Raw genomic sequence first — 61,548 nt, forward strand, 5'->3', positions numbered from 1 at the left:
CCCACAACCCATGACCTGAGTGGCCAAGACCCAGGTCCCAGGACCCAGGCACCCCTTAATTATCACTTAATTACCACCATGGTTAGCATTCTCTTCCATATCTTATGGCTGGCTTTGGAGAACCATAGAAGAGAGACTCTTACTGAAGGTGAAATGGGATGATCAAGTCTTCTGGCCCCGTGCTCCTCCACAGAATTAGCTGTCTCTCCCCAAAGTAGTTCTCTGGTGCTTGCAAGGCCTTAAAATGGGGGGGCTCCTGGAGTGTCTAAGAAGATGTTAGGGTAGGACAGTAGGGATAAAGACAACCCCTGACTCCTTAGAAGTTTTCCTGGAAGAAAACTTTCCTTTCCCTCTTTCTATGGAAGATTTAGAAACACCATTCTACTTCAGATTCCTCAAGTAACTTCGACTATATAATCCATCATCTTCTTCACTGTTTCAATGTCTTCCTCAATGAAATAACCAGATGTGTCTTCCTGATTCACAAGGGGCTGAGGGGCTGAACCATCATCTGGATGGGGGAGCAGGGGTAAGTTACCTAAATTGTATTGACACAATGTGGGAAATCAGCTTGTCTTTGATAAGACCTTTGGTCTAGGAAATGCTGGGAGACTGAACCAATCTTTTTAAGGATGTGTGCAAGACCAAAGCCCTTCAACCTATATCTCCCCCAGTCTATGCCATCATCTGAGGCACAGCCCTGTGGCCACAATGGCCAAGGAAGGTTGAGGGTGAGGAACTGGAAAGGGATGCATTGGGCTTGCCAAATTAGAGTCCTTTAGTGCCTCCGGAGACCTTACTGAATGTTTAAAATATCAGGCTTAGAACATAAATTGTTATAGAACATTGTGTCTGATGACTGAATTCATGGTCCTTGTAGGTATGACCCTAGATGTTCACTGTCCTGATTGACCAGCTCTATTCCCCATGAGAACTCCTGCTGTTCCTACCTTCAAGGCATCTTTCCGCCTTGGGGCTCTCTTTAGTCTAAGAAGGGTGGGAAGAAGAAGTATTTCTCACTTCTTGTCAAGTTTTCCTTCAAAGTTGGAAAATTTGTGCCCTAGAGGCACCTAGCAGGAACTCAATGCAATCAGGCTCATCTATCAACACCTTTCTCTTGAGCCAATGTATAGAAAGAATTATTGCGTAACAATTATACACATGTTTAAATCCTCAACACTGTTCCTAGAACATGGCTTGAATCGTATGGTTATTTATATACATGCACATACATAAATCTATTCCAAAAATACTTATTGGACCAGACACTTGGAACCACAAAAGTGGTTCATGCCCTTGAAAAATCTCTTATTAAGGAGGACTTATGAAGTGTTCAAATTTAGGAAATCATCGAATTATCTTTATAATCCCATAACATACTACATCGTACATGAAGTGTTGAAAGAGATGCCGAGACAGGGATGATGACAATGGTGAGCCACAGAAGAGGTGTATTTTTAGCTGAATCTTGCAAAATGTCAGGCACAGAAAGAAAAAGGGCATTCAAACATAAGTGATACCGTGTACAAAATCACAGTCAAGAAAGAATATCCTCTGTTCAAGGGACAACAACAAAAGCTTTGTGGCTGACCAATAGTATGTGAGGAAAAAGAGCATATTTGGCATTAGAAAGACAGGCAAAGGCCAGACTGAAACCATTTGAATGGGACACTCTACAATTTGGCTTTATCCAGTAAATAACAGGGACCAATAAAGGTTATCAAGCAAGAGAAGTAAATGACCAGGTTTAAGTTTTAGTAAGATAACACTGGCCCAGCAGAGAGGCCGGATTTGAGAGTAACATCAGAGCATTATTTCTCTGCATAATTGCTAGAGAATTTGGCAGCGGAGGGGTGGGGGAGGGGAGACAAGGCATTCTGGGGCCCACCCTTTAACTACTGAATCTCCGAGCTCCAGGCCTCGGAGTCTGCATATGTAGCATCTCTAAACAGAAGTGATTCACAGGGGCTCTAAAGTCTGAGGCCTAGACTAGAGTCAGAAAGGCCAGGTAGGAAGCTTTTGCAATTGCCCAATTAAGAGATGAAATGCTCTGGATCTGTACGTGATTCCGATCCTCAAGAACGGCTCATAAGAAAAAACAATTGTTTTAAGACAATTACGTAATTAAGTGCTAAAGTAGTTGTTCCAGACTGCTCTGTGATTTTAGCCAAGTTATTTAATACCTTAACCACCATGCTTTTAAATGACAAAGCACTCATATGCATAATCTTGTGTTGAGTGTCACAAATTCCCAAGAGTTAGGGAAAGTGTTTATCACCTTCAATTAACAGATTAAGCTTAATTGAAAGATGAGATTGAGTCATTCTTATTTGTTTGCTTGCTTGTTTACTGTCTGTCTCCTCAGGCACTGAAAATCACGGGAGAGTAGAACCCCGCTGACTCCGATGACCTTGATGGGTCCCCTGAGCCACAGTGCCTGGCACAAAGTAGGTTCACAGTGAATACATTCTGAATAAATGAAAGACAGACAAGATAGAAATAAACAAGCGATGCAACATCAGATAAAAAGAAAGCATGGGGGGGGGGGGTTAAGAGATTCAGTCTTTCCTCCAACGGCTATTTATTTCAACACCTACGTGGTGCTAGATGCTGAAGATACTGCCCGTAAGGTATTGCCAATGTCGATTCCGGGGTTTGATTCTGCTACTCAGGAGCGTGGAGCCCTAATAAGTCTACCTTAAACTTAACCTTCGGGCCTCAGCTCCTTGTTTGTGAAACGAGGGGCTGACCAAAAATGAGAGGACAACTCGAGCTCTTTCCAGATCTCACTTTTGTAATTCGTCTGCTTCACTCTCTTGCTCCAGTTCCTCCATTTCCATTGAGCAAAGGAACGTGGTAGCCGCCACCCAGGACCAAGTCCTTGCCCACGGAGCAGAAATGTGACGCCTCCCTAGAACTGGCTTCTCAGAGAGCAATGGAAATGCTAACCAGCAGCAACTCTGAAGGCGGAAAACAATGTGGCACTTCATTGTTCCGTTTCCTCCAGGTCCTCGGCGGAGGAGGCCGGCCCCCGCGCGCTCCGGGCACCGCACCGCGCGGCTCGCTTCTCTTTAGAGTGAAGTTTCCCGAGGACTGGGGAAGGCGAAGCGGGAGGCGCCCACGGTGCAAAGATGCTCTCCCCTCGGAGGGGGGCGGGCCTGCAAAGAATACCGGGGCCAGCAGCAAGGCTCTCATTGGCCGGAGGGCGGGTGACGGGCGCGGGGCGGAGTTTCCCGGGGGGAGTAAAAGGGAGGGGGGTGTGCGCAGCCCGTGTCAGTTTCGGAGTCCTGGCTGTTCACCTTCGCGTCTCCGGGATCCTGAGCCCAGCTTCCCGCTGAAGCTTTTTCCCTCCTCGGCGGGCGAACTGGGCGCCCCCACCCTGTTCTGCAGCGCGCTGCATCTCCCCCAGCCCGGGGCCCCTTCCTGTGTTTCTTCTGGGGTGTAGTGATCCAGGGGACTTTCTGTCTGTTTTCTCCTTTTCCCTCTTTGTTGCTCTAAAACCATTTAAGCCCAAACCCGCCGCGCAGGAGGGAGTTCGGTTTCTCCAGAAAGGCGGCTGCCGCGGGCTACACCGGCCCCTCCTGCGGACCCGAAAGCCGGTGCGCCCACCCCACCTGCCCTACCCGCCGCCTGCCTTCGTTCGCCGGAGGAAGCCAGCCGAGAGTTCATTGATGCACCCATTCCAGTGGTGTAACGGTGAGTCCCCGGGCCGGGAGGGCGAGCGGACGCTGGGCTGGCCGCAGACGAGGTGGGGCGCAAGGCTTGAAATCAGACAGACGGCTCGCGCTCTTCCTCTTGAGCTAAGTTTCTCACGAAATGGGACGGGCGAGAAAGCGTCCTGGCGCCCAACTCGGCTCAGCACAGCGCGGAATTTGAAAAAAAAAAAAAAAAGAAAAAAGAAAAGAAAAGAAAAAGAATCACAGGGCCCGGGACCGTCTCTGAACGTTGCGGCGGGCGGGGGGCGTGGGAGCCGAGGGGTTCGCGGCCTTTGTGTCGCGGCTTCGCTCTTCTACCCCCTTCCCTTGCCTTTGTGCGCTCAAACTCTGGTCTTTGTTGTGGTTGTCGGAGGAGAATTAAATCCGCGCTCGGGTGGGGATCTCCTAGAGGGAGCTCAAGTTCCCGGCCTGGAACTTTGCAGGCTATTTTAAATATGTATACAATGCAGCGTGCGGGACGGGGCGCGGGGGCGGCTTCTTCTGTGTCTTTGTTGGCTTCTCACTCGCTGCTAGGGGGCTTTTTGTTTGTGGAAGACGCCAGATTAAAGAGCGTGTCTCTACTGGGTTGATAAAGCCTTGCAGATGTCTCGGCGCCCGGGTACCTTTGGGTGCAGGGCCAGGCCGGCGGGAGCCGTGCTCTCTGGCCCCGAGGCCAGATTACCGCACCCGCGCCCGAATCCGGGTGGTGGCCGCACCTCCTTGCCCAGTCACTCCTCCACCCCACTCCCTACCCACCCTCCCGGGCCTGGAGTGATGCTAAATCCATCTCACCTGAGGCTTTTTGGCGTTTCAGGTGATACAGGTTGGGCTTGGGGCTGACTCCACCCAAGCTACCTTAAAGAAGGGCCTTTCTGAGCCGGTCAGTCAAAAGGTATTGGTTTGGGATACTAATACCTTCCAATGGCTTTGGTGTTTTAACCGTGTTGTTCCAAGGCATGGAGTTTCTGGAGAAGGGGGAAGGGGGGAAGGCGTGCAGCTGGCCTTATCTCAGTATGGTAAGCTGGCTAGTTAGGGAAAAAAAAGGAAAAGAAAAAAAGAAGAGAAAAAAAACCCTTCTTGAGAGCAGACCCCTGTCAGATCTTGGATGAATTCTTCCAAGCGGCTTTTGTTTTAAGGCAGGGTTTGGACAGCATGTGTATGAGCGTCCCCCATCCCCCTCTTCCTCTTGCTGGTAGGATCTAATTTCCTGAAAATGAACCAAGCTGTGTGTGATAGGCGGGCATTGAGGGACAGGGGGCGGAGGATGGGGGTGAGGGAGGACGGTGCATCCCAGCATCTGGGAAAGCTTCCCGTTGGCTGGGCAGGGGAAGCATTTCCCAGACCCACTGGTCTTTCTTGGCCAGCCCTTCTCTTGACGTCATTCCAGCCCCCAGCCTGCGCACCACGGAGATGAGACACTCTGATGTCAGGGCTTTGCTAGGTCAGCTGAGACAATGGAACAGAGACTTCAGAAGAACCAAGGTGGCTGGCACTTGATTCTGGCACTCCTATTTCACATGGGGTTTTTAGACCAGGAGAGGGCTTGCTGCTTTTTCTTGTCACTTAAAGTGACTGATAGATCCTGTTCTTTGACTCCAAGGAGGAAGCAGTCCCTTCCCCTGCCCCCAATCCCTTTGTTGGGGGTGGGGGTGGGGAATATCTGGAGTCTCTCTTTCCTCAGGTTGGTATTCTGCCCTTACAAGTTTTGGAGGAAAAATGACTCCTACACCTTTTGGCCAATATATATCTTTACCATTTATTTTTAATTGTAAGTAAATGTACCATCTCCTCTTGGCTGTGAAGCTCTTCTCACCTATATCTTTTTATCACATGAAGTCCCAAGCTCACTGACTCAGTCCTGGAACCCAGGAGAAGTCTCTGTCAGAAGAGCTAAGACGGTCAAGGTAAACGGATCAGAGGCCCACTGAGGCTAGAGTACCTGCAGAGTGCATACACATATCCTCTACAATAGCAGTTTTCCAGGACGGGAAACCAATGAGGTTCTTTGGGACCCTAAAGATAACCAGGATCCAGCTCATAAAACGTGCATGGAGAGCCAAGAGGGATTGGGGTTAGACCCTCTTATGGCATCAAATGTTGCTGAGGTAGGGAGCCTAGAAGCAAGGGCTTCCTGTTGAACATAGCAAGATTAGGAGCTAATTATTTAATCTTTTCAACAAAGTCTTTCAGGACAAGAACTACTTCTATTTTTTGTTTTCCCACAATGTCTAGGTCAGTGCATAAATCAGGCTCTCAATAATACTTGTTGGTTGACCGGTCATTCATTAGCTGAGGGCAGTTTCTGGGCAATTTTCCCAAATATCACTCTCCTTACTTTGAAGTGGGAGCCTTTGCCAAGGGTACCAGGTTGTCTTGAAAATCAGGAGTTATTTATCTGTCAACTAGTTAATTGAAAACAAGCCAAACGCTGGGCGAGGCACTGGAGAATATACACAAGTCCAAGCCGCTGTCCTCAGACTTCACTCAGACTTACGAACATTCAAGCTGGTTAGGACTGTTTCCTTTCTGATTTTAGGATTCTCGTCCCACCTCTATTGCCATGCCTCCCTTGGTACAGTGAAAGCCTTTGTGTTTTCCTTATCCCTACACAGTAAAATCATCCAGTCATTCTTTGCTTTTTTATATTCAATGTCTGTCATGCTACTTGTCCTGTAGTCAATATTTGAGTTCAATTAAGTTGATGCTTGGAACAGCATCTGAGTGCGCAAGAACCAGAATGCGTTGTACAGGTTGTGAGCCCTGTAGAATTCAGAGGAAGAGGGGGCTTCCTGGGATATCATGAGGAGCAGGCTTGGTGGACTTCCAGAAGGCAGAGGGAGTTTCAGGCAGGGAAAAGTTGGCATGAACAAAGGTCTGGAAGCAGGTTAAGGACAGTTTGGACAAGAAATAGTGAGACAGGTTCCTGGTGGGTGATTCCATAAGACGGTGAGCGGAGGACGTTGAAGAGACCCAGGGCGTGTGTGTTTAGGAGGACTGGAAGCCAATCACAAGCTTGGGAAATAGTGGTGGGCTAAATTAGAGGAGGGACCAGACATCGATGAGGTGTCTGGGACAGGGACTTGGAATAGAATTGGGCCCAACATCTGAAAGAGGTTTGAAGGGAGGCTCATGAGGTTTGAAGGGAGTCTCACCAGATTGATCTAGGGGATGACAGGGCATGAGATGTAGGACGTCAAAATTGACTTCCAGTCCTTTAAACCAGTCTTCTGAGTTCTGGTAGCACTGGAAATTATAATCTAGAATTCTGAAGTATATTTATGGGTTCTGGCTCCCAACCAAGATGTCAGGCCAGTGCTTAAAACCCATGTTGAAGACCTGAGTACAGAGGTCTTTGGATACAAGCCTTCTTAGCTGCTTGACATTAGACAGCTTATTTAGTGATTCTTTTTTTCCTGTTGAAGGGGGAAAGTAAGTTTCACAGTGGCATTACAAAGATTAAATTGGTAGCCTGAGAATGTGCTTGGGATATAGCAGGTTTATGGTAGATGCTAGTTTTCTTGTCTCCACACGTGCTGAAATCCAAGAATTGTATTATGCTTGCCTTTTGGACCACTGTAGTATTTTGTCCTGGTTGCAGGACAGAACATTCCACCCGGCTTATTGTTTATATCCTGTATATATTTTTTCGTACTGTTAAACATTACAGGAAATTTACTGTTTCTCAAAACGAGTACTCCCAAAACAGAGCGGCTCCAGGATTGGTTCATCCAGCAGTAACCGCCATAATCTTGTCTCCTCTTTCCCTGTCCCTTCTGCCACCTTCTACCCTTGGCTTTATATTGAACAGCTTTCTCGTCCAACTGTAACCTGGCTGTCACCATTTCAGTTGTCTCAGGAAGATGTGACTCTTTCCTTGTCCAGCAGGACTTCACTCTGTTTCTGGCCAGAACCCTGTCAACATACCTACCTCCACACCAAACCCTGGCAAGGAAAAGGTGACTACAACGATTAGTAGGCCAGTCGGGATTTACCCGAGTGATGGGAGAAAGAGAAGTGTCTAGTGGGGGGTCAGTGTTTCCCACAAGGCATGTGTAGGAATCTGCCAAGGACCTTGTTCAAAATGTAGATTCTGGAGGAAAAAAAATGGGGAGGTTGTGCTCAGGTCATGATCCCAGGGTCCTGGGATCGAGCCCCGCATCATCCGGCTCCCTGCTCTGCGGGAAGCCTGCTTCTCGCTCTCCCACTCCCCCTGCTTGTGTTCCTCTCTCGCTGTGTCTCTGTCAAATAAATAAGATCTTAAAAGAACTATAGATTCAGATTCGTTTTGTTCAGGGTGGGTCTGAGATTTTGCATTTCTTACAAGATTCTGAGTCGGTGCCAATGCCATAATATAGCTGCACATTGAGGCTTTGAGTGCAAGCGGGGAAAGTGGCCAAAGTAAGCGGCACCTGAAACACTTTCTGGAACACTGGCCCAGCCTTGGGGTGAACAGTTTCTCTTCTGGTCCTGGTGCAGCTTGTCTCCTGGAGCAGGTGACTTCATAATGACAACTGACCTTTGCAACCGCACCTTGCGATTTTACAAAGCTTTGTTCTTACACACGGACTTGGTCCTCTCTGTTTTTTGCTTGTTTTTAAATGACAAAGGGACGCTTAGATAGGTCTACGGTCTTAAAGCCGCATCTCTAGGGAGAGGCGGTGTTTGCAACCCCAATACCCATGTTGTCAACCCAGGGCCCGTCATTTTGCTGCTGAGCTCTGTGAGCTTCTAGCTGATGGGATCAAGTCTTCCATTGGCTCGTAACCTTGATCCCCTAGGTGGGGATGCAGTTTTAAGTGCTAGATGTGCTATCCCATTTCACGGGTGACTTATTTACCCAAGATCACATGGCGGCTCAGTGTTAGAGCTAGGATATAGAGTTAAGCCTCTGTATCAAAGAGGTTTAGGAGCCCAGAGCCTGCCATTTCTCTCTCCATCCTGGCTGACCCAAGTAACATCAGCCTGGTGGTACATTTCCAACAATAAGTCTTCCTCTCCCTTTCTTTGCAGGGTGTTTCTGTGGCCTGGGACTGGTTAGTACCAACAAGTCCTGCTCCATGCCACCCATCAGTTTCCAGGACCTTCCTCTCAACATCTACATGGTCATCTTTGGTACGGGCATCTTCGTCTTCATGCTCAGCCTCATCTTCTGCTGCTATTTTATCAGGTGGGTGGCACCCTGGGTAACCTGGGGCAGGCAGGCAGGGAGAAGGAGGCCAGGGGTGGGGTGAGCCAAGTGAGACTTCCTCAGCAGAGCCCCTGGCTTCCCCCTGGGGCCCCTGCTTTGAGGACAGGGCTTAGCCTGCCCTTCACTGGGCCCCTGAGGCCTGCTGTTTCTATTTTCGTCAGCCTATCAAGTTGTCCAGAGCATATAAGGTCAACCATTGGTTGGGCTGCATCGCACCTCTTGGCCTGTTATCCTAGGGTGGCCTAGGATTACCGTCTGACCACGTAATATCGTGAGTCCATCCCTTCACTGTGTCTCACTACCCAGAGTTGTGAGCCGGGAGCCAGGGATAGGTGGCCATCAGTTACACCAGTGGCATGTCCCTCTGCCCTCCTGGGAAATCCTGTTGTCAGCCCTCCAGATGCTAATATTAGCAAGCTGATGTCTGGAGAGCTGGTTGTTTATTCTGCCTTGTAAGCTCTTATTTTTTGATAGTGGGGTGGGGGACACAAAAACCCAAAAAAAAACTAAAAACGTCACTTGTTCTTATTACGTAGAGATCCAGGGAAGGACTTGAGCATGGCAGGGCTCCTGAGGCTAGCCAAGCTCCAGGAATGGTTTCTTCACCTCCTGTTGAAAGACATGGGAACTGGTGGCAGGTTTTCTACCAAAAATTTGGGGCATGACTGGTACTTAGACTGGAAATTAAAGTAGTGTTTCTGACGAGGGCATGCTCTTGGTATTAACAGTTCCTCATTGTATGGGACTACCTTGCATACTGAGGAGTAAGGAGCATCCCTGGGCACCCTAGTGGTCCTTAGGGCCATTGTGATAACCACTCCCTACCCCCCCCCCCCCCCCACCCACACACACACACACTTGACCAAATGCCTGAGTAGCTCTCAGCTGGAGTCTTGCCACATCATTTAAGTTGAAGGAAAGAAGGAGTTCTGGCTCCCTACTGAGAGGTCTTGGTGGGTCTGAGTGCTTCACCTGGAGGGAGGCTAGGGGGAAGGCAGACACTCTTCTGTCTGTATTCCTGAAGCTAGAAGAGCTTCCTCTGAAAAAGGGGAAGTGCCCTGAGTGCCCCCAGCCAGCTACTTTAGGCCTCTTCTTTCTCAGAACTTAAAGTTCCTGGAACTGGAGTTTTCCACTTACAAGTTTATGCAGAGAAGATAGTGGTTTACTTTCCCTCTTTTACAATTGAGTCCAAAATTTGCATGTGGGAATGAGGGCAATTCTTCTAGTAGCTCTCCGTCCCCCATTTCTCTTTCCCCAAGCCTATATTTTCTTCCTCAAACTTTCTGGCTTCCTGACCACCAGCCACCCCCATCTCCCCACACCAAGCAGTTCATGCAGTTCCCCAGAGACTGAAGATGGACACATACCAAATACCAAAGGTTTATGTATGATGCTGGGGGAGGAGTCTGCAGAAGCAGCTCTGTCTGGTACACACCCACGCTGCAAAGTGGGGCGTCGAGTGAAGAAAAATCTAGAAAATGGCCCTGGGCCAGGAAGTGGGTGAGCAGGGTTCATTTCCTAATTCTGCCACTAATAGGATAGGTGTGACCTTGGCTTTTTGCTACTGTTTACCAAGCACCTTCTGTGTGCCACATTATGGTTGGCGTTTTGGGACACACACACACACCCCCGCCCCCCAACAGCCCACTTTGTAAATGAGGAAATTCATGCTCAGGCAGTTACGGGTTTGCCCAAGGTCCTAATGTCAAGGAAGATCCAGACGTGGGCTAGCCTGGTGGTCATGAGCTAGAGTCTGTCAGATTCCATACAGTTGCCTTCTCTGATTCTTACTCCTTGAATGGGAAGGGAAGGGGCAGCTGTGGAAGGTCCCTCAGCACCCCCTTACCACTAGAGATCGGGGTCCCGCAGGAGGACAGGCTGGGGAGCTAGGCCTGGCTGACTTATTTTTGGCTGGCTGGAGTAAGAGAGCAATAACCAAAAGCTTTCCTGACTGCGGGCCGCTTGGCACCACCTGTCCCTTCTGTCACCCCACCTTCTGTTCTGCAGCCTGCCCAAAGCCAGCTGACCCCGGAGTTTCATGGTTCCAGAGGCTCACTGCTGTGTGGCAGCCTGGGGTGTCTATATATAGAAAGACACACACAAGCACAGAAGCCACTTCCTCTCCCTGCTTCTCAGTTTCCTCCACTGCCAAAATAGGCCCATGACCCCTGCTCTCCACCTGGCGAGCTCATTGGCCAACACCAGCCTCCACTCTCCCAACTCCCCCTCACTCCTTCCTCGGTCCCCAAGAGCTGACCTGTGGCCTACACAGGATGGAGGGGCCAGTGAAGTACAAATAGGCAGGAAAGGAACAGTTCTTTTCAAGACCTGGCTGCATTGTTTGTTCCAAAAGGGAAAAGAAGCCAGGGAGAGCCCACGGGCAGTGGCGAGAAATGGTCTCATTGAAATCCGATTATTTTTAGTAGCTTTTCTCACCCGACAGCTGAGAAGGCCACCTGTCCTCAGTTGCTGGCACCACAGCCTCTGCTGGATGGCCCAGGGGGTTTGCCTTTTGCTTTGTTTCCCTTGCAGCCTTTCTCAGCCCCCTCTCCTCACAATGTACACCTTCCTCTTCCAGAAATCTACACGCAGGGTGAAGGCTTTCAGTGTTCTGGTGGTGCTGGGCTCAGGGGCCCCCAGCTACTGGCTGGTCGTTGACTGTGACCCTTAAGTGGAGCCAGACAGACAGAAGGGCTGAGGGTGGGGAGGGGGTACCCCGCACATCCCATGAAACAAGCAGAGAGGCACGACACAATGTGCTCAGAGCCATGTAGGAGGTGAGGCAGTGGAGACACCAAAGATGTGAGGCGTCCCCTCGTTCTTGGAGTTAAGAAGCGGGCTCCTCACCACTTCCTTATTTGCTCTCCTACATAGCGGGTGAGAGCAACACTGTCTCCCTCAGAAGGCAGCTGTGAGCCCTTTGATCATGAGAACACTTTCTTCTTTCCCCAGCTTCATTCAGTGTCAGCCAGGTAACAGTTGCTCCTTTAGGCTTTGGATGCATCCATGTCTGCCCCTCTTGTTTGGAGGTGGGGACGGAGAGGCCTGCCTGTGAAGGGCTTTTCTGGACTAAGGAGTTCCCTGCAAAGTTAAGGTTGGGACAGTGGGAGTCCTGGTTAAGCCTTTGGTCCAACCCTCCAGTGACCAGAAACTCTCCAGTGGATGTGTTACCCTGGGCCTTAGCTCCATGGTGCGGGACTCCACCTGGACTAGAGTTCCTTTGTTTTTTTGTTTGTTTTTTTAAGATTTTATTTTTAAGTAACCTCTACACCTGACTTGGGGCTCAAACTCACAACCCTGAGATCAAAAGTCACATTTTCCACTAACTGGGCACCCTTGGGCAGGAGTTCTTTTTTTTTAAGATTTATTTTGAGAGAGGGGAGCGTGCAGGGGGAGGGAGGGAGGGCAAAAGAATCCCAAGCAGACTTCATGCTGAGCAGGGAGCCTGACATGGGGTTCAGTCTCACCACCCTGAGATCATGACCTGAGCCGAAACCAAGAGTCGGGTGCTCAACTGACTGAGCCACCCAGGCACCCCTAGACTGGAGATCTTAAGAGGTTCCAGGTACACAGGCTCGCCAGGGCCCCTGACTTCTGTTAGGAACAACGGAGGTAGGTGGCAGCCTGATCTGGATCTGCTCCGTGACTGGGATTTGGGCACGGCTCTGCTCTGCCCCGCATGCTGCACCTTCCCCGGCTTGGGCTGCAATTCGCCTTCTCCACAGTGTCCGTGGAGCGAGCATCTTCTCTCACTCCTTTTGGTTGAGGCTCATGATTTGAGATCTCTAACTCAGATCAGCACTCTTATTTTGCAAAAGGACAAATATAGGGGCTTCGGAAGTCTTCCAATCTCTTAATGACCCCACTCTACTGGGCAGAAGCAGCCGTAGACAATAGGGAGATAATGAGCATAGCTGTGCTCAAATAAAAATCTGTGGACACTGAAATTTAAGCTTCATACAGGTTTCACAAGACATAAAATATTCTGGGGCCCCTGGGTGGCTCAGTCATTGGGCATCTACCTTCAGCTCAGGTCATGATCCCAGCATCCTGGGATCAGGCCCCACATCAGGCTCCCTGCTCAGCGGGAAGCCTGCTTCTCTCTCTCCCACTCCCCCTGCTTGTGTTCCCTCTCTTGCTGTGTCTTTCTCTGTCAAATAAATAAAATCTTTAAAAAAAGACATTCTTTTGATTTCTACTTTCCACCACTTGAGAATAAAAATCAGTTTTAGCTCCCAGGCCCTATAAAACAAGTGGTTCAGCTGGCTTTGGCCCTTAGGCCATAGTCTGCCACACCGATTATAACTTGATGTTTCCTTCCAATAACACAAATCTGGGGTAGGAGTGATCAGTTCAGAGGAAGCCCCATGGCTCCCAAGTACAGAAGGACATAGAGCTACCTGCTTAATTTGGAAGGTTTCTTTCACTGCAAATAAAACAGCAATAATAATAATACGTAATCATGGTCCCAGCCATTAGTTGTAGCCCTGCTAATGAACGGATGTTTCCCAAGTGGTCTGGTATCGTTCTCAGGACAATGATGTGTTCCACCTAATGGGAAACAGGCCGCAGTATGTGTTGAAGAGCTCAGGCTCTATGGTCTGGTAGACTTTGATTCAAACCCGCCTATGCTGCCAACTAGCTGTGAGGTTTGGGCAAGTTATTTAACTTCTCTGGACTTCGGTTCTCCTCTGTAAAAAGGAAAGCTCTCAATGTACATGCGTATGTTAACACAGGGATCGATGCACAGCAAGGCCACCATAACTACGGTGTTCTTGCCATTAATAACAACATGCTCTGTTTTGGCTGTTGAGAGTTAGGTTGTATGTAGGCCACCAGCTCGAAACTGGAGGGGAAAAAAGAAGGCAGAGGAGGGATCATCTGTGTTTGTCTGGTGCTGTGAAGGGGAGAGTATGCTTTGGTTCCAGAATACTTGAGTTCTCCAGGAGGAAAATTCCCCAGGGTCAACAGAGACTTATTTATCCTGCCGCCCTGGCTTAACGGCAATATTCCTTTTAAGACTATCTAACTCCTGTAGACTCAGTAAGAAGCTTGTTGATCCGTAGAGTTGGGGAGCCTGAAGAAAATGAGGTACTGGGAAACCACAGGCAGTAGGAATGAACCATTCTGCTAGAATGTGTTCGGCCGGAATTCCCCCATCTGTGGGACCTGCCAGGAAGTTTTGAGGCTGCTGGGCCCAAGAAAAAGCCTGAGTCTTTAATCCACTCTGGGTGACCTGCATGGGTCCAAACCACACTCCGTGGCATCTCTGGGATGAGACAGCCCTGTGGCGAGCAGCCTCCCCGGCCCCAGAAGAATTGCCCCGGCAACCCGCCTGCCTCTCTTACTCTGAATGGCTCTGTTTGTAGCAAGGCATAATAATAACTAACCTCTTCTCTCCCCTTTCTCTTTCTCCCCCAGCAAACTCCGGAACCAGGCACAGAGTGAACGATATGGCTATAAGGAGGTAAAGTGCTGCGTCTTTCCCTGAGACTTCCTGTCCTACTCCTTGCCCTGCTAGGGAGCGGGCAGGATGCAGGCAAGCTGGTGCAGTGCTGGCCTGGAACCCCCTTGGCCTCTCTTCTGGCTCCCTTGGAAGCTGATGCTTTGTTACAGTCCTCATGTCTGGCTTATCCCAGGCAGTGCCCAGAGCCCTCCCCCTCCAGAGGGAGAAGACCCTCCTTGCAGGGCTGGCCACTCCCTTCTTTGTTGAGAGCACCTGGCCCTGTGGTGGGCTTCTGACACCATGCCTCCTCTCTGTCTTCCCAGGTGGTACTTAAAGGAGATGCCAAGAAGTTGCAATTATATGGGGTAAGTGCACTGGGACAGCATGTAGGAAGGGCCCCGGCCGGCAAGGCAAATGGCACCTTCTCCATCCAGCTCTCAGTCTGGGCCTTTCAGGAACTTATTATTTTGTTTTGTTTTGGTTTTTGGTGGGCAGCAAAGCCAAGGTTTATTGAGTGATAGCAGAGTGATAATACAGAGCTCCCAGGGAGGGAGGGTACCTGAAGGGGTTGCCCTTTCAGGAACTTTAGACCCTGTCTTCGTCTCCTTGGGCCAAATGGACTCATCCCAGCAGGTAATCCATATATGGGATGCATGATGTCAGCGCAGGCAGAGAACCTAAAGGGATCACAGAAGGGTTTGAATAAGCGGGGCCACGTGGCCCCAGGAAGGCTGCTCTGCGTAATGTTGAAGGGGAGGGTGGGCACACCACTCCATGCCACAGAGTCCAGCCGTCCTTGCTTTTACCCCCATACATGCACCCTGTCCTACCCAGCTGCGGATCTGACCCGTGTAGCCATCCCCGCAGTGCTTCCCCGTTTCCCCCCAACCAGTATAGCAAGTCCTTGGGTCTCCACACATGGCCTTTTCAGGAGGCCGTTTTCCTCTTCCTGTCCTACGTGCGCTCATGAGATCATCTGACCTTCTCGAGGCGTCCATCCATAACCCCAAACACTTGTGCACAGGGGGTTTGTGGTTGTCTGGTATTGCTAGACACGAGACAGCCTAGGAATGCCTCATTGCGTCCTCTCCTTTTTAGATTTTACTCATTTGCGAAAGAGCATGAGCGGAGGGGAAGGGCAGGGGGACAAGCAGACTCCCGGCTGAGCAGGAAGCCCGACGTGGGGCTCCATCCCAGGACCCCGGGATCATGCCCTGAGTCAAAGGCAGACACTTAACTGACTGAGCCACCCAGGCGCCCCTTGTCCCTCTTTTTGATGTTGCTGCATTTCAGCACATTGCTGGGTGTTCCCTGAGCCCTCCTTGAGAGGGAGAGTTCAGCTATCAGGGGTTAATATATAATGACAAAGAGCTGGATTTAAAGAATATTAACTGAACACCATATCCCCATCCTTAACCTCTAGTTATTGGTACATGCCCCCTTGCCAAATGTACCAGGCGAGAGAAAGGATTAAAAAATACGCTTCTAGGGGCGCCTGGGTGGCTCAGTTGGTTAAGCGACTGCCTTCGGCTCAGGTCATGATCCTGGAGTCCCCGGATCGAGTCCCGCATCGGGCTCCCTGCTCGGCAGGGAGTCTGCTTCTCCCTCTGACCCTCCCCCCTCTCATGTGCTTGCTCTCTCTCATTCTCTCTCTCTCAAATAAATAAATAAAATCTTTAAAAAAAAAAATACTCTTCTAGAACAGTACTGGTCAATGAAGCTTTCTGTGAAGATGGAAACGTCCGATATCTGCACAGCCCAGTATGGGAAGCCCTCGAAATGTAGCTGGTGCAACTGAGGAACTAAACTTTAATTTCACCTTCTTTTGGTCAATGGAAACATCGTGTGGTTAATGGCTACCCTCTGACTCAAGTGTCGGTGGCTGATGAGGAAACGGGGCCATAGCTTAGCTTACTTGGGTGGGGACGAGCTGATGGGTGCGTGTGGTTCTTGCCCGGCCTCCTCTCACACCACCCCTCCTTCCCACAGCAGACCTGCGCAGTCTGTCTGGAAGACTTCAAGGGGAAGGACGAGCTGGGTGTGCTCCCTTGCCAACATGCCTTTCACCGGAAGTAAGTGTCCACTGCGGGGAATGTGCTGTGCTCCCCAGGGATGCCTTTTGAAAGCAAATAAGCAGGGGGCATCTTGTAGAACCTGTAATCCCTGCCCCCTCCCGCCTCCCCCTCGCCAGGGAGGCCTTACATCCTGTCTGGCCACCAGGCAAGCCGGAGGGGTTGGACTGGGGCGAGGGCGGAGATGTCCTGAGAAGCCGCTGGGCTCCAGGAGACAGACGGAACAGGCTGGCTGGCTTCTTCTGCCCGCAGGTGTCTGGTGAAGTGGCTAGAAGTACGCTGCGTCTGCCCTATGTGTAACAAGCCCATTGCTGGGCCCTCGGAGGCCACTCAGAGCATCGGGATCCTGTTGGACGAGCTGGTGTGAGCACCGCTTCTGTGCCAAGACCTGGAAAAGACCTCCTGCCCCACGGGTGCCTGATCCCTCTGCACAGCTGCAGTGAACAAGGACTGTTGGGTGGTGATTGCCATGCTTACCTGAAGGGGCAGGGGTGCAGGGCTGGTCTCCCAGCATCAGGGTGAGACCAGCATCGCCCCACCTCTCTGCCCCTGAAGCCGCTTCCCTACTACTCAGAACTAATGGCGTCCCCCATAAAGAACACTGTATCCTGGTACTGGATTGTCTGCCTGCCTGTCCCTGCTGGGGAAAGCCATCCACCCTTATCTGGCTGAGCGCTTGGAGTTCACCCCCTGAGGGTTCCCCTTAGGAGGACAGGCTGCCCTGACCTCGAAGAAGGGTTAAGATGGGCCCTGCCCCCCCGTCACCTCCCTCCCCTCTTCACTCCTTGCCTAGGAAGGTGAGAAGGGGAGGAAGGAATGATCAAGGAACCATCAAGGAACCAAGTGCCTCCACTGGAAGTGAGAGAGGCTCTGTAGGAAGTCAGGAAGAGCAGGGGACACAGAAAAAAGGAAAGTCAATGTTTACATGGGGCCTGTGGAAATAAAGGCTGGTGGGCAGGCCTGCTGACTACAGGGTACTGGAGGGCAAAGGCCTTCCCCCTGCTAGGATCTGTGGTGCTATCCGTTCACTCTCTTCCTCGGTTAATCTCAGAGCTTCCTATGCCATGTTGGGGTTTGGGTGCCCCTCGAGAGGAAGGGCTTGTTCTACACTCATGAATTCCCAGGGGCTTTTTCTAAAGGAGCAAAAGGGGCCTGGGGATGGGGGTGTCTGTCTGAAGGTTAATTAAGGTAGCAGCAGATACCTTCTTCCCCTTTGTAAATAGTATTTTTATACTTCATCCTCACTATCTCAGGCTTTATACATGGAACCCCTGAATGGAGGGGGTAGGGTTTTCTCTCCCCGACCTGGAGTAGGTGAGGGGTGGGACAAAGGTATGTATTTAAAGAAAATTAAATTTAATAACAAGTTTCTCTAACTTTTTGCCTGTGGTTATGGCCTGTGTCTCTTGGCCCTTTTCTGCCAGCAAAGGAAAAAAGTTCTCTTACCACTGCTTCTCACTTCTCCATACTCAAAACACATGCCCAAAGGTTCCCAAATCTTAAAAAGAAAAACTGATGTCAGGTTATTACCTGTATGCCATAGGACTAACATCCATGTACTTTAAGGCCTGATTACAATATTCTAGAAATGAGCTGAATGAGCCTGGCTTCAGGAAAGGTGATGCGTGCCACCATGGTGTGTGAAAAAATGCCAAGCTTAGTAAAACTTGAAATTAATAAAATCCCACACGACATTCAAGTAATTGTGCTCTTACCACCACTCAAGGTCCGGGTTGCCACCACAGAAGCTTGATCGCTTTCCCTTATTAGTTTTTTCTCACCTCCTTGCTGACAATCATGGACACATGCTACCCTCCTATACCAACATCTCTGAAGTGTTGCGTCAACAAATTCATGCCCCCGTGTGTGCTCGGATCTTTACCCATGCCCTCCACCTTTGCGAGATCTCAGTGTCTCAAGGGAGTGTGGAATCACTAATGGATATGCAAAATGGACTAGGAGGGCCGAGAACAATTTTCTTGGCCATCATGAGCATGGAGCAGGTGGGCTGTGGTTCCCCAGGGTGGCCAATGGTCATCCCAGGAAGCAAGCCCTGGGTACTGTGCACACTAGGAATATGGAGCAGAGTAGAGGGTGGTGGGGGGTCACAGATGCGCGAGAGCTGCCCATGGACTGAAAGGAGTCAGGCCTAAAGGCTAGGTGTGATACCCTCCCACGCCTGCAGTGGTACCATGGAGGCTGTTGGCACAGCTGGTGCTCATGCATGACAGACCTGAGGTGTAGCTGGGGCATCTGCCCATCCTAGGGAAGTTACCAGCACCTGTCTTGGTGGGGTCCTTCACCTAAGTACCTCCTCCACACTCTGAGGAGTGACTCCCGCTCCTTAAAGCCTCTGCCCCCTCCTTGCTGTTACCAACCCTATAGAGTCTGGTCTTGTCTTCATCAGGGGCCCCGCTTCCTCTAGTCCGGTCGGCTTCAGTGCAGGGAATAAAGTGCTTTTCCTAAGGAAGACCTCCCGCCCTCTAGCTCCTGCTGCAGCCTCATGGTGGATGCATTTCTGGGATGAGGAGGAAAGCAGGTGGTCTACAGGTTGGCTTCAATATCTACATGCTCCTACCTCACCATCTCCCTTCCTCATAGCATTGGCATATTCCGATTAAAATGTTGGCTCTAAAATGTTTGCAACTTGAAGAGCATTGTCCTGAAGTCGAAATGACAGGGTAAAAATGCCTTGTATTACTTGCAGCGCTTCAATCCAGCTCGGTAGAACAGTGCACAGAGGCGAAAAACTGTTTTCACGGATCAGAGAGGAATGACAGTAACCAGTCACAGGGTAAATAGTCACTGGTCCCAAATACACTGTCATTAGTGTGGTCTTGTTTCTCGGGGCAGTGTTTCTAGGGCACCTGCCAAGCTGCCAGGTGCTGGAAGGCAGGACAGCCCTTGCCTTTGGAAAGGGTGTAAGCACCGTGTATTTGGAGTGAGCAAGCTCATGGGGCAGAAACTGAGCTCAACTGGTGTGGATGTGACAGCAGGAGTCCTGTGGGGAGGTGATACTGGAGCTGAGTCCTGAGGCAGTGACCTGGATGAAAGCACTCCAAGGGTTAACCAGTCTGGTGGGTGTTAAAGAGTGCACACAAGTCAGATGAAGCTCAGGTGGGGAAAGGCTGGGGGTGAGACAGCCCCATGTGGGCCGGGAGCCTGGAACTTTAGGTTAGAGTGAGAATCCCAAAGTTCCTTTAGATCAGGCTTTTAAAAGATCCGAGTACCATTTGGAAGCTAAGACAATGCTTTTCTTCTCTGTGCACAAAATATTCAGAGGCAGCTACAGTGTGTTTAACATTACTATTACTGAAGAAGAATTTGCATCCTGATCATGTTTCAAGGAGTAAAAAAAAAAAAAATGGGCACCAGTCCATAGAACATGCGACTCTTGATTTCGGGGTTGTGAGTTCGAGTCCCAGTATGGGCATAGATTATTTAAAAAAATCAGGGGCGCCTGGGTGGCTCAGTCGGTTAAGTGTCTGCCTTTGGCTCAGGTCATGATGCTGGGGTCCTGGATCAAGCCTTGCATCGGGCTCCCTGCTTAGTGGGGAGCCTGCTTCTCGCTCTCCTCCCTGCTTGTGCTCTCTATATTTCTGTATCTCTCAAATACATCTAAAAAAAAAAAAAAAGTGAAAACCAAAGTAAAAAACTGAAGGAAGCTGAGTGATAATCGTATATACCAGGATCCGAACTCCAATGATTGGTGGTAAGCAAGCACCATTCAATCAGAAGACAATGACCACTTAGCCACCAAATTCTTTTACAAAATGTTTTGCTTTCCTTTCTGTATATGCCCCCTCTGAGTTTGGGATTAGGAAAAGAGTGTTGAGAAAAGCAAATAAATGGCTTACTCATAATTACATAGATGTGCAGATCTAAGTTCAATGTTGGCTTTGTTGACCAACAATAGCTTTGGAGGCAGACTGCCCTCCATGAAGCTACTCAGAGCCGGAGGTCCTGTTAGCATCTGGGCTGATGCCGTCATGGAAGACAAAAACCCCAGAGTACTGTCAAGTGATTTGTGTGCTTGCCATTAGCTAGGACCATGGATTTTTTTTAACTCCACAATAGATGACTTATTTTTTAAAGATTTTATTTCAGAGAGAGCACAGGCTGGGGGAGAGGCAGAGGGAGAAGCAGACTCCCCTGCTGAGCAGGGAGCCCGACACAGGACTCGATCCCAGGACCCTGGGATCATGACCTGAGCCAAAGGCAGACACTTAACCAACTGAGCCACCCAGGTGCCCCAGATTACTGCTTTTAAAGAATCTGCTGTGGATCCACCATTTACAAAATGGTTAACTGAAGTGGGAATAAGAAACTCAGAGCAGAATTTGAAAGCTAGGGACTTGGATAGATTGGGAAAATGGGTGCCCTGAAGAATGGCACCTTCCTGTTCCCCTTCTCTCCCAACAGGTCTTCCATTCCAACTCAAAGTCATCCATTGCCCACTGGGGCTTTTCCCATCCTCACTAGAGCCTTTCCTGCCTCCCCAACTTTGCCATGCCCACCCACCCTCCACAGACTGTATCTTCCATTCTACCACCCTCTTCTGTCTCTAGCACCCTCTTCTGTCAGCGTAACATGGATGCCCTTGACCATATCACTCACTACAGGTGAATCTGTCAAAGTCACATGCACAGATGCAGAGCAACAGATGGGATCCAATTGGAGACAAAAAGGTCAAATGATGACCAGTCATGTGGAGTGGTATATAACCAGTGCCATTCATGGGGAGAAAAGCAAGCTGCTTACCCTGCCTCAGACCCCAGACCATCAACAACCCTGAATTCCTACTGGTCCTACTTTTTAAGACATCATGCCCATTTAATTCTTCCTTTAGTAAACTAACATACTGGGGTGCCTGGGTGGTGCAGATGATTAAGTGTCTGCCTTTGGCTCGGGTCATGATCCTGGGATCCTGGGGTGGAGCCCCACATCGGGTTCCCAGCTCAGCAGAGAGCCTGCTTCTCCCTCTCCCTCTGCTGCTCCCCCTGCTTGTGCTCTCTCGCGCTGTCAAATAAAATCTTAAAAAAAAAAAACAAAAAAAAACTGACATACTATGTAGACGGGGGATATGACCAATGCCACTTTGTGCTTTGAAGTGGCTTCCGCTTCTGTCCCTATATGACAGTCTCAACAACAAACCAGGGCATGTGCTCTGTAGAAGGGGAAATGTCCAGTTGGTGGCTCCCAGTGCTCTTCACAGTCTTGTTGCTCTCCATCACTGCTATACCTCAGCACATTTTTTCTTGTTCACTTTCTCTCCTTTCTCATTGCTTTTTTCTCCCTCTTCCTGTTTTCTTCATCACAGCCTACTCTGTGACATTACTGAGAGCACCAAAGCCACCTCAGAACCCTCCTGATGGGCCATGATTGTCATGAATGGTTCAAAAGATACACCAGTTCCTAAGGGTTTTTACCCAGATGATGGTGTGAGTTCCTCTGGGGGCCAGCTCTGGGTTTCTAAGTGTTTAATATTTATATATGCTCATGAAGTCTTAAGATGGTGGCTGATCCCCTCCAAGACCGGAGGAGAATCCATGATGACTTTAAAGGCATGATGCAGTATGAGAGGGGCCGACAAATCCAAGCCCAACAGAAGGAAAACCCAGGTTTGCTTCAGTGGCGAGAAGCTGATTTGGAAGCACAGAGGATGTCAAGTTGGGCGAGAAAAATCCAAACAAATCCAAAATGCAATAGCGTGATTGTATCCAGCCAAGGGGTCATCCTCTCTGCCCTCTCCAGTATTCTTCAGTAGTAACCAAATCTCTGTTAAGTAATTTTAGTCGGATTTTTATGTCTGCAGGAAAACAGAGAAGCTATACAAAGTCCTCTGAGGAAGGAACTGGAATATTTTAAATCTGGATGGATAAAGAGGAAGGGGCAAATAACTTCGTGGTGGGCTTCGATATTATGTTGCAAGCATAAACCTCCATCACAAACTCAGTCACTCCAGAAATAGATTGTTTTCTTGCCTTCCAGTTGCCTTTGACCTTGAGCCACCCACTTCTCCTCATCTTTGTGTACACAACTGTGTTTGCCTTCCTTCCTAAATTATTCATGAGCCTTAGAGTCTTACGCAGATCACTCCTCTCCCCCCATCCTCTGTACACACTATGAAACAACCGATCTGTCTGTTCTCTGGGCCCCAGAGACCCCACATCTATCATCCCTGGTGCCCAGTCTGCAGTATGGGAAGCTTGCTGAGGTGTTGAGGGTCCAGCTCAACCAAGAACCCGCAGAACTTCCTCCACGGACACGCTCTCGGGCTGCCACCTGGGAGCTAAGGTGACCGTCCGTATTCACCTTGGGCCCCTCCACCATTTTCCTTTTCAGGTTGAAGTATAGAGTGAACCACTTACATTCCACAATGAACATATTGTTGAATTTGTTTTATCCCATAATCAATGTATTTTTCAAAGCATTTTAAAGTAAACTTCATAGACCGGGACACTTCTTATATTAAATTTTACAGTCAGCTTCTCTGTTTGCAAGTGAACTGATAATGACCAGAAATCTGCCTTGAATATGAAGATACACACTTTCTGATAACTTGCTGATAAATTCTGAAGGGAAGTTCTGACGTCAGGGTGGTTTTAGAAATTACTCAGATATGAAATCATTTTATATTTAAAATGAGGCGAGTAAAGCATTTTTCACTGCCTCTGGTAACTTTTAACCTTGCTCAATTTTACGCTGGCATCAAGGAAAAAAGAAGGGATGCGGGAGGGGAGAAATGCATTGGGAGTGTAGGACATCCTCCTCTTACTGCACATACTAACATTTCTTGCACAATTACCCATGGAATAGTCTCATTTTGGACTTTTTCCACACCCTAAATTTAGCAAGCTAGAATTATCTTTTAAATACCACTTTAAACAACATTTTTTGAAAGGAAGAATGCCAAAGACGGGAAAATCTGCATTTCTTTGTGGTTAGAATATAATGGCCTCAACTTAATTATTCTGCAAAGCAGCAGATTACTCCTTTATTAAATGCTGAAGATACAGTAAAGACAGTAATATAGCAAATTCATTACAAGTCTGAAAATTAGAAATTTATCCATTCAGATTGAGAAACAGGCAATGCATTTACAGGCATCTCTACTTTATATGCTCTGGTAATGGCGCACATTGAAATGAATAATTGCCTTAAATGTGTAAGGCAGGTTTCATCACTTAAGGGAATTCTATGTTTGAGTCTTTTTAGGTCTAAAAAAGTCTTTAAAATGAGGGCTGAGGACTTTTTCGTTTAATTTCTGAACTTTGAAACACTAAAATCTTCATATAAAATCAGTTTTTTTTAAAGTGAGACATTGCTCTAGAATACAACGGAATTTCCGTAAGTTGGGTCTACAAGGAGAAATGCATGAAGCGAGCACAAATGTAGAGAGAGAAATTTTGAATGAATGGTTTTTGTTCGTAATTATTAGTTTTACAGTGGGGGGGGCGGGCTCAGTATTTGAGAAACAAAAGGTTTACAGTGATGAACTGTGGCTTTTTTAGGAGATCGGGGTACCTTCCTTGCTGCTCCTCATTATGAGGTTAATTTGTGCAGTGGAATAAACAAAAAATGCGTTTTAAACCCAGCTCTGTCTCCAGTTAGCTGGGAGACCCAGCCTGGTTCTATAAGTGAGGCCTCACCCTTCTCCTCCGTAAAATGGAGCTAATAGTAACTGTATCCAGAGTGTGGTCAAGAAGTGTACCTCAGAAACCAATAACACATTACATGTTAATTAATTGAACTTAAATTTTTAAAAATGAAAAAAAAGGAAGAGTACATAAAAGCACGTGTAATACAGACTCAAAGTCACATTCAAATATAAGCTATTTTTGTTTCTAAATAGGGACTTAGACCCCCAAGTAAGTGGACCAAGTGAAAAATCTGCAAGAAATAAGAAAGCGTGGGTATCTCCCCCAACAGTCCAATAGTCCTGTATCAAGTATACACGATGTCATAGGGGCTGCACTTTGCTTTCCTTCACTGGGCATAGCTGATATCCAGCGAATAGGCTGTCTGTAGAGAAGCCAGGTATGGGTCATTGTACTTAGAGCCAAAGATGGAGGACTACGTATCTCAAACATTTTAAATTTATTCATCAGCCAATGCTGATGCATCGAGATTTGCCAATGAATTGAATGCCTGCTGCATGCAAGCCACTGTGCCAACCACGAGACCAAAATGGCCTCTGCTCCCAGGATGTGTGTGGTCGTATGAGAGACGCTAAATGAGCATCACGTATACATGTGCCAAACATGATCAAGCATGCAGCACCCACCTAAATTAAACGTGGGGTGGGTGTGAGTGCAGGCAGGAAAGGCCTTTCTGAGCAAGAGGCACTGAAGCAGGAACCTGAAGCATTCAAGAGCTGAGGGAAGACCAGACAGAAGAAGCATCTGTGAGGACGGGGAGGCCAGACGGAGCCTGGGTTGTCGAGGAACAAATCCGGTGTGGTTGGAGCTCAACAAGAGAAGGGAAATGGGGTGCAAGGTGAGACTGAAGGGACGCTGGGGCACGTCCTGTAGGGCCAAGTGGCCACAGTAAGGAGTTTTGAGTTGACAGTCTCAGGAGTTAAGAGAAGTGACACTGAGCTAACGTTTTCATGGAGATAATGGTGGGCAAGGATGGAAGTGAGAGGCCAACTGGAAGGCTACCCAAGCGGCTCAGTGAGGTGGGCTCGTACTGAGATGGTGGTAGTGGCAGCAGAGAGAAACTAATGAGGTCAGGATATATTTTTTGGGGGAAAAAAATCAATAGAACTCACTACCAGATTTCATGTGCGGAGGGAGGGACTAGCAAGGATGACCGGTTTCTGGCTAAATGGCTTGGTGGAGGGAAGGGTTATTCAATGAGAACGAGGTTATAGAAAGAAAAGCTTTGGAGGGGAAGATTCCGATTTCAGTTTGGAAATATTAAATTTACCCAAAGGCACACCGAAGGAGATGCTAGGCAGGAGTCTGAAATGCACCATTCCGAAGCTCAGCGGCAGGCGTGACCTAGATGTCCACAGTGGGGGTTGAACCTACAGATGGGATTGAAGGCCACGGGCAGCATGGGCTCCCCTTGGGGGAGAGGACTGGCAATGAGAAAGGGGTCCATGAGAGGTCCTGAAGCACCACCACCTTTCAAGACTGGGAGGGCAGAGCATGTGGGGAAGGAGAAGGAATGACAGAGGTGGAACGAGAACCAGGAGAGGTGAGCTCTCCACAAGCTAGAGAGAAGGCTTTACAGGGAGGAAGATCAAGAGTCAAATGTTCCTTAGCAATCAAATTAAGAGATGTAGGAAAGTGGCTGCTGACTTTGGCAATGAGGGCATTATTGGTGGCCCAAAAGCAGTTTTGCTGAAGTGTGGGGGGTGCGGGGCGGGGGGTGGAGGCAGAGTGGAGTGTGTTGAAAAGTGAGAAGAAAGAAGCCCTTCCTAAAATACTGAAAAGAAACAAAAATAAATGAATCTACTAAACGTAGATCAAGTTGGTCACAGAGCCATAAACGAAAGAAAAAAGTTGGGGGGGGGGGTGTGGGTGGCTCAGTCGGGTTAACATCTGCCCTTTGGTCCAGTCATGTCCCCAGGGGCCTGGGGGCTGGCCCCCTGCCGGGGGCCCCTTCCTCAGTGGGGAGCCAGCTTCTCCCTCTGCTGCCCCCCCCCCCGCGTTTGTGCCCTCTCTCTCTCTCTGTCAAATAAACCAATAAAATCTTTTTTAAAAATTAAAAAAAAAAAAGAAAAAGTAAAGAATTTTTTAGGTGGCTTGACGCGTAGCATTTGATTGTAATTATTTACTCGTTTATCCTAAAGACAAAAAAGAACAGCAAAGAAATCTTCAATCATATTCATTAACCTTTAGTGATAACACTTTTATTTAAATACCTATATGTGTATATTTAGGATAAAGCCAAGAAGTAATTGTTAATGTTGTGAGAAGATAAAATTTTCAGTGAAAGAGATGTCTCATACTTTAAAAATATAAGCCTAATATCTTAATTTCAATTGGAAATATCAACATGAGCCCATGATTTATTTTCATTTTCTAAAGAACACATATTTCCTAGATGTGTCTGCTGAGCCTGGAAACCTAAAATAAGAAAAAAACCTCAGGAGCAATGGCATTCCACTGTTCAGATTATAGCCTTTAAATAGCATTTCCCCTTAGAAGGAGCTAGGGCTCCTGAATGGTTGATTCAATCTTGCCATTCTAGAAATCAAGGAAGAAACCCAAGACTACTGCTCATGTCAGAAAGACACAGGAGCCAAAATTAAAAGACTCCCATTGGCAGGGCGCCTGGGTGGCTCAGTTGGTTAAGCGACTGCCTTCGGCTCAGGTCATGATCCTGGAGTCCCTGGATCGGGTCCCATATCGGGCTCCCTGCTCGGCGGGGAGTCTGCTTCTCCCTCTGACCCTCCCCCCTCTCATGTGCTCTCTCTCATTCTCAAATGAATAAATAAAATCTTTAAAAAAAATAATAAATAAAAATAAATAAATAAATAAATAAATAAATAAATAAATAAATAAAAGACTCCCATTGGCCTCAAATATGTGTGGGGGAAGAAAAGGAGGACAAGGGGTATATAGGAAATCTGTACCTTTCGCTCAATTTTGGTGTGAACCTAAAACTACCCTAAAAATTAGACTGTATTTAAAAAAAAATTTTTTTTTTTAAGATTTTATTTATTTATTTGACAGAGAGAGACACAGTGAGAGAGGGAACACAAGCAAGGGGAGTGGGAGAGGGAGAAGCAGGCTTCCCGCAGAGGAGAGAGCCCGATATGGGACTCGATCCCAGGACCCTGGGACCATGACCTGAGCCGAAGGCAGTTGCTTAACAACTGAGCCACCCAGGCGCCCTAAAAAAAAATTTTTTTAAGACTCCCTTTGGCCAGGGGCACCTGGGCAGCTCAGTTGGTTAAGTGCCCGACTCTTGATTTCAGCTCAGGGCATGATCCCAGGGTGATGAGATTGCCAGAGAGGAGCCCCTGTTGGACTTCCCGCTCAGCAGGTAGTTGGCTTCTCTCCCTCTCCCTCTGCCCCTCCCCTCACTCATGCAAGTGCGCATGCCTATGCTCTCTTTTAACTCTCTAAAATAAATAAATAAATCTTAAAAAAAAAAAAAAGCCTCCCTTTGGCAAGGGATGGGACAATTTGAGTATGAAAAGAATAATGACAATGGAATGAAACTCATCAAATCTACAGAATTCCTTGAGATCATATGAAACTAACAACAGCAAAATATCAGGTTTCCACTGAAGGCTACTAAAGCACTAAACTCATTCTAAAACTTGGCCAATAAAGGGGAAGAATCAAGCCTTCACCCTGCTTTTCCTGAACAAACTAATGAAATATCAGGGGAAAGACTGTTGGGGAACTTTATAGCAGATCCATCTCTCATCAATAAAAGTGGGAAATCACAGGCCTCTAGTGATAAAATCGTTAAGTACACGGCCCTGCCCCCAAGGCTGATCCTGCACTTAATCCTGCCTCTAGGTCTGACAATCTCTCCATAGGAAATGGGGGAGACAAAGAGGAAAATTCAATGACAGCAAGAAGCACCAATCTGCCAAATCCAAAGGTTCAGTCTTTTTACAAGACAAACGGCCTTGTTTCTTCAATGGCATTTCACAGAGGGGAGCTATTATAAAGTTTTCAAAACTCAAGAGAGATAACCAGGAGCAAGCTTCCCATAACAAATGAAATTCTAAACGAATGATATAGGTGGGGAGTGAGAGACAACATGTGTGGGTTTGTTACTTTGTTTTCGGTTTTGAGACATTTTGCTGAGCAGAGAAACGGCCCTTGCTACAGAGGGGCATGGCGTCAGGGAGAACATTTGACCAGTGGAACAGAGTGAGCCTTTGGGAGCACCAGCGGGAATGATTAGGGCACAAGAAGGGAATGTCGTTGGGGTGAGGTCCTCCAAGAGACACAGTGAGAAGGAGCCCAGTCCCTGTGGAAGGAACAGCCCCTGGGTAAGATGTGCTTACATCATATACTCTCCTGATAAAAAACACATGTAGAAATATTAAGCTGATGGCACAGATCTGAAAAAGAAGCTAAGTGAACCTAGGCGTTTAGGAGGGAGAAAGGTATACTGGAGATGTGATGGATTTATAGCACAGTGAAAGCTGACATGCTGGGTCAAATTTTCAACATGGCTCTGACTTTTGTTATTCCGGTGGATATTCTATGTTTACAAGATTCTTTTGTTTATAGCTCTCTTTACTACGGTATTTCAAAGAATTCCAGCTCATTAAAAGCCATTTGGTGCAAATAATTAGTATACTCTTTTCACCCAAACCAGCCTTCATTATGTTAAAACTTCTGTACCCTCACAGGCAAAAGGAGATAGTGGTCACCTCATTCTCCATAGGCCTTCAGGGGTTGTGAATATTGGACTCTCATTTTTCCAGTTGGCCCGTAATCAGAAAAGTGGCTTTGCTGCAAGCAGTAATTACCTTCCAGTGTGTTCCCAATCCTATTATTAACCACGCCGCGACCACGTGAACCCTGAAAGATGGAGCTGCAAATGCTGTCGTGCTCTAAACCCATCAGTTTTGACTCTTCGGAGAAGGAAAGGGAGCAAACACTTGTTTTTTTTGTTTTTACTTTCTCTCATTTTTGTTTCTCCTGATGAGGAAGTCTTCACCTCACATCGTCAGTCATATGGTCTCGGAAAACCTGAGAGGTACGGCTAAAGGTTTAGCCACCAAATCTCTGGAATTTATTGCATTCTTCCATTTCTCCTTAAAGGAAATAGTTAAAAAAAAATTTTTTTTTGACAGGAAGTAGGTTTTATTGGTGGGCATGAATAGGGAGGGGGCAGTGCCGAGGTTCTCATGAATGCAGAGCCCTCCATTTGTCCAAGGGGCCACGATTAGGGATGTATTTGACCCCACAGCCATCTAGGATAAGCCGCTTTTCAGCCACCATGTCTTCAAATTCATCCGCATTAAACTTAGTAAAGTCCCACTTCTTGGAGATGTGGATCTTCTGGCGGCCAGGGAACTTGAACTTGGCCCTGCATAGGGCCTCAGTCACATGCTCCTTGTTCTGCAGCTTGGTATGGATGGACATGATGACTTGGCCAATGTGGACCCTGGCTACTGTGCCCTGGGGCTTTCCAAAGGCACTCTGCATACCTCTCAGCAGCCTAGATTGGAGATAGCATGAGGTCAGACCTCAATATCCACTGGAAAGGGCTGTCTTCAAGGTCCCGTAGGGCAACCCATACAATCAACAGGCTGCATACACTACCAAGGAGGCTACTGTTTGCAACCATGGCACACTGGGACCCCAAGGACAAAGAGAGGAAATAGTTAAAAATTTAACCTCTTTGTCCATAACCACGTTCATAGATAATTTTATGTGGGTACGCACGGTCACATGTGTGCTTTGGGAAGAGGGGTGACCAGTTTTTCCTTTCTGTGTTTTTGTTTTGCTAAGCTCCAGCCGCTTCCTCTCTTCCTCCTTTTCCCCAGCTGAGCGCCCAAGGCCATCTATGCTGAGAAGCTGGGATGTATCCTCCCGTGTTTTCTCCTTACTCAGGTATTCCTCGACCCACACCTAGGCATGTATCTACTTAGAAAGGCATGCATTTCTTATTTTATTTATTTTTTATTTTATTTATTTTATTTATTTTTTATTTTTATTTTTTTAAAGATTTTATTTATTTGACAGAGAGAGCACAAGCAGAGGGAGAGAGAGGGAGAAGCAGACTCCCTGCTGAGCAAGGAGCCCAATGTGGGACTCAATCCTAGGGTCCTGGGATCATGACCCGGGCCGAAGGCAGCCGCTTAACTGACTGAGCCACCCAGCCGTCCCAAGGCACGCATTTTTTAAAGCACTGTCTTTTTTTTTTTTTTTTTAAGATTTTATTTATTTATTTGACAGAGAGAGACACAGCGAGAAAGGGAACACCAGCAGAGGGAGCGGGAGAGGGAGAAGCAGGCCTCCCGCCGAGCAGGAAGCCCGATGTGGGGCTCGATCCCAGGACCCTGGGACCATGACCCGAGCCGAAGGCAGACGCCTAACGACTGAGCCACCCAGGCGCCCCTAAAGCACTGTCTTATAAACAGGTGGCCATAGCGTCCTTTGCATCCTAGGCTCACCATTGCACAACACCTTGCAGGGACCCCTCCTAGTTAGTCCTCTGGTTTAGCTCCACTTCATTCTCTTAGTAAATGGAGGGAGAATTCCCCAGTGTGGAGGTGCTACTGATGAGCCTTCACTTTGTGCTCAGGTTTTTGCCCTATGAAGCCATACAATGAACCTACTTGTTTATCCTCGTGGTCTCGAAGAACCCATAGCCTTACATAGGGTCATCCGTATTTGATAGGGTCTCAGGAGCACAGCTGCCAATTAATTCATTTATTGAATTTTTATTAATTTATTAATTTATTAATTTATTATTTATTAGGTGCCCCTAATTTCTACTATAGGAAAAAAATATGTATTTCACATAAAGAAAAGCTCTTGGGGGTCCTCAATACTTTTTTAGTGTTTTAACTGAGATTTAATTCACATACCAAAGAATTCACCTTTTTAAAGTATATAATTCAGTAGGTTTTAGTATTTTTACAAGGTTGGGCAACGATCACCACTAGCTAATTCCAGAACATTCATATCACCCTAAAAAAGAAACTCCATATCCGTTACCAGTCAGTCTCAATTCTTCCCCCTCCTCATCCTCTTTTGGACTCTGACTTGTTTGTTCTGAACATGTGATATACATGGAATCTTCTGTGTCTGGCTTATTTCACTTAGCATACTGTCTTTAGGACTCATCCACATCGTAGCAGGTGCCAGAACCTCATTACTTTTTGTACCTAATATTCCACTGTATGTATATACCACATTTTGTGTATTCGTTCATCAGTTGATGGACTTTGGGGTTGTTTCCACTTTTGGCTAGTATGAATAATGCTACTAAGAACATTTGTGTCCAAGTTTTTGTATGAATACATGTTTTTAGTTCCCTGGGCTCTATACCTAGGGCCAGAATTGCTGAGTCTGACTCTGTGTTACGCTATGCTTAACTTTTTGAGAAACTGTCAAACTGTTTCCCACAGTAGTGGCACCATTTTACATTTCAACCACCTATGTATAGGCGTTCCAGTTCTCACAGCTTTTCCAAAATTCGTTATTTTCAGCGTTCTTGATGCTAGACATCCTTGGGAGTATGACTCAGTAATTTTTAGAAGTGTAAAGAGTTTTGAGACTAGAAGTTTTGAGAGTTGCTTTTCTGACATAGAGCTTATAAAAATAAACATAATAATGTCAATCTAAAAATTAACAATAATTCCACACGATTGTGCAACCTCAGGGTAATCAAGTTGGCCCGGACAGACCCAATTTACACCTTTGTAGCCTTTAACTTTCAACATGCCCCGTTTAGATGACAGATTATATGAACACCCTAATAATGAGTCAATGTTCAAATTTCTCCCAGTTGCCTTCAGTATGTCTTTTTCCAACGTATTGAGAACAAGATCCGACACTGCATTTGGTTGAGATGTCTTTAAAAACTTTTAATCTCTATCAGTTCTCCCTCGACTCCATTTCTTTCATGCTCGTCATCGATTGAAGAAACCGGGTAATTTGTGGAACTTCCCACATCCTGATTCGACTGATTAAACCATTGTCGTCTCTTTTCATCTGTTTCTTTGTCCTCCACGTTTCTTGCCATTTGGTAGTTAGATCTGGAAGTTTGATTAGATGAAGATTCAATGTTTGTGCAAGAATATTTCGTAGACGCTGTGTACTTCCTATTGCAACAGGAGGCATGTGCTATCTGTCTGTCTCACTCAGTGATGTTAAGATAAATCAGTGGGTTCAGGGTTTTTAGTTTGATTCAGCCAATATAGGTTTCCCACCAACATATTTTAATTTTTATTTTTAAGTAATCTCTATGCCCAAAATGGGGCTTGAACTTAGCACCCTGAGATCAAGAGTCCCATGCTCTACCCACTCATTGAGCCAGCCAGGTGCCCCCCACCTCATACTTTTATTTCTTTTAAAGATTTTATTTATTTATTTGTCAGTGAGAGAGAGAGAGAGCGCACAAGCAGGGGGAGCGGCAGGCAGAGGGAAAAGCAGGCTCACCATCGAGCCGAAGGCAGACACACTCAACTCCCTGAGCCAGCCAGGTGCCCCCGACCTCATACTTTTAATAGCTAGTGTTGCTTGTCCCAGTGTTTCTTTATGAGTTGTGAGGAGTGACTCTCTAAGTCCAACTGTTCTGTTGCATTTATTTTCCTTACAAACTATTTGGGTATCCTGAAATGATAGCAGAATAAATGCTTGATTTTTTCCCCTTATTTACCAGTTTTCCAAACAAATAGTTCCTTAGACAATACAAGAGTAAACAATGAGGGATTTTAAAAAATATTACTATGCATTCATGGATTTGTATACATTTGATATGTTTCAATCAATCAGTCATTATTCTTTCTTCAGCCCAAACTGTTCCATCTTTAGCCCAAGGGTGCCCCTTTATCTTTGCTCTTGGGCTCTTTTGACATAACCCCAGTAGTATTTATAGCCACTTTATTCTGGGGCATAACAAAATGCCACAGGCTCATCTTTACACAATCCCTGCCCCAGTTCTGAAATCAGTCATCTCCTAGAGGGGTCTTTGTTCCTCTTGGTGGGCAATGGCATTTAGATGATCAGTTTGGACACTAGGGGTGCTCATGGGCAATGGATTGCCATTGCTTCTTGGCCTTTTCAGTGGACACAGCTAACATATATGTATTTTGTAGAAAGAGAAAAATTAATTATGACTCATACTACCTTTGCTGATTCAAATTTTCCATTATACAACTTATCCCTAACATCATTGACTTGATACTTGTATCCCTTCATCTCTCACTGAAGACCTTGGTATCTAACAATATCAATTCAATTACTTATTTACTATTTTACTTAAACATATAGATGTAAAGTACAAATACATGCAATAGCAGCTAAACAACAATACCAGTATTATTACTAACAGATACTATTAGTAAGTGTAGTTTGATTTCTTTGCCATTCTTTTTTATCCTGAGGATGTGTCACCCTAAGGATATATAGTCAAAATAATGAGTTTTAAAGTCAGTTACTTATTTTTCCAGGTAGTTATGTCAGTAACTCCTGATACACTCTGATTAGTGGCTTTTTTTTTTCTTTTGGAAAATGCTTTATTTTCTTTTAAAAAAATAATCATGTAAGCCATTTACATGATTCCAAAGTCAAACTATAAAACACAGTATATGAAAATAAGCCTAGTTTCCACTCCCATTCCCTTCACTCTGTTTTTTCCTTATATGTAACCATTTTTATTAGTTTGTGATTTACAGTTGCATTGCCTTTTCTTGAAAATGTAAGCAAAAGCACACATCTTTGTTAGAAGAAAGGCAATGTATATGTGGTTCCAGCCTTGCTTTTTTCACTCGATGTATCCTGGAGTTCTGTGGCCTTCCACAGAGACGGGCTTCATTCTTTGGTAAAGCTATACAGAACAGCTTTGTGTGGATGTACCCTGGTTTATTCAGCCAGTCTTCTGTGGATAGACTTGTGGGTTCAACAAACATTTACTGCGTTGCTAAATCGTGCCAGGCACTGGGGATAAAGACATGGTCTCTGGTCTCAGGAAACTCAGAGTGAAGGGGGGAGACCCCTGCAATACAAGCGCTTTGCTCACAAGAGAGTGAGATCTTGGATCCACTCAGCACAAAGGGTGCGTGGAACAGGGCAGACAGGCTCACACACAGGAGGGACACAATGACGCTCTGTTGATTGGCATCTTGCTCCCACACGGACCTTAATATGGGAGAATCCCCATGGGAGGAACTCAGTTTTGTTTTGTTTTTTTAATCAATGTTTGAAACTACTTAGAAAATCATGAGTGCCACCAATTGGTCAGAGAAGGCAAGGCCAAATGAAAGAGGCAGAGAGGAAGGGTCCCAATCACAAAACTCCCTCAAAAGAGGAAACGTAAATTAATACGTGAGCTGTGGTTTAACAATTAACGCCGGTAGTGAATTTAACACTCACCAGAGATGGCTCTAAGCTGTCGACACATACTTAACTCCTTTATTTTAAAATAACAATCCTAAGAAGTAGGGACTATCATGCCTCACATTTTACCGTTAAAGAAATTACGGCACAGAGAGGTTACTGAACTCTTCAAGGGCACACAGCGAGCGAACGAGGAAGGGAGCAAAGAAGCGCAGACGACAGGATACTCGCAAGCAGTGCCCTCGCCCCCGGGTGGGAAAAAAGCACTGTGTCTTCCCGGACCATAATCACCCGCTGCGGAGGAGAAACTACCGTTGACACCTCCCTCCCTACCCCCCCCCCCCCCAGATCGGAAAAACCCTGCAGGGCTCTCTCTGGACTCTTGGGGCGCGCAGGAATCCCGAGGCCCGTAGGCGACCTGCGGGGTGCACGGCGGAGGCCCAGCCGGCCCGCCCCGCAGCGCGGATTTGAGTAGCGGCCGCGAGCTGAGGGGTTGCCCGCCGAGGGTCCCCCTCGGAGCAGCAGCCGAGCCGGCTCTCCGACCCCTCCAGGTGTGCGCCGCCCATTTCTCCGCGCTCCCGCTCACGCCTGGGCAGCAATGAAGGCCGCTTCCCCGGCTCCTACGACACGGGGGAAGCTACATGCAGCCACGGACGAACTCCCAGGCATCGTTACCCTCCCATGGGGTACCCCATGTCAACTGGACACAGTTCTACACTCAGGGAACCCGCAGCGGGGGGACAAGCGGTGCCGACGTAGCATGACACGGGCAAGAACAAGGGGTCGCACTGGGCAGTGGCTCTCCGCCCCGCTCCGCCTCGTCTCGTCTGTCGAAACCGAGCCAAAGACAGGTGGTTGTGGGCTGCCCAGCTCGAACCTGCAGATCGCCTCCGCCCGCCGGCTCGGGAGCTTGCTCCCGGCGCCGCCTGCCGCCCAGACCCAGTACTGCGAGGGGCTGCCCCGGAGCACCGCGCGCTCACACCCGCGGGCCCGCCTGCAGTGCGACTGCGCCGCCGCGCCTGGGTGGGGGGGGGTCAGATCCCACAAGCCAAGTCCTCGTCCGACACTGGCACCTAACCTGCAGCAGCCTACGGATATGCGCTCTAAGAAGCCGACTCCTAGTCAAAAAGCTACAACCTGCATCAAACCAGACTCTGAAACTGAACAGCGAGATACAAACAAACCGGCAAAAACTCTTCCTGCTCCTACAGACGCAACACAGCCTAGGGATAACTAAAGCCTTACTCTTTTGAGATACTTAAAAGGGACCCTCCAAGTTCACGTCAGACGGGTAATGTGCCCAGGTCGTAACAAGGTTTGAGGGAGGCACATGTCACACAACGGCGTGAACACCCAATCATCACGCTTATGAACTACAAAAGGATCGCGAGGTTGTGGCTGTTAAGGAGTCCCGAGTACGTCCCACTGACTTTAAAGAAAGGGTGACAGACTTGGGCTTTACATATTCAGTCTCACAGTAAAACTGGGTATAATTTTAAAATATCTTCGACATTTTTCTTTTGTTTCTACCTTAGTAAATGGAAACAAAAACAAAATTAGCGAGCGGATATGTCTATGCAAAATTTTCGCCCAAACTCCTCCCTTGTGGGGAACCTGGTCTCTGTTGCTTTACGACAAGCGGGCCGTGAAACGACGAAGTGTTGCCTGAGTATTGGCGGAAGCGAGCCTTGCGCTTTGCGGCAGCGAGGCGAGCTGGGTCCGGATCCTAATAGGTACCTCCGTGCTGGAAGGTCCGGAGGCACCACCGGTGGTGGAGTTTGTGTGATGCCTTAGGGGGTTATTTCTTAAACTCTTAGGGTTTTTGTTTTTGCTTGTTTGTTTTTAATCTTCAGAAAGGCAAGAATAATTGATCTGTTGGGAGTCTGAGGCTCTGTTACTCCCGGAGAGGCTCCTTTTCCCTTTCCTGCATCTTTTTCTTTACGTAGACTTTACTCTTTTGCGGCTGAGACTCGCGCCCCCCCACCCCCACCCCACCCCCCGACGTCTTGCCGTTTTATTTGGTTTTAGTTGCGTTCTCCGGGAGAATGCCAGCCTCCGGGTGAGCTTTTTTTCTCTAGCAGATCCGCACCAGCCTCCCATCTCGGCTCCCTGGAGGAGACCCGCTCATCACTGCCGCAGGCTGAGGAATGGAGCAGGACAGCCCTCGGGAACCCCCATCGCAGGAAGGATCTTCCTTGCCGGGAGAGCGGCCTTCCTCCGCCCTCGGACAGTCTTTCTCCCAGGTTTTGCATCGTCTTACCAGCCAGGAGTCCCGACGGGGCAAGGCCAGAAGTGCCGCAGTTCAGGACCTCGGTGCGCTAATAGAAGCCACAGAATGTGATCAGTTATTTGAGGGTAGTGGCACATCGCCCCGCGGAATGCCAGAGATGCTGGGGCAGGTGGCAAAAGCCCTAGAGGAGTATGCAGCCCCACCCAAGGAGCAGCAAGGTAGAGGCCATGGCCACTCTGAAGTGGCCGAGAAAGCGGCAGCCGTTGGGGTACTGTTTCTTAAACTGTTGGGGAAAATTGAGGCGGCCCAGAATTCCTTGCTTTGTCCTGCATGGAAGATAGGCGTGCGTCACTTGGCAGGACCCATCTATATTTTCGCGGTCGCACACAGCTTGGAGCAACCATGGACCAGCCCGAGATCCCATGACGTTGCTGGAGAGGTGCTCTCCTTACTCCTCCGAGTTACTCGGTGTGGTTCTGTGGCAGGATTTCTGCACGGAGAAAATGAAGACGAGAAAGGGAGATTTACTGTAATAATGGAGCTGCTCAAACCTGATCTGAATAAGTGAGTATTCTTGTCAAAAGGGCCACTAACTTGAGCTTCAGCCTAACATTTTAGAATATTAGAGCCCAAAGGAACCTGAGTTTCTTCGATGGTAAGATAAAGGTGTTGTGATAATAGCGGATCTCTTAAGGCCCAGGAAGGTTGCAGTTTGCTATAAATGACATTATCAGATATTGGCAAGTTCGACGTTAGAGCCCAGGTCGTCAGACTTCCATTCCCTAGTGCTCTTTCCAGTCCTCCTGACAACTGCCCTGGACATCGGAAGGCCTGTCCCATTTATTTACTCTAAAGTTTCTTAAGTTAGGTGACTATGGGGATTTGGAGAGGATTTAAACTTATGATTTGAATTTAAACTTAGGGATCTTGAAACTCATCACTAGTTATTAGATGAGGATGGTTGTTAGATATGAAAGTGGTGTTTGGGATGAAAAAAGCCCTTTAGATTGCTATTAGCTAAAGTATTTTCTGTAAGTTCCACTTGCTACTTTATATGTTACTATTAGTACCACGAGAGTGATGAGAGAAAAATGTGTACATAACTGTCATTTTACCAGGAACTTGGAGTTTTGAAGTAGTCTGGTACTTTTTATTGCTTCTGAGTAGGACCAGGTCAGAGAGCCTTTCTGAACCTGTTGCATTTTTTTTTTTTTTTTGTAATATGAAGATAATATTATCTATTACACAGTTATTTTGAAGGTTGAGTAAAGTGTGTAAGCCCACTTTATAAGCTGTAAATTGCTTTTGTTCAAATATCGATTCACTTGCTCCCTTGTAATACTTATAATAATACTGAAGATATTTCTTTTACTCCTCTCTCCCTTAGCAGATCTTCCCTGTAACCACCCACACCATCACCACAGATTCTTTACAAGCTACTGTTATAAATGGCTCCTTCTCATTGGATAAGCTTTAGACCCAGAGCCCTGGCTGATTCATTGTTAAATGTATTTAGTATCAGGTTATTTGTTTTTTGTTCTTTTAGTGCAAGTTCTGTAAGTTATTTTGATCTAAATCTTAAAATGTATAACATCAGGAGTTACGTGTGATGTATTCTTTTCAAGGACAAGAAAATGCTCTGTTTAGCTTGAAGAGGTTGGTTTTCTTTGCTGATTAACACCGTGTCACTTTACTTAATGTGGTTTCACATTTCCGTGTAGGGAATCCTGGAAGAAAAACCCTGCCACCAAACATGTTTTCTCATGGACTCTGCAACAGGTCACCCGACCCTGGCTGAATGAACATCTGGAGAGGGTACTCCCCCCATCACTGCTCATCTCGGATGACTATCAAACTGAGAACAAAACACTTGGTGTGCACTGCCTCCATCACATTGTGCTGAATGTGGTAAGCAGCCTCTGCAGTCGGCCATCTGTGTGGATGGGACAGATTGAGGCATCATGATACCATTTTATTGTTGTCTTTTTTATCTTTTATTAGCTTCCTATTAATGTTATGTGACTAAATTCGCTTATTTATATTTTTTTCTGTATATTTTCCTTCTGCCAACCTAGTAGATTGTACCTCATCGGTAACACCTGGACCATTATCCTGCATGTCAAACTGAATAACCAGACCTTGAGTAATTAACAGTTGACTTTCAAGGAGCAAAAAAAATCAGAAACTGAAAGAGGTTTTATCCAAATATGCAAGCCATTATTATATTACTCAAGGAAACTTTTTTTTTAACTGTGTATTTTGGAGCTTTTAAAATATACACAGAAGTAGAGAGTGGTATAATAAATCCTATGGCATGATAGATTCTGTGTATCCATACTTCAGTTTCAAAAATTACCAACATTGGGTGCCTGGGTGGCTCAGTCGGTTAAGCGTCTGCCTTCGGCTCAGGTCGTGATCTCAGGGTCCTGGGATCGAGTCCTGCACAGGGCTCCCTGCCTCTGCTCCTCCCTGCTGCTTGGGTGCACACGCTCGTGCTCTCGCTCTTTCACAAAAATAAATCTTTAAAAAAAAATCAACATTTTGGCAACCTTGGGAAAATTTTAATTGGGTAATTTGTCTGCTTGCAGCCGGCTGCTGATTTGCTCCAGTATAACAGAGCCCAGGTCCTCTACCATGCCCTTTTCAACCACCTGTACACACCAGAGTACAACCTCATTCAGGTAATTGTAATTTTTGTTTATAACTGTGAATCTCAGTTCTCAAATTTGAGTAGAAGGTGGTATTACGTGAATAAGAATAGTTGAGACATTTTCCTCTTTTGGAAGGTGAGGATGATAGTCGACTAAGTTATAGCCAACTTGAAAATAAAGAGGTAGCAAATGACTAGTGAAAATGCCTCAGTACTGAGCAGGCATCCACATTTCTGAGTCTCCACAGAAGAGCCAGTGTTTTTTCTTCATCTGGGTCAATTCTATATCACTTGAGGGCGGCTTTGTCTGAAAAGTTCTATTTTTATTAACTTGTGTCCTTCTCTGCCTCTTTGTATCAACACACACTTGAAACTCTTTGTAAGTTGGGTATTATAGTGCCATTCTTCCTTCCCAAAGACACTGAGTATCTACTGTGTGTGAGTAACCATTGTAAGTTCCAAGAGTGAATGGATCAGACAGGGTTTCTGGCTTTCAGAAACCCTTTGGAAAGACATGTAAATAAATGAGTATTTATACATGTCTGTAGTACAGGGTGATAAATCTATTAAGAAGAGGTTTGTATAGAATGCAGTGGGTGTCCAGCAAAGGGTGGCTAACCAGGTTTGGTGGTGGTTGGGATGGTTTTAGGAGGATTTAGGAAGGAGGTGATATTTGAAGGATGAACAGAAGTTTTTTAGGATGGGCAAGAACATTCTGAAGGCAGAAGAAACAAGTTATATAAAATCAGAGGTAGAAATAGCCTCTTTTTTTAATGCTTGTCCTCCCTTCCCCTCTCCCCCCAGCCACCTTTCTTTTTAAATATTAAGTATTAAATTGAGAATCCAGGTATTGACAGCCAAAATTTTAGGGCTCCTTAGATGATGGTTTACAAACAAAACAAAACTAAGAGGAAAAAAAAAATCCCAAGAGAGCTAGAAGGGAGTGCTTAGATACTGAAACTTCACATAGGGTGGTCAGACTGGACACAAATGAGGACCATTGTAGATTCTTTTTTTTTTTTTTAAGATTTTATTTATTTATTTGACAGAGAGCGAGAGAGGGAACACAAGTAGGGGGAGTGGGAGAGGGAGAAGCAGGCTTCCCACTGAGCAGGGAGCCCGATGTGGGGCTCGATCCCAGAACCCTGGGATCATGACCTGAGCCGAAGGCAGATGCTTAACGACTGAGCCACCCAGGCGCCCCCCATCGTAGATTCTTTGTAGGAGCAGTTTTATTGTATGTGTAACTATCAATTTAATTTAGAAATTTAGTGGCAATAGACTTAGACTCCTATAATTTCGGTTCAAGTCCCAGCTGTGCCCATAAGGTCCCATTTCATAGCTTAGCAAAGAACAGTCTGGAAGAGGAGGTGTTAGGGGCGCCTGGGTGGCTCAGTCGTTAAGCATCTGCCTCCGGCTCAGGTCATGATCCCAGGGTCCTGGGATCGAGCCCCACACATCGGGCTCCCTGCTCAGCGGGAGGCCTGCTTCTCCCTCTCCCACTCCCCCCTGCTTGGGTGTTAACTTGTTTGGAGATGATGTAAAACAAGCTTGAAAATATAAAGTAATATACACTTCATGTATTACTGGTATCTTTCAGAATTCTATCACACGGACCCCAAGGATAGATTAATGAAGTTGCTAGACCAGTCAGCGAATGTGAATGCAAACGGACGAACAGTTCTATTACTTCCTCCTAGGCTGTGCTCCTGTGTCTGCTGGATTTATTCCCTGTCCTTGAGAAAGGCCTGCACTGGAAGGGAGGTGCTGCTCGACCCACCACGCACTGTGATGAGGTACTGCAGTTGATCCTGACCCACATGGAGCCGGAGCACCGCCTTCTCTTACGCAGGACCTACGCGAGAAACCTCCCAGCATTTGTGAAGAGGCGAGTGCCTGGGCTGCTGGTCCGGCCGACTCTTCATCTCCTTGGTGCCACGTTTTCTCTTTCCTTTTTAGGTTGGGGATTCTAACTGTCCGGCACTTAAAGAGGCTGGAGCGAGTCATCATTGGTTATCTGGAGGTTTATGATGGACCAGAGGAGGAGGCTAGATTGAAGATTCTGGAAACTCTAAAACTTCTCATGCAGTATGCATGGCCCAGGTAAAACAGCCAAGCAGGCAGGCGTGCCAAGAGGGGCAGAACTCAGCCAGTATTCTCTTCAGAAATTGCCCAGGTGTACTTTCAGTACAAAGTCTTAAGGACATGCTTTATATTTGAATATCTCCATTTTTACATTTCTATTGGATATTGAACTGCGGAAGTCACATTGAAAAGATAAAATATACCCGTTGTTACTGCAGGGATCTCTCTCTCTAGGTTTATAGTGTATATTAGAATTTCAAAGGCTATTTAGAAGTGATACAATGCTTAACTTTGTTCACCCCAAAGTTTTTTAAATCTAATTGAGAACAGAGAACTTCATAACACATTACTTGAACATCTGCAGAGCAGTGACCAGGAGAATACTAATTGAAGATGATTGCCTAGAAAGCATTCCAACTCTGGCTGGAGGTTGGTGTCAGGAACAATAAACTGGAACCCAGACACGTTTTGTCAGCAAATACTTTCTTGCATGGACAACAAAGTTTAATTCACCTAGGAGTCCAGTGCTCCAAAAACATCTCCATCTGTTCTGAACCATAATACTCTTGATTTCCTTAGAAGGTTCCCAAAGTCTTTACCCTTAGTTATGTCTGTTACTGGACTGTCTTTGTTTACTTCCGGTCTTTTTTCCCTGCTGAGCTGTAAGCCCACTCTAGGATACTGAGTATACAAGTTTTCTCAGTACTTGGTTATTACGTACACAAATATTAGAAGAATGAACGGACTAGAACAGACTGAATGGATGGCAGGCCCAAGTAGGAAGGTTAGAAAAGGAATGCCTGTATGGAAGGAGCGGGGCTGGGAAGTGGGAAACAGCAGGTTTTATGTTGATGACAGGAAAGCTGAGCAGCAAACAACGTAGGAAACAGGCTTAATATTTACTAAATCGAGGGATGCAAACTTTTATTCTTCCAGTCACATTTCTGCCCAGAAATATGGTTTAGTATGCATATTTTCCCACTACAAATTATTTTTCAGCTCTGATTAAGGTTTTTAAGGTTTTTTTTATATAAAAAAAAAAGTACAGGGGCGCCTGGGTGGCTCAGCTGTTAAGCGTCTGCCTTCGGCTCAGGTCATGATCCCAGGGTCCTGGGATCGAGCTCCGCATCGGGCTCCCTGCTCTGCGGGAAGCCTGCTTCTCCCTCTCCCACTCCCCCTGCTTGTGTTCCCTCTCTTGCTGTGTCTGTCAAATAAAATCTTCAAAAAAAAAAAAAAAGTATACAATTTACCATTTAAAAGTGGACTCAGTGACATTAAGTACCTTCACAATTTTGTACAACCATCACCACTATCCTTTTCCAGATCTTTTTTTTTGTCAAGATAAAAACTTTCAGAAAGGCTAATAAGTTGAAGTAAATAGGCTGGGCTTAACTGATGGTAAGCTAGGATCTGGAACTAAAGGACAGGAAATTCTAATTGACAGTGAGGTCCCCGAAACCAAGTTTCTTTCTCTCACTTTAATTTCCAGGCCCAATGCCAGGGTGGCTCAGTCGTTAAGTGTCAGCCTTCAGCTCAGGTCATTGATCCCAGGGTCCTGGGATTGAGCCCCACTCATCGGGCTCCCTGCTCAGTGGGAAGCCTGCTTCTCCCTCTCCCACTCCCCCTGCTCTCGTTATCTCTGTCAAATAAATAAATAAAATCTTTAAAAAAAATTTCCAGGCCCAGGACTACATAAAAGTTAAAAGTATTGTGGACCATTTCCTCTTCTCTGGCCTAAAGTCTAAGCCCCTGGTAAGGGGAGATCCCAGTTCTTCCTTTTCAGGAGGGATTATTTCCTTACAGTAGAACCAAGCTTCTGGAAGGGAGCAAGGTATTTAGGCCAGAGTGTGTATATGGGTACACACTATGCTGCAGAGAAAAAGAGGGGCTCGCAGTTAAGAAATCTGGTGTCTGGTCTCTAGTTCTGCTTCTAGCACTTTAGTTCCTTCCTTTAGGAAATGAGGGCTTTACAATTCAGATGGCCTTTGAAATCTGTTTTAATATCCTGATTTAGAGAATGAACATAACTTTTTCTTCTTGATTCCAGAATTTCCTGTAGACTTGTGGTCTTACTGAAGGCTCTCCTGAAACTGATATGCGATGTAGCAAGGGATCCAAACCTTACACCCGAGCCTGTTAAGAACACCTTATTAGAGGAAGCCACAGATTGCCTGATTCTCCTGGACCACTGTTCTCAAGGACAGGTGAAGGTAAGAGAGTCTGTAACCTGGTCCTTAAGTAATTCCTATGACTGATAATTACTGTTCACATGCCTGACCAAGTTTGTAAATGAACATGGAGGGTTCAGGTTCCCACCTTGGAGACCACTAGCCTTCAACAGAGGTTGATTATTTTTCTTTTAAAGCTCTTCAGAATTTAGACCAAAGGTAAGGTCTCTGGGGTGAGGACAGAAAATGCACAAAAGATTAAGAGTTTATAAAACTTAAGTTCTGTTTTAGTCTGAATTTTTTTTTTAAATGGTGAAATAATGAGCTATAAACCACCAAGGAGTAATAATATGAGTGATTCAGATCGATCCCAGAAATGTTTCCAGTTTTTCCAGGGCAACTGTATTTTTCCATATCCACATGGGAGTTCTTCCTTTAGTTTCATATTCCACAAAAGTTAACTTCTCAAAGCCAAAGCATATAATAGCTATGTGTGTATATTTATATATATTTAATAAACTATTGCCTCATTTCTTCCATTTAGAAATCTTCAATTTAAATTTATAAAGCAGCGTGAAAAGAAATTCATATCCTAAAAGTATTTAGAAATACTGTAGTTTGTTATCAGCTTATTCAAATTACTTTGTGTTGGCTCTTTCATCTCAGGCAGTTTTCGAGCCCCTGGATCCAATCTGATTTGCATTGGCTGGTATTAACTCGCTTCTTCCTGAGCCAGCAGGACCCTTCCATGTACACCAACACTGTTTTTAACATTAACATCTGTTCCACAAACTGCTGTCTAGTCTTGTCTGTTCATCCTTTCTTTGAGTATGGTACCAAGAAAGAAGAACCAAGGTAAAATGAAAAGAAATATCAATTAAAAAAAAAATCAAAGCCGATTTGGTTTCATGTTTCAGGGTCTCCTGGTCAAAATTCTCCAAAGCTGTGAAGACAGCAAGGTGGTGAACTGTATCAGAAAAGTGCAGCAGGTGTCTGAAGGCGCGTCCTGCGATGGAACTTAAATTTGTCTTTCCTACAGCAGGAAGGCTTCTTGGTCCAACTGTGTAAATGGAATTGTTTAAGAAAAAAGGTATTTTCACACTAAACATTATAACTTAGACCTTCTTTGTCCTTCTTTTATTCCCACAGAAGTAGGGAAAAGAGAACAAGAAAAAAAATGAAGTCTGGACATTTCTAAATAAAGTTGGGGGGTGGGGGGGCGGACGCCAAGGAAACGGGTGGATAGCATTTAAAATTTAGAAATATTTACACCCACAAATTCATCTGTTAAGCTTCTTGGGCTCAAGCTGTTACTTCAAAGCATATGCCAACACTATAAAAATACTCTGTTCACAACTTAAGGCTTCCTCCGCTCCCTCCCAGATTTTGTGCCCCACAGAAGTAGCATAAATATTAAAAACACAAATATTGTGTTAAGTACCATATGAAAGAGCAAAAACTGGAGGTGTGCCCGCTTATGGTAAAAGAAAGGAGGATGTTGAAAGTGTTCAGTCCTATTTATAAATGTCTGAAGAAAAGTCACGTTGTTTTGGCCTTGGCCACAGGCTCTGTCTCCTGCTCATACTCTATCTCCACATAGGCTCGTTTTCTCTGCAAGGGTCCTTTCAAGGGTGTTTTGCCTTTATGTCTGGTATCAAGGGCCTTTTCTTCTTCCTCGATGGAGGATTTATCATCCTGATCTTCATCACTGCTGGCATCCAGTTTATCCATATCCTGATACAGAGAGGAAAAGAAAAGAGAAAATTCATCTCCCAAACTCCTTTCATTGTACTCTCAATTTAGACCCAGAGAATTTATCTGCTGGTGTGTTCAGAAACTTTCTTTTCCCTGAAGGCCCAAAATCTCACCTCAAAATCACTTATGTCACTCTCATCCACCTCATCATCTTCCACAAACTCTCTCTTCCCCACATCCTAAAAAAACACAGAGCTGTTAAGTTCAAAATACAGAATGAAAATTCAGCTTACACATCTAGTTTTATTCTCTGATAAGTGCATAAATAACAAACAGATTCACAGTCTACTTACTAGGCTCAACCAAAATCTACTTATTTCCAAGTTTAATACTTCTGATTTAAAAACATTTCAGGGACATCAATTCTCATGCCTAACAAAAATCATCAGAGGTAAAACATCCTCATTTTAATTTGCTAAAAAAAATCAGTATATAGGTAGGGCTTTACAAACAATTCTGTACATTTAATTAAACCTATTAATTTCAAATATCAAAAAAGGGTTACTACTAGGAAAAGTACACCTATGGGGACGCCTGGGTGGCTCGGTTGTTAAGCATCTACCTTCGGCTCAGGTCATGATACTAGGGTCCTGGGATCTAGCCCCACATCGGGCTCCCTGCTCAGCAGGAAGCCTGCTTCTCCCTCTCCCACTCCCCCTGCTTGTGTTCCCTCTCTTGCTGTCTGTCAAATACATAAAATCTTAAAAAAAAAAAAATACACCTATGTGCCTATTTGAGTGTACCATGTGATTAAGCAACTACTTGGTAAATCTGGCCTTTTCCTAAAAATACAATCATTCCAGTACCTCCCCTATATTAATAGTGAAATTAAATCCTGTATAAATTTCAGTAGGTTCCTTAATGGTATATTCTATCAGCTAATGAGGATTCTTCATTTGTCCCCTTGCAGGAAAAATTTTAGAATACCAATAAGTAAGATTAAAATTGTCAATGTGTAGTTTGTTGGCTGAACTAAAATTAACCTCATGATAGAAAAAAATGACCAAAGAATTATTTTTGGTTAGGGGAATGAAAATGATATTCTCTCGAGTACACGTAAAGAGATCTAGTTCTACAGATTACTGCTTGATGAAGCAAAAACAAACAAACAAGGCTTACTTCTTCATCTTCGTCATCTTTTTCCTCAGAATCTGAAGAGTCACTCTCTGCCTCCTGCTGTTCCAGGGCCTTGTCGAAGGCATGAATGGGGAAGTTGTAGATGTCGCCATACTGAAGGACAGAAACACACACCAGCTTTAATGACATCTCAATTTTACACTTGAAGTCCACTGTCCAATAAGCATATTCCTCAGTGATTAAATGAGAATACTTAATTCGATTAGTAATATTTCTGTATTAATTTCAAGCCTAGAACCGACAACGTCTTTAAAAGCACATTTTAAATAATCAGTGGTTAAAATCAAACAGGTAACTTCCATGAAGAATAGAAGCACATCACTTAAAACTTAGTAGTGTATAAAACCCATGGGTTGGAACAAATGTAAATTTGCTGGCAGGAAGGAAATGATAAGGAAAAAGTAAGTTTTATTCATCTGTCTTTTAAATGACACTAATTTTTAAAAAGAGAATTAAAAACTCATTTTGAAGAACCTTAGAAGACTAGGGTAATATGCAGGAGGATCAGAACTGCATGCCTTTATACAGAGATCTGGAACTAAAATGGAGAAGCCAAGGCCTATATATTTGTTTTATTCCAGGAACAAAATCAAAGTGAAGCTCTTTCCAGCATCTTTGAAAATAAAACACATTTCCCCACTATTTCCTAGCATGATATTATTGGTCTAAAAAATAAAATTTACATCCCAAAGTTCCTGGCTTTCTCACCGTATCTTGTTTCAGTCTCTCTAGCAATTCCTTTTCAATAGCATTATCCAGCTGAGCAGCTATTAATGCCTTTTCCTGTAATAGAAAAATTTGAGTTAACCCATTTACTTCATTAATACTCATTTTCAGCCTGTAGAAGTGGAAGAAACCAAGTTTTTATTTAAAAAAAAAAAAATCACTTTTTTTCCCCCCTCTTGCTATCACTGGGACTCATGCCTCTCCAGCCAGATATATTCCTGCTTTCAAACTTTGGGAACCTTTTAAATTTAAAAATTCCAATGGTTTTATAAACAGCATTTTAAATTAAATTCTAATGAAGCCTTTCATAGATACACAAAGCATGTAGGTCTATATACATTTAAGTGTCTTAGAAAATGAACAATCCTGGGGTGCCTGGGTGGCTCAGTCAGTAAAGCATCTGCCTTCAGCTCAGGTCATGATCCCAGGGTCCTGGGATTGAACCCCGCATCGGGCTCCCTGCTCAGTGGGGGGATCTGCTGCTCCCTCTCCTGCTCCCCCTGCTTTTGCGCCCTGTCAAATAAATAAATCTTTAAAAAAACCCACAAGAAAACGACCAATCCTGAAACAGATTTTGTAAAAGCTGAGAAAGGGAAATTGAGACTTTGACTCCTACTTTTTCTAAAACCATGTTAGATTCCATGTGACAGAAAAATAGATTAAAAATCTCTTCCTCCAGTGATCGCATCAAAAACGATAATGATACATGGTATCAAACTACCACCCACAACCAAAACATAAAAATCTAACCTCAATCTATCTTTCTCACCTAAGACTGCATTAATTTAATAGTAAAGATCATAAAATTTTAAAGTCTTACTGGGGCACATGAGCAGTTAAAAGGCTATCGTGATGTTCTGTACTGTTCTCTAAAGTGGGTGCTCACACCTCAAGGGCGATCCACTGAGATGCAGGCAGAAAATAGTCAAAACTGCTGCGTATGTATTTTTTCTTTAAAAATTAAGTTATATTTTTTTATGCATAATAACACTGGTACCTTAACTCTGGCCATAAAGCAAATAGCTGTGTGTCCGATACAGTGAGGAAGATAACCTGAGGGAAAAATACTGTCCAGAGTCTGAAAGTGGGGATCTCACTACTTTATTCACATGATTACAGCATACAGCAGTTGATGTTTGCTTAAGTGGGTTTATAGATACTGAATACTTTGCAATACCACAGGCCGAGTTATAAAGGTATACTATTTAATTGTTTAGTACTTAAAAAGAATTGTACAACTTAAAAGAATTATGCATTTTTCACAAAAAGAAAAATGTTCCGAATTTTTCAGGATGACAAATGACTGTAATATGTAACAACAGAAGCTTTAAAAAATACACTTACTCCATTCTTTCAAGAGAAAAGCAATATTTTAACAGTTTAAAATGTTTTTAAACTTGTTCTGTGGATAGAACATTTGAAAAAGGAAAGTGATAACATTTATAAGTGACATTGTGAAAACATATGTCTCCCATAAATCACATACTCAAACAATCTGGAAACATAATTTTCCAGCTGATTTAAAAATCTTCCAAATCGACATTTTTCAGAAGGCTTCAAACTTATTTGGTAAAATCAGAACAACTTAATTTCCTCTGAAAGGCTTGCAAGAACACCTGTTTAGCAATCCGGGAAGAAACAAACTCACTAGCTAGATCTGAATAAAAACCTCTGCAAAATTGCTGATGAAGAATGAAAAATGCAGAGCCAGTACTTAATGTAAACTATCAATGATTCACTTCTTGATGTGTCTCTGAGGTACCTATCAGTTATGAGAGCCCTTAAAAACAAATTTCTTCTCTGCAAAGAACCAGACCTTCATTTCACTAGATCAGTAATAGGTATGTTAATTATAATATACCTATTAGTGAAAGTATACATGTATAATAACATTTATAAATAATATACCAGGGAGCATATGTTCAAAAATTTCTCTGGTGAGAAATCAAAACAGTTTGGAGACCAATGCTATAACAGATTTGAAGTCCAAAACTCTGTATGAATGATAGGAACAAAAGCACCAAATTATTAAAGTGATTTCTTGATAGAATATGACAAATGATCAGGGAAATGTCTGTTGGTAGAGGGGAAGTATGCAGAGCAAATACCCAGAATAACTGAAAATTTGAACTTGTGAGGAAAAGTAATTCCTAGGTCTTGAAAAGCAGAAGAAAAGTCACCTTGAATGAGGTACCAGTGAGGTGGACAGGCAGACTGCTCTCTGCAAGAAAGGCTGGCATTTCCTGACTAGATTTTCCATGGATAGCATGGTATTACCATCACTATTCATTAATCTGGTAACAAAGCTGTGCAGTTTACTTCAAAGAAACCAATAATCCCAATCAATTCCTTATAACTAATTTCAAAATCCAAAAAACTCAATTTAGTGGCGTAATATGACCTGAACTGACATAAGGCTCCTTAAAAAGTTTTTTGAAATTCCATCTAGTGTGAACCTTCTTATATTTCACTGCAGAGCTACTAGTGTATCTGATTAGAATGCTCAAACCCTGGGGACCCAAATAAACAAAATTACTAATGAAAGAGGAGAAATAACAACCAACACCATAGAAATACAAACAAATGTAACAGAGTATTGTAAAAACCTATATGCCAACATTTGGACAACTTAGTATGAAATGGATAAATTTCTAGAAACCTATAACCCACCATAACTAAAACAGGAAGAAACAGAAAATTTGAACAGACCAATTAGCCAGCAATGAAATGGAATCAATAATCAAAATGCTCCCCAAAAACAAAAGGCCAAGACCAGATGGCTCCATAGGCAAATTCTCCCGAACATTTAAAGAAGAGTTAATACCCATTCTTCTCAAACTATTCCAAAAAACACAAGAGGAAGGAAAACTTCTAAATTCATTCTATGAGGCCAGTATTACCTTGATACCAAAACCAAAGACACTACCAAAAAAGAGAACTACAGGCCAATATCTCTCATGAATTCAAATGCAAAAATCCTCAACAAGATATTAGCAAACCGAATCCAACAATATATTAAAAAAATCATATACCATGATCAAGTGGGATTTATTTCCAGGATGCAAGCGTGGTTCAATATTCACAAAACAATCAATGTGATATATTACACCATTCAGAGAAAGGATAAAGACCACAGGATCATTTCAACAGATGCAGAAAAAGCATTTGCCAAACATCCGTTCTTGATAAAAACTCTCTGCAAGGTAGGTCTAGAGGGGACATATCTCAACATAATACAGTCCTTATATGAAAAACCTACAGCCAAAATCATCCTCAGTGGGGAAAGACAGAGCTTTTCCCCTAAGGTCAGGAACAAGGCAGGGATGTCCACTCTCACCACTTTTATTCAACATGGTACTGGAAGTCCTAGCCATAGCAGTTAGACAACACAAAGAAATAAAAGGCATCCAAATTGGTAAGGAAGACGTAAAATGTTCACTGTATGCAGATGACATGATACTATAAATAGAAAACCCTAGAGACTCCACCAGAAAACTGCTAGAACTGATAAATGAATGCAGTAAAGTCGCAGGATACAAAATCAGTGTACAGAAATCTGTTTCATTCCTACACACTAATAATGAAGCAGCAGAAAGTGAAATAAAACAATCCCATTTACAACTGCATGAAAAACAATAAAATATCTAAGGATAAACTTAACCCAAGAGGTGAAAGACCTGTATTTTGTAAACAGTGATGAAAGAAATTCAAAAGGATGCAAAGAAACGGGAAGACATTCCATTCCATGCTCGTGGGATGGAAGAGCAAATACTGAATGTCCATAGTACCCAACGCAATCTACACATTAAATGCAATCTCTATCAAAATACCATCAACATTTTTCACAGAAGTAAAACAAACAATCCTAAAATCTGTATGGAACCACAAAAAACCTCGAATAGGCAAAGCAATCTTGAAAAAGAAAAAACTGGAGGTGTCCCAGGCGTCTGGGTGGCTCAGTTGGTTGGGCGACTGCCTTCGGCTCAGGTCATGATCCTGGAGTCCCTGGATCGAGTCCCGCATCGGGCTCCCTGCTCGGCAGGGAGCCTGCTTCTGCCTCTGACCTTCCCCCCTCTCATGTGCTCTCTCTCTCTCATTCTCTCTGTCTCAAATAAATAAATAAAATCTTTATTAAAAAAAACCAAAAAAAACCCAAAACTGGAGGTGTCCCAAGTCCAGATTTCAAGTTATATTACAAAGCTGTAGTAATTAGAACAGAATGGTACGGGCATAAAAAGAGACACATAAATCAATGGAACAGAACAGAAAACCCAGAAATAAACTCACAATTACATTGTCAATTAATCTTTGACAAAGGAGAGATGAATATACAATGGGAAAAAGACAGTCTCTTCAACAAATAGTACTGGGAAAACTGGACAACCACAGGCAAAAGAATGAAATTGGACCACTTTCTTTCACCATACACAAAAATAAACTCAAAATGGATTAAAGAGCTAAATATGAGACCCAAAACCATAAAAATCCTTGAAGAGAGCACAGGGAGTAATCTCTCTGACATCTGCCATAAGCAACATTTTTCTAGTTATGTCTCCTAAGACAAGGGAAATAAAGGCAAAAATAAACTATTGAGACTGTATCAAAATAAAGTTTCTGTACAGCAAAGGAAACAATCAACAGAACTAAAAGGCAACCTACTGAATGGGAGAAAATATTTGCAAATGATATAGCTGACAAAGGGTTAATATCCAAAATATATAAAGGACTGATAAAACTCAATACCCCAAAACAATCCAATTAAAAAATGGGCGGAAGACATGAACAGACATTTCTCCAAAGAAGACATCCAGATAGCTAACGGACACATGAAAAAATGCTCAACATCACTCATCATCAAGGGAATGCAAATCAAAACTACAATGAGATATCTCCTCACACTGTCAGAATGGCTAAAATCAACAGCACAAGAAACAACAAGTGTTGTTGAGGATGTGGAGCATCTTGCACTGTTGGTGGGAATACAAACTGGAGCGGCCACTATAGAACAGTATGGAGATTCCTCAGAAAGTTAAAAATAAGAGAACTACTCAAGAGCCAGGCATCACACTATTGGCTATTTAGCCAAAAATACCAAAATACTTTCATTTAAAGGGATGCATGTACCACTTTTTATAAGCATTATTTACAATAGCCAAAGTATGGAAACAGCCCAAGTGTCCACTGACTGATGAATGGATACAGAAGCGTGTATATATATGGAATATTACTCAGCCATAAAAAAATGACACCCTGCCATTTGCAATGACATGCATAGAGTCAGAGAGTATAATGCTAAGTGAAATAGGTCAGACAAAGACAAATACCATAGGATTTTACTCCAATGTGGGATTTAAGAAACAAAACAAGAAAAGGAAAAAAAAAAAAAAAAAGACAAACCAGGAAATAGACTCTTAACTACAGAAAACTGACAGTTACCAGAAGGGAGGTGGGTGGGAAGATGGGGGAAATAGGGAATGGGAATTAAAGAGGTTTACCTTGGGGAGGGGCAGAGAAAAAAAAAGAAAAAAGAGTGCTCAAACCCTGCTGAGAGTAGTATGCGATGTGTAAGAAAGGCAACATACCGAAGGTGTGATTTCTGAGACATTTAACCTCAAGAATTTCAGACAAGGTATTCCTTCTGTTCTCCATTATATATATACCTAAGAACCCTTACTTTAACCTGCCCTGAAAGTCATAAACTTAAAATATGAATATCCGGTATCTTATACAACTAATACAACAGTATTATCCATTAGTGAACCCAAGCCTGAGCAGTTCACAGACAATAGTGACTGAATCTTTTTCATGATCCCTACCTACACACCCCTACCCTCAATGAAAATACAGAAGCTATGAATACCAAAATAATAAGTTACCTCTCTTCTTTTTTCCCTCCGTTCCACCTTCTTACTCAAGGGAACAAGTTTCCTCCTACGGAAAATAAAACACATTATCAGAAAACCCAAGTGCACGTTCTGTGTGTACCTTTAAAAAAAATGAGAAGAGGGATGCCTGGGTGGCTCAGTCGGTTAAGCGTCTGCCTTTGGCTCAGGTCATGATCCCAGGATCCTGGGATCGAGCCCCACATGGGGCTCCTTGCTCAGCAAGGAGCCTGCTTCTCCCTCTGCCTGCCACTCCTGCTTGTGTGCTCACACACTCTCTCTCTCTGACAAATAAAGTCTTAAAAAAAAAATGAGAAGAAAAAAGGATTGGAGTTGATTTTGTAGGGCTCAGCTCAATATAGCCAAGATTATATACTTAACAATTTTCTAGGTATTTAATGCTATAAAAAGTCAGACATTTTCATATGTATTTTACTTTTTGTTTTCTTTAGGTGTTCTGAGACTTCTGAGGGCATTCACTATGCCAAGATTAATGCTTCAGTTAACAAAGAAAAAGAATTTTCTGTAGAGGACTGCCATCTTTAGCTTTCTCTGCAGGTCAAAATGAAGAAGTATTAGGATCTATCACTCCTTAGGAAGATATTCAGTTCTGTGGATTTCATATCACTTTTAAAAATTAGTTTTCAGCGAACTCAGAGTAAAGTTCTTACATTCTTATTTATTCAAAAATTTTTAGGTCATTGTCAATTCCTTAATTTTATGATTCTGTCAGGAAGTTATAAAGAAAATTTTCTGAAGCTGCTTTTCAGACAGGGAGGGGATCATCGAGTTTCACTAAACTGTTTTTTAAATCCTGCAACATCAAAGGGCACAATTTTAACTGGAGATAAACTTTCTTCTTGTCAGCATATCATAAAAGGTTATCTGAAATTGGATTTAATAAGAAGCATTTACCAAAGATTTCATAATCTCTCATCTTCCTAATATGACCCACAGAAAGATAGACTTAAAAAATAAATATAATAGATGAATGATCTAAATACTTACTGTCGCTTTAGTGTAAGTTTTCTAATTCGAATTAGGTACTGGGTGATCTTGGTGAATCTCTGCTTACACTTGTGTCGAATGAAACGGGGCCAGTAAATTAGATTTTCATCTATTTGCTCCAGTGCTTTCTCATAGTTTTTATGAAGCCGAACCTATCAAGCAAAAAGAAAGCTTAAAGAGTAAGGGTAAATTATTAGGTCTTCACTGCTATGATACCCATGGGACCTAAGGAGGTTGGCTTCAGAAGTTTAATCCAGGGGCACCTTTGTGGCTCAGCTGGTGAAGCATCTGACTCTTGATTTTGGCTCAGGTCATGATTTCAGGGTCCTGGGATCAAGCCCTGTGTTGGGCTCTGTGCTCAACACGGAGTCTGCTTCTCCCTCTGCCCACCCCCACCTCCCCGCTCGTACTCTCTCTCATAAACAAATAAATCTTTTTTTTTTCTTAAAGATTTATTTATTTGACAGAGAGACACAGCGAGAGAGGGAACACGAGCAGGGGGAGAGGGAGAGGGAGAAACAGGCTTCCCGCTGAGCAGGGAGCCTGATGTGGGGCTCGATCCCAGGACCCTGGGATCACGACCTGAGCCGAAGGCAGACGCTTAACGACTGAGCCACCCAGGTGCCCCTCATAAACAAATAAATCTTAATTAAAAGTTTAGCTATGGTCAAGGAAGAGAGAAAAGCATGTGGCATTTTTGCTCTTGATTAATGATCACTGTAATTTTATGTCTAAGTCTTACCCGTTCCCAGAGACGCCTAGGAAAAGCTGCTCGCTCTATAACCTTCATATACAAGTAGCACTGTCCTGCAGGATAGAGTAAATACCATTAATATTATTTACAGAGAGACTAGAGAACATCCTTTTAAGAGCTGTTGACTAGTTCTTATGGAAGTTAAAACTGAGGAGTTACCTTTCTCTTCTTTGATAGTGGCATACTGACTGTTTGCCAGGGGACAAGATGACCGATTACACAGTCCAGTCAGGCTATATTCATTTCTGCAAAAACTCTGAGTCTTAGTTCTAGAATGGGAGGAAAAGAGCAAAAATTATAAGATGGGTTACCAAGAGGGCAACTGAAGGAATCTTTGTTCAATATGCAAATCTAGACTCACCTAATCTTAAAGGAACAAAACTGCTTGTTTCCTAGTGTATCCCAGATAACCTACAAGACAAAGAAAAAACCCAATTCAACTGCTTTGACCCAACAGATGGGAATATTAACTCCAGAAAACAATGCCCTAGAGCAGTGCCCTGGTTTACTGAGGAAGTCTCAAAGGGGTCTTTGAGGAATGAGCGGAGGAAGAAATGCTTTGTAAAATAGTCTGATCTGTTTTCTTTTTACACAGATTCTTGTAGAAAAAGAAAATACAAATTGGCAATAGCCATCACCCCATGACCCACAGATAAAATTTCATTAGAATTTTGTAAATATTTTTGAATTTTTTTCTATACATGTACTTTCCATCAACCAGTATGCCTATATTTTTAACAAAAATGAGATGTATATATATTTTGTAACATGTCTTTGGTGGGGGATGACAGGAAACAGGTGAGAGGAAATCAAACTGGGAAAGCAGAAGCTCATTCTAGCTTGTGCTTTAAATATCATCTGTAAGTTGATGACTCCCAAATTGTCATCTCCTGGTCAAACCTTCTCTCCAGAGCCGAAGTATATATACACACATCTCCACTTGGATGTCTTGAAAGGTATCACACACATTAACCAAATGAAGCTCTCAATTCCACATCTCTCAAAATACTGTTTTCCTTCCCCATCTGCACAAATATAACCACCACTGAACTATTTGGACAAATCCAAAAATCCTTTGATTTCTCCCTTTCCCCTTCACTGAATGGATCACGTGGTGTTTTCAGTTATACCGATAATACAGATCTCAAATCCATCCGCTTTTCCTCTCCACCATTACTACCTTGGTTGAAACTACTTTCATCATATTCTAGTCTCCCTGCTTTCATTCTTTCTCTCCTTCAAAAGCCTTTCACATAACTACACAACTTTTCACAAAATAAGTCAGATGTCATTTCCCATTAGAAGCCCTAAAAATACTTCCTACAAGACTCTACATGATCTTGTCCTTCAAGCATATCCAACTCATTACCTCTCTCTCTTCCCTCGATTCCTATAGCACAGGTCACATTGGTATTCTTTAATATATTCCTTTTCTCTTACCTCCAGATCTTTGCATTTTACTGTTCCCATTGCCTGGATTTTTTGCTTTTCCCTCAGCCCCCCAATGACGGCTTATTCTCATCTTTTAGATCTCAGCTCAAATGTCTTCCATTCAAGGAAACCTTCCCAGATCAGCTTTGTCTGAAGTGGTCTCTGCTAATTACTCTCTACTTCATCAACCTTGGTCTTACTTTCACAGTATTATTACACAGTACAACGGTTTTCAATTTGTTCACGTGTTTACCACCTGTCTCCTCCACCAGAGTGCTCCAGGAAAAGAGGTCTTTTGTCTGCTTATTAAAAACTAAATCTCCAGTAATTACACAGTACTTGGCACACCGTAAACACTTTCGTATTTCTCATACATGTAACTAAATAAATGAATCGAAGGGCGTCTGCCTTCCGCTCAGGTCATGATCCCAGGATCCTGGGATCGAGTCCCGCATCGGGCTCCCTGCTCTGCGGGAAGCCTGCTTCTCCCTCTCCCCCTCCCTCTGCTTGTGTTCCCTCTCTCGCTGTCAAAAAATAAATAAAATCTTTAAAAATAAAAAAAACATTATTAAATAAATGAATCGAGGATGCTTCCAAAAAATTATGACTTGGGCAGACAATGGAGCAAATGTAAAGGAAAACCTAACACAGAAAAAGCAGACTTAAAAGTAACATACACCTGGAAGAAAGGGATCCTTAAATTTCATGTCCAAACTTGGCCATACCAACCCCCGCCCTTACCCCCCACCCGCGCGTGCCTCCCACGTCCAGTGACACCATAGACAAAGTCCTTCATTGCTGGGTACCACGGACTGGATAAGCCAACCCTGTGGATTGAAATGACGGTGTTCCAGCCCCTTCACCCAGCTAAGGAAGCGGGCTGGGGATCCCGAGTAGACACGTGAGAGCCCCACGCTCGGAAATCGGGGTTCTAGAAGCCTCGGTTCTGGAGCAACACGAGGCTAATGCGATGAGCCAGCTGAGTATGTGGCTTCTGAGTCTCCTAAAGCAGGAGAACCCAGGTGGCAGACAAACACGACACTCACATCATCTGACTGCATGGCGTCCGCGGTTCGGATGGCAAAGCCTGGCCAGATCTAGGGAGCAGCCATGCTTCTTCCGGCAAATCACTTCCGGAGAGCCTAGTCTCACCTATCGCGAGAGTTTTGATTTCTCGGGCTTGCGTAGCGCCCCTTGGCGGCGCAACTTCCGCGTCCACCGCCACGTCCGGTCCGTCGCGGCCGGCTAATACCGCCTTACGTCTTGTTCCGGGTCTCCCTCTGGGACGGTAAACACGGTTAGCGGTCCCCTGCCAATCCGCGCAAGTTTCGGACAAGGCCTGGGGCGCGGAGGCGGAGGTCGCTGGGCACGCCCTTGTCCAAAGCGCGGTCTATGACTGCCCCTGAGGGTTGCTGGCCCACGCCGGCGGCGGGCCTCCTCTGTCCGGGTGTGCACCCGGGAAAGCGCGGTCCGCCGCCCGCCGACCCTTAGCGCTTAGCCGTCGGAGCTGCATTACTTTTACTCCGCCGTCGCCGGGGCTGTGGAGCTCGAACTCGGTCCTTCTTCACCTGAGACCCGCTTTCCCGCACTCACTTCCCCCTCGCTTTACCCTGCAGACGCTGTTTGGTGTGACGCTGGGTCTTGACCTTTGAAATTTATGGATTAGGTAATATTAAAAGCAAAAAAAAAGGATTAACAGTTTGTCCCCCTCTTTTTAATTTGACAAGAAAAAAAAACGTTTAGTAGCTCACACCGTTTTTCTCAAGAAAGGCCAGTTTAATACCAAAAGAGCAAAAAAGGCATAATCTCAGAATAAGGATGGGCACTTACTTTGCATATTGCATTATAAAATAATTAAGTATATCATAAGTAATGTATTTGCTGCATACAGGTGAAAACTATGAATTGAGACCACCCTGTTGGAGGGGCGCCTGGGTGGCTCAGTCAGTTAAGCTGAGGCTTAACTGATGGATTCGACTCAAGTCGTGATCTCAGGGTCCTGGAATCCAGTCCCTTCCCGGACTCCTTGCTCAGCGGGGATGTGGCTTGAGAATTCGCTCTTTCCCTCTCCCTCCGCCCCTCCCCTCCGCTGTCAATCTCCCTCAAAATAAATAAATAAATCTTAAACAAAACGCCCTCTTGGAAACCATTGATTTGGCAGTGGTTTTTGGAGCCAAATTTAGGTTATAAAAACCAACTGCTATTTACTAAGTTATCTTTAGGCAAGTTACCCTTTAGCAAACTATCCCATTTGAAAAAAGGGGCTATATGATGACTGGCGGTATGTTAAATGCATAGTTTACATTGCTTCATAAGAAACAGTTTTGAGGGGCGCCTGGGTGGCTCAGTCGTTAAGCGTCTGCCTTCGCTCAGGATATGACCCCAGGGTCCTGGGATCGAGCCCCGCATCGGGCTCCCTGCTCAGCGGGAAGCCTACTTCTCCCTCTCCCTCTCCCCCTGCTTGTGTTCCCTCTCTGGCTGTGTCTCTCTCGGTCAAATAAATAAATAAAATCTTTTAAAAAAAACACAACAATTTTTTTTTTTTAAGATTTTATTTATTTATTCATGAGAGACAGAGAGAGAGAGGCAGAGGGAGAAGCAGGCTCCCAAGGAGCAGAGAGCCTGATGCAGGACTCGATTCCAGGACCCTGGGATCATGACCTGAGCCGAAGGCAGACGCTTAACCATCTGAGCCACCCAGGCGCCCCAAAACACAACAATTTTGATTGTTCTCACTCATCTACTTGCCTTTCCTGGTTTAAAGACCTAGAGGGCAGTCACACATACAATACTCTTCTATGTTAATAAAATCAAGTTTAAAATAATATGGAAGAGGGATGCCTGGCTGGCTCAGTAGCAGAGCCTGTGACTCTTGGTCTCTAGGTAGTGAGTTCAGCCCTCCCTTGGGTGTAGAGATTACTTAAAAAGTAAATCAAAAGATGAAGCTTCTTAAATAATAATGTGGAAGAAATCAAAAGCTAGATAATACTCACAAGGTTTACCACCCCACACTCCCCAAATTGTTTTAAGTAGGAGAAGTGATATATTTTTCAGGTTGATTTAGAATAATACTCCTTTCCTGCTCACCACCAATAGGTGAATCCAATGAATAGCTTTTTAAACTGATTTATTATTGACATATATTAGTTTCAGTAGTACAAAATAATGATTGATAGATGTATATACTGCTAGAGGATCACTATAGTAAATCTAGTTAACATCTGTCACTATATAATTGCAATTTTTTTCTAATGATGAGAATGTTAAAGATCTACTCTCAGTAAATTTCAAATATGCAATTCATACTTTTTATTTTTAACTCTAATCACCATCTGCACATTAAATACCTATGACATATTTAAAAAGGCTTTTTATTTATTTTAGAGTGAGAGAACATGAGAGAGACAGAGTGGGGGGAGGGGCAGAGGGAGAGGGAGCATCTCAAGCAGACTCAGAACTGAGTGTGAAGCCCAAGGCTTAATCTCAGGACTCTGAGATCATGACCTGAGCCAAAATCAAGAGTCAGATGCTTAACAGACTGAGCCACTCAGGTGCCCTCCTATGACATTTTTGTAACTGTAAGTGTGTGCCTTTTGACTGCCTTCACCCATTTTCCTCCTTCCCCATTCTGTTCTCTGTTTCTATGAGCTCTGTTGCCTTTCTGTTTTATTTTTATTTTTTTAAGATTTCTCTATTTGAGTTGGGGGGTTGGGGCAGAAGGAGAGAGTCTACAAGCAGATTCCCTGCTGAGTGCAGAGCCTAATGCGGGGCTCATTGTGGGGCTGAATCTCATGACCCATAGATCACGACCTGAGCTGAAACCAAGATTCAGACACTTAACTGATTGAGCCACCCAGGGGCCCCTGTTTTTTTGTCTTTTTTTTATTCCACATGCAAGTGAGATTATATGGTATTTGTCCTTCTCTGTCTGACTTATTTCACTTAGCATAATGCCCTCTAGGTCCATCACATCACAAACGGCAAAGATTTCATTTTTTAATGAAAAATGTATGTATATACATTTACTTAAAAAATAAAAGGATGAAGCTTCTTAAGAAATAATAATGTGGAAGAAATCAAAAGCTAGATAATACTCACCAGGTGTACCACACCACACTCCCCAAATTGTTTAAGTAGGGGAAGTGATATATGTATATATGTATGTATATACATTTTGTATGTATATACATTGTGTATGTATATACATTTTGTATATATATACATTGTGTGTATATACTACATTTCTTTTTTTTTTTTTAAAGATTTTATTTATTTGAGAGAGAGAGAATGAGATAGAGAGAGCATGAGAGGGAGAGGATCAGAGGGAGAAGCAGACTCCCCACTGAGCAGGGAGCCCGATGCGGGACTCGATTCCGGGACTCCAGGATCATGACCTGAGCCAAAGGCAGTCGCTTAACCAACTGAGCCACCCAGGCGCCCTACATTTCTTATCCAACTCATCAACTGATAGACATTTAGGTTCTTACGATATCTTTGGGTATTGTAAATAATGCTGCAATGAATGCAGGGGTGCATACCATTAACCCTTCAACAACATGGGTTTGAATTGTATGGATCCACTTATATGTGAATTTTTTTTTCAATAAATAAAGTGCAGTACTGTAAATGTATTTTTTTTTCTAGCTTAGTTTATGGTAAGAATACAGTATATAATACATACACCAAAAATGTATGGGGTGGGGGTTGGTGTGCCCCTAACTCCCACATTGTTCAAGAGTCAACTGTATATATATATATATATTTTTTTTTGAGTTAGTTTTTCATTTTCTTCAGATAAATACCAAGAAGTGGAATTACTGCATCATATGGCAGTTCTATTTTTTAATTTTTTGGGGAATCTCCATACTGTTTTCCATAGTGGTGTGCCGGTTTGCATTCCCACCAGCAGTGCACAGGGGGTCTTTTTTTCTCCAGATCCTAACCAACACTTGTTATTTTTTGTCTGATTCTGGCCTTTCTGACTAGTGTGAGGTGATATCTCATTGTGGTTTTGATTTTTATTTCCCCAGTGATTAGTGATGTTGAACATTTTTTCATGTTTCCGACATTTTTTTCATGTTGGCCATCTGGATGTCTTCTTTGGAAAACTGTCTATTCAGGTCCTCTGCCCATTTTTTAATTGGATTGTTTGTTTTTTTTGGTGTTGAGTTGTATTAAGTTCTTCATATATTTTAGATATTAACCCCTTATTAGATATATCTTTTGCAAATATCTTTTGCGTTCACTAGGTTGCCTTTTTGTTTTGTTGATGGTTTCCTTTGCTATGCAAAGCTTTTTATTTTGATACAGTCCCAATCCTTT

The 61,548-nt window shown here is 44.5% G+C and overlaps 3 protein-coding genes and 2 non-coding genes across 8 annotated transcripts; 2 read left to right on the top strand and 3 right to left on the bottom strand.

Annotated features, from left to right (window-relative positions):
• The first annotated feature begins 3,287 nt into the window (after positions 1-3,287).
• On the top strand, positions 3,288-18,033 carry RNF122 (ring finger protein 122). 2 transcript variants are annotated; one of them, XM_035004063.1, is made up of 6 exons: positions 3,288-3,696; positions 8,706-8,862; positions 14,305-14,350; positions 14,653-14,694; positions 16,322-16,401; positions 16,654-18,033. In XM_035004063.1, exons 1-6 carry the CDS (start codon positions 3,672-3,674, stop codon positions 16,766-16,768), a joined length of 465 nt encoding a protein of 154 aa, XP_034859954.1. In that variant the 5' UTR covers positions 3,288-3,671; the 3' UTR covers positions 16,769-18,033. The 2 variants fall into 2 exon arrangements, with proteins under 2 accessions (XP_034859954.1, XP_034859953.1); XM_035004062.1 differs by having other exon boundaries at positions 3,664-3,696; positions 16,319-16,401.
• Positions 18,034-29,597: 11,564 nt separating this feature from the next.
• LOC118010155 lies at positions 29,598-29,731 on the bottom strand. Its single transcript, XR_004679147.1, has one exon. It is a non-coding gene; the product is annotated as a small nucleolar RNA SNORA70 (small nucleolar RNA).
• Positions 29,732-35,681: 5,950 nt separating this feature from the next.
• On the bottom strand, positions 35,682-35,785 carry LOC118010157. The gene has a single exon (XR_004679149.1). It is a non-coding gene; the product is annotated as a small nucleolar RNA U13 (small nucleolar RNA).
• A 323-nt stretch (positions 35,786-36,108) lies between these two features.
• Positions 36,109-47,336, top strand: TTI2 (TELO2 interacting protein 2). 3 transcript variants are annotated; one of them, XR_004679070.1, is made up of 9 exons: positions 36,117-36,133; positions 36,482-37,194; positions 38,352-38,538; positions 39,219-39,311; positions 40,981-41,168; positions 41,240-41,383; positions 43,413-43,575; positions 44,451-44,623; positions 46,437-47,336. XR_004679070.1 is itself a non-coding variant. In XM_035004065.1 (7 exons), exons 1-7 carry the CDS (start codon positions 36,548-36,550, stop codon positions 44,553-44,555), a joined length of 1,527 nt encoding a protein of 508 aa, XP_034859956.1. In that variant the 5' UTR covers positions 36,109-36,547; the 3' UTR covers positions 44,556-44,644. The 3 variants fall into 3 exon arrangements, 1 of the variants encoding a protein (XP_034859956.1); XR_004679069.1 differs by lacking the exon at positions 36,117-36,133 and adding an exon at positions 36,134-36,151; XM_035004065.1 differs by lacking the exon at positions 46,437-47,336 and having other exon boundaries at positions 36,109-37,194; positions 44,451-44,644.
• Positions 45,032-57,381, bottom strand: MAK16 (MAK16 homolog). The gene is made up of 10 exons (XM_035004066.1): positions 57,273-57,381; positions 55,157-55,206; positions 54,955-55,064; positions 54,784-54,848; positions 54,042-54,193; positions 53,028-53,082; positions 47,134-47,208; positions 46,408-46,518; positions 45,402-45,467; positions 45,032-45,267 (listed from the first exon to the last, which is right to left on the bottom strand). The coding sequence occupies exons 1-10, from the start codon at positions 57,285-57,287 to the stop codon at positions 45,073-45,075; spliced, it is 894 nt and encodes a 297-aa protein (XP_034859957.1). The 5' UTR covers positions 57,288-57,381; the 3' UTR covers positions 45,032-45,072.
• Positions 57,382-61,548: the final 4,167 nt, after the last annotated feature.

This window comes from Mirounga leonina, unplaced genomic scaffold (genome assembly GCF_011800145.1).
Source record: "Mirounga leonina isolate KUSES-001 unplaced genomic scaffold, KU_Mleo_1.0 Mir_128, whole genome shotgun sequence".
Lineage (NCBI taxonomy): Eukaryota > Metazoa > Chordata > Mammalia > Carnivora > Phocidae > Mirounga > Mirounga leonina.

Excerpts from the sequence above, each read along its gene's own strand:
- RNF122 (XM_035004062.1), top strand. The coding sequence starts at position 3,672 with ATGCACCCATTCCAGTGGTGTAACG. Across the intron at positions 8,863-14,304 it reads TTCTGCTGCTATTTTATCAG|CAAACTCCGGAACCAGGCAC; the intron begins GTGGGTGGCACC and ends TTTCTCCCCCAG. Across the intron at positions 16,402-16,653 it reads CAACATGCCTTTCACCGGAA|GTGTCTGGTGAAGTGGCTAG; the intron begins GTAAGTGTCCAC and ends TTCTGCCCGCAG.
- TTI2 (XM_035004065.1), top strand. The coding sequence starts at position 36,548 with ATGGAGCAGGACAGCCCTCGGGAACCCCCATCGCAGGAAGGATCTTCC. Across the intron at positions 38,539-39,218 it reads ATCACATTGTGCTGAATGTG|CCGGCTGCTGATTTGCTCCA; the intron begins GTAAGCAGCCTC and ends GTCTGCTTGCAG. Across the intron at positions 41,384-43,412 it reads ATGCAGTATGCATGGCCCAG|AATTTCCTGTAGACTTGTGG; the intron begins GTAAAACAGCCA and ends TCTTGATTCCAG.
- MAK16 (XM_035004066.1), bottom strand. Across the intron at positions 54,194-54,783 it reads CTAGGCGTCTCTGGGAACGG|GTTCGGCTTCATAAAAACTA; the intron begins GTAAGACTTAGA and ends TTTGCTTGATAG. Across the intron at positions 53,083-54,041 it reads AAACTTACACTAAAGCGACA|GAGGAAACTTGTTCCCTTGA; the intron begins GTAAGTATTTAG and ends TATTTTCCGTAG.